General features: G+C 35.9%; 1 protein-coding gene across 2 annotated transcripts; it reads right to left on the minus strand.

Annotated features, from left to right (window-relative positions):
* Positions 1 to 11,626: 11,626 nt before the first annotated feature.
* LOC148948684 (homeobox protein engrailed) lies at positions 11,627 to 39,501 on the minus strand. 2 transcript variants are annotated; one of them, XM_089094594.1, is made up of 3 exons: positions 38,755 to 39,501; positions 13,193 to 13,535; positions 11,627 to 11,826 (listed from the first exon to the last, which is right to left on the minus strand). In XM_089094594.1, exons 1-3 carry the CDS (start codon positions 39,449 to 39,451, stop codon positions 11,817 to 11,819), a joined length of 1,050 nt encoding a protein of 349 aa, XP_088950720.1. In that variant the 5' UTR covers positions 39,452 to 39,501; the 3' UTR covers positions 11,627 to 11,816. The 2 variants fall into 2 exon arrangements, with proteins under 2 accessions (XP_088950720.1, XP_088950719.1); XM_089094593.1 differs by having other exon boundaries at positions 38,749 to 39,501.
* Positions 39,502 to 72,089: the final 32,588 nt, after the last annotated feature.

A 72,089-nucleotide genomic window follows, 5' to 3' on the forward strand; every position in this document is an offset into this window, starting at 1 on the left:
GAGTCAAAAATTAGTAACCCCCCCCCGAAAAGAAATCCTGGATCCGCCCTTGAGCAAGACACTCCCAACACAGTCTTCAGGGCAAGGGTTATTTATAAGTTATGCCCTGGGGGGCATATAAGGTTGTTATTAACAGTTTTGTCATAGAATCTTGAAAAAGGGCTCATTATTGGAAATTCAAAGGTCTAATGTCCTTTTTAATAGTCGAAAGTGATTGAAGGGCAACTAGACCCCTCTCACGCTGACCATTTCCAAAAACACATACAATCAAAATTTCAAAATATCAAAATAGGGTTTTTATAGAAAGCGATGTTGCAGAAACTTCAAAAAGGGCTCATTCGATTAGAAATTGAAAGGGCTAGTGCCATTTTTAATAGTCGAAAGTGATTGAAGGGCAACTAACCCCCTCTCACGCCCACCATTTTCCCAAACACATCCAATCATAGTTTTGAGATTAGCCATTTTGTTCAACGTAGTTGAAAGTTCTGGAAATTATGTATTTGAGGATGACAAACCCCCCAGAGCCTCCAGGGCAAAGGTTGTAAGTTATGCCATGAGGGCATATAAGGCTTTTATAGATAGCGCTGTCGTAGAAACTTCAAAAGGGGCTCATTTAATTAGAAATTGAGAGGGCTAGTGCCCTTTTTAATAGTCGAAAGTGATTGGAGAGTAACTAACCCTCCTCTCACGCCCACCATTTCCCCAAACACATACAATTAAAATTTTGATATTGTCATTTTGTTGAACGTAGTTGAAAGTTCTGGAAATTAGGTCTTTGAGGATGGCAACCCCCCCCCCCCCCCAAAGCCCTCAGGGCTAAGGCTTTAACTTATACCCTGGGGGCATATGATGTTTTTATAGAAAGTGTTTTCGTACAAATTTCAAAAAGAGCTCATTTAAAAATTTCAAAAATTCTTTTAAAGGCTTTCCCTTTGCTAATTTTAAGAAATCAAAAATCAAATAAGATTTTAAGGAATAAATATCAGCATGTGTATATAATAAACTGATAATGCAGATATTTTTCAGTAAATTCGTTTGAATTTTTTTCAGTAAAGTACAATTTATATTCTGGCTTTTAGAAAGCTTGGGGCTTAGAACCCTACTCGTATTAATTTCTGCTCGTTTTGAGTTTGACTCTTATTTATTTTAATTTCTGTTTGTTTTCGGTTTCATTTATTTACTGATACTAATTTGTGGTATTTGTATTCTTGGTAATCATTTGATTCTATTTTTGTTTAATAGAGTTCTTTACTTTTTTTTAAAAACTTATTTTTTTGAAAAAGTTTTTTTAATTAATCCCCAGGAAATATGGATGGTCCTGTCCTCCCCGAATGTATAGTTATGAGCCTTTCAACCTTTCACCAATACTGAATCAAATGGCTACCTAAAAATTTTGATGGAATATCTTTGGAGAAAAAAGGGGCATAGAAGGGGGGGCTAGCTACCCTTCAATCTTATTGGCCACTTAAAAATAGAACTAGAACTGTTGATTTGCTTTCGAACGTGCCCTTTCCCGAGCTACTAAGACCCTTTCTCAATGGGGTCACCCCTTGGGAAAAAACAACAAATAAACACGCATCACTGATCTTTCTTCAGGCAAAATATACCACAATTCCACATTTTTGTAGATAGGAGCTTGAAATCTCCACATATAGGTTGTCTGATATCTGATGGTGTGATTTTCCTTAAGATCCCTTGGCGGCTCGGGGTTCTTTCCTTCTTTTTTTCGAAAATCATGTAAATTTTCTCAGGCTCGTTGCTTTTGATGGGTAGATACTAAACTTAATGAATTTTATGTATTTAAGTCAGCATAAAAAGCTGATTCTTTTGATATATCAATTACTATCAAATTTCCGGTTTTTAGAGTTTCTGTTGTTATTGGGCCGAGTCGTTCCAGTACCACGAGCTGTTTGAAAAGCTCAGACATTTGCAATTATGTTTAGTGAAATGCAAGGCGTTAGAATAAGAAATTGAATTCATTGGGTCTGCAGCTCTGATACAATGACTTAACATTAAAGTCTGGGATATTGAAAACTTGGAATTCAAATTGGAAGAAGTAAGACCCGGGGTAATGAGACAATAACATGGTTTAAAGCCGACCGCGTCAGCCTTAGTTACGCGAACAGTAATTTGGAGCTGTATCAAAAACTACTCAAGAATGTAAATTCAATGGAAGTGTATTTTTTCGGGGGGGGGGGGGGTGATCTAATATTCTCTTTTTTCGAATGAATTGAATTAATTTCTGTATATTTCATTTTTCACACCATCGCCCGAAAACTAATCATAGAAAATACCTTATTTCCGTAAAATAAGTCAGGGGGGTAACGTTTCCTGTTAAGGAGCGAGTGGTGTTAATGAACAACAAGCCTAAAATTCTACTTTGACGATAGATGGCTTTGAGAATTATTTTTACGGCACCTTAAAATTGTGTCACGTTGCTGAAACCATACATATTATTAAGCCCCTTGTAGTTCTATGTTTCTTTGCTTCTAAAGCCTTTTATGTTGAATACTCTTCATCTGCCTTTTAACTCTATTGTGGTAAATATTTTCCTTCTAAACGTGCTTATCTGACTAAATATTTGTTTTTTCAGTCGGCTATTTAGCTTTCTAGTTTATCATTATTGCAAAAATAGAAGATTATTCATCTGTACATTAAAAATAAACCACCGATTTTAGTCTCTCGCTACTGTCAAATTCCTGTCGGATAACTGTTGGAGACATTAAACGAATTCGCTCTAAACTAATGGTGGTATAAACATTGCTTATAGGGGACGAAAAGAAGAAAAAAAACGAATGGGGTTGTCCACATACTTGGAAGTGTTTTCAGGGACGCCAAGATCCCCGTTCAAGACATCGTGTGCACCAACAACTAAATAATTTTCTTTTTGTAATTTGCAAGACTGTTGGTGTTTAAGTAACAGTCCGTTTTTTATTGTAAGTGGAAGATTTTAAAGAGAAATAAATAAATAAGATATATATATATATATATATATATATATATATATATATATATATATATATATATATATATATATATATATATGCGCGCGCGCGCGCGCGCGCGCGCGCGCGCGCGCGCGCGCGCGCGCGCGCGCGCGCGCGCGCGCGCGCGCGCGCGCGCGCGCGCGCGCGCGCGCGCGCGCGCGCGCGCGCGCGCGCGCGCGCGCGCGCGCGCGCGCGCGCGCGCGCGCGCGCGCGCGCGCGCGCGCGCGCGCGCGCGCGCGCGCGCGCGCGCGCGCGCGCGCGCGCGCGCGCGCGCGCGCGCGCGGGCGCGCGGCGGCCGGGCAGCACCCGCCGCCCGAGGCCAACACAGCTACGCACACTCCTCCTCCACCCCAATCTATTCCAAGCCTCCCTTTTTACACCCGCCCACGAAGTTCCCATTTCCTTTAAATCTTTCTTTATGACGTCCTCCCACCCCCGACGGGGACGACCTGCTTTCCGTTTAGCCCTAGATGGTTGGACGAAAAGAACAATCTTCGGCAATCTGCCATCTTTCATCCGCAAAACGTGTCCTAGCCACCTCAACCTTTATTTCATTATAGCCCTACAGAGCGGTATTGAACCACATTTTTCGCATAGCCTATTGTTTGAAATACGGTCAGTCAGCAGGGTACCCAGAAGAATCCGTAGGCAATTCCTCTGGAAAACATCTGGCAAATCTTCATCCGCTTTTGGGAGCGCCCATGCTTCAGAGCCATATTTGACCACTTCATCACTGAAGCTTCTAATATTCTAATCTTGGTTTGCAGACTTATCTTCCTATTCTTCAAGACTTATTTTAACTGTGAAAATGCACCCTGAGCCATGATTATTCTATATTTAACATCTTCACTGCTTCCACCATCTATACTAATAATACTACCAAGGTAAGTGAAGCTGTCCACCTGATCAATCTTTTCATTACCCAACGTCACCTTTTCATCTTCACTTATTCCTAGCCTTAGTGACTTAGTCTTCATAACATTAATTTTCAAACCAATTCTAGCACCCTGAAATCGCAAAACCTCTAAAACTTCGTGCATTTTGCTCTCACTTTCATCTAGGATGCTTAAATCATCAGCATAATCCAAGTCCAGGAGACTTTTTCCTCCCCATTTGATTCCGTGGTCTCCCATTGCCTTTCCTGTGCTCCTTAAAACAAAGTCCATCAAAATAATCCATATAAAGGGGGATACGAAACCAGCTGCTAACCTCATTTCCTACCTTAACCGCAGCAGTCTTATTTTCCTACATACCATTACCCACTCTAATGTGTTTGTCTGGTATACCATATATTGATAAATCCTTTGTTAAAGCTATTCTATTAACAGGCTTAAAAGCATGGTCACTACCTATAAGCATGAGGGCTAAGGGAGTTTGAAAAGTCAGGCACTTCTCAATTATTAACCTAAGAGAGAAAATTTGGTCTACACATCCCATACCTTTTCTAAAATCGCACTGCTCTTCTCTTAAAACTTTTTCTACGGCATCTCTCAGTCTAAAAAGTATCATATTACTAAGTAATTTACTACCTACAGAGACCAGACTAATGCCTCAATAATTACCACATTCACTCTTATCACCTTTCTTATACACTTGTTTAATTAAGGTTTTCCCTAAAATCGTTAAGTACTTCCCCCTTTTTCAAAAATCATATTCATAATCTTCAGTAACTTATTTCTAACCTCAGAGCCACCATATTTAAGAAACTCATTTACCATCCCATCAGCACCTGGAGCTTTATTATTCTGTAACCCTTTTAGTACTGTTGCTAATTCCTCCTCACAAAACAAATCCTCCTTCACATCCAAGGTATCACAAACTTTTTCATTTTCCTCTATATTTTTTCCTGCAACTCTATCACGGTTTAGCAAATTCTCAAAATGTTCAACCCATCTCTCTTTAGTCTTTTCCTTATCGCTAATTGCGACCCCATTCCTATCTTTAACTGGGCCAAGTCCGGATTGACTACTCCCTCTCAATTTGTTAACGTGTCAGTACAATATTTTACTATTATACCGTCTAGCTGCATCTTCCAGATCCTCGGCAATTGTATCCATGGCCTCCACTTCACACCTACTTAGTTCAAATTTTAATACTTTCTCCACTTTCTTTACATTTCTTTTGTTTTCATACGATATATCACTCAGATAATTCTTGTACAAGTCCTTTCTCCTTTTTATTAAACATAAAGCTTTTTCACTAATATTCTTAGCTGCAGTTCTAGCTTTCTTCCCTAATACACCTTCAGCAGCTTCACAAATTATTTTTCTAAAATTATTCCAACCATCTTCCACATTATCAAATTTTAAACTCTTAAGTTTAGTATTCAAGTGTTCCTGGAAAGTTTCTCTTAAATTCTCATCCTGGTGTCTACCAACATCATAACTTCCCGGGAGGTAGTTGCCCTTCCGATATTTCAGCTTTAAATTAACCCTTGACACTAATAGATGGTGATCTTTACTTTTAACATCAATAACAGCACTCCTATATACCCTAGTATCTTGTATTGATCCTGCCAGTCTTCGGTTTACTATAGCATAATCAATAAGGTTTGCTGTCTTACCATCACCTGAATACCATGTTAACTTATGAGCCATTGTATGACCAAACACCGTATTGGTTATAACTAGATTGTTATACCTACAAAATTGCAAAAGTCTGTATCCATTACTGTTTTCTTTTCCTACACCAAATTTACCTAGGCTGGAATACCATCTATCTCTTTTTCTACTAACCTGGGCGTTAAAATCTCCCAGTAATAACATCATACTTCTACCTGGGACCCTGTCTATTTGCTCCTGTAACTGTAAGTAAAATTCATCTGAGTCACTAGTAGTGACTGTAGAACCCTCAATCGGTTCTACAGGGGCGTATACTACTATAACTGATACCCTGAACTTTTTAGTCATAAAATGATCAATTAGTATTCTATTATTAATACCTTTCCAGCCTAAACAATACTTAGCAGCATCTTTATTCATCATGAGCCCTAATCCCTGTCTATGCACCCCGTCCTTCCTGCCAGAGTAAGCAAATTCTGAATCACCTAATTTCAGACTTTCTAACCCTGGGATATGATTTTCTGAAACTCCTAATAAACCCAGTTCGAATTGTCTGAACTCGTCAGTTAAAATGTCGATACGATAGTCCTTTTTTTAACGTCGTAACATTCCAAGTTCCAATTTTCATGTCCTTTAAATCATTGAAATTATTTTCGCCTCAGGAAAGGCAATGATCCCAGATACCAGTGTAGGACGGGGATCTCATATCTTCTCAAGTCTACACCAAAGTGCTTAAGCCGGCTTAGAACCGGACAGCAAGAAGTCCCTGGGACTTCCATGAATGGAGGCTTTGTGCAATCCTGGGCCCATCTTGGTCACAACATGGTTTTCAACTCTTGGCGATGATCTTCTATCAACAAGAGTCGAAATCCTGCACAGACAGTCTCAGGCCTATTACCTCCGACTCATAATAAATTCATGCCTACAAATATTATGCTACTACGGGGAGGCAGCCGATAATAGATAAATTAGCTAGGAAGAGGTTTTTCAGCCCAAAGACGCCCATCCAAACATACCAAGCCCAGAAAAATTGTCTATTAGTCAGAATCCCGTGCGAATGCTGTGTCGTTTACTAGGCTATAATTTCATCGACGAGCGCCACTTCTCAAGCGGGAATAAAGTTGGTTGCGGGGTTCCAAGTATTGCAAGTACCCTCAAGAGGTTAATACAGCGCACTATCCAAGCCTCTCCTCATAGATTTGGGTCTTACAATCTGCTGTCGTTGTTTTCCTAGCGAAGATCCTCTTGCGATTGTATTATGTATCACCACTCAGTTTAATCTAGTGCTGGCAGAAGGTTTGTAACAACTCCTTGTACGTGTGGACAAGTCATTGGGTACTTTTGAACGTGAACTTGCGGGGCATTCTTCTTCCTCCACATGCATTTGTGACCCTGGGCCAACGTACCCCAGTGTCTATTTTGAACCTCCAGGGACAAGACCCCTCCTTTGTCTGTGCCTCCTGAGGAGTTACCCTATATATCTGTAGGGTGTTCCCCTATCGCCACCTGGGGACACGCTGAATGGCTTGGGGGAGCCCAGGAACATGAAAATGAAATTAATTAAAAATATTATGGAAAATTGCTCCAGTAAAAATCCCCCCCCCCCCCAAGAAAAATGTATGCGTACTTCTCAATAACAAATACTATAAATAAACAATGGGCACATTTTATACCTTAAAGATATTTCTCTAAGGGCCATGGGAGGGAGGAAGGTTATGTTACAAGGGCGGATCCAGGATTTTTTTTCGGGGGGGGGGGTTTACTAATTTTTGAGTTTTTCGGGGGGGGGGTTTACTAATTTTAGACTCAGTTTTCGACTAATTATACTGATTTTTACCTAGGTTTTACTAATTTTCGACTTATTTTCGACTCGGTCAAAAATTTCTGGGGGGTGTTCAAACCGGGTAACCCCCCCCCCCCCTCTGGATACGGCCTTGGTATGTAATCTCCAAAGGCACAGTTATTGGACCTTTCAGCTATGCTGAACAAAATGGCTATCTCAAAATTTCAATTGGACAATTTCGTCTCCAAATCAATGAAAGTGCAGTGTCATCACTTGTGTATGTGCAATTTCAATCTTTGAAATTACAATAAATAAATGATATAGTACTCACTTTTTATTCCCCTAAGTAAAACAAAAATGGAAAGATCCAGACAACCTCATCTCTAAATCAACAAACTATGACTACTACAACTGCTATGACTAGGCATACACACAACCACTTTGATATCTCTTAGGCTATTTCTAATAAGGGTTGCTGCCTGTGGCATGAAAGTGCTATTTTAGCACCATTTCATTATGTGTAGCACTGTAGCATGTACTTAGGGTGGCCACCTGTAGCATGACAGTCCTATTTTAGCTATTACAGTCAATTTCTTGACTCTAGCATCAAAAATTGTTATGTAGCATGCAAACTTGGGCAAATTCTGCATCTTTTACAGGTAAATTACAAAACAATTTTATGTCCTTTCCAAAAAGAGATGGTTCCAGACGAAATTGGAGTATTTGACCTTGTTCTAATCTATATTAATCTATATTAATCTATAATAAATCTATCTATATGAATCTATATTAATCTAATCTAATCTATGTTCTAATCTATATAATCTTTATGAAATGAGTTTAAATCATTTCGAATCCAGTTTCCCACTTGCAATTCCTTACATCATTCGTAGTCAAGAATTTTATTTTCAATTTGAATAGAATTGTAGAACGCATTCACTACATTCACTACAGTTGGATTTTAAAATTGATAGTAGAAAGATCGTTTCTACAGCTGAATTGTAAGTTTGCATATTTTTTTTTCTTTTGCTGTTTTTACATAAGATTTTCTTAATGTTTAATACTCAATTGTTGAGCGCCTGATAGATTAAAGAAAATAAAATCTTCGTTTTGAAAAATTTTACCCCCCCCCCAAAAAAAAACTTATGTTGTGACAAAATTTATCTATATACAAAGCGATGTACAAGGTTGGATAATTAAAGATTGAAACGGAAGTTACCCCACAAAAATATGATTCATAATAAAATTGTAAATTATTGCCTATTGGGGGGGGGGGGAATAGCGGGCTATCATTTTTAAATGATAATAACTCATTTTTTAGATTGAAAGTAGGGATACCAAAAATATATTTATTTTTTTAATTTTAAAGCGGAGATGGAAGAAAATACTATCAAATTCCCTGGGAAACCATTGAAATATTTTTGATAGACACAGGGCCCCCCATTGAGACTTGTTCATTGTCTTGGGTATTTTGCGATTTCTCATAGGCTACTGGCCTAATTTGGCTTTTGTGTGTGCTCCTTTTAATTAGATTCTTTGGATCTTATCGAATGCCACGGCGAATCTATGACTCAGTTTTCCAATAGTTTGAGGTATATCTGAATAATTTAACCTTTTTTGTTGTTGTCTTTGTACCCCTTTACTCATACCCTCAATTTTTTTTTTTTCAAGGAATACTAAGCTGTTTAGCGTTATTTCGCGCGTTTGTTTGAACCATATAGTGACCTAGTTAATTATTAAATAAATTATTTTTTTAATGTAAAGCTGAGACGGTATCCTAGCAGGGTGGTATCCAGAGGGGGGGGGGGTAAGGAGGTATTATATTTAAATGTTAATATCTCGAGATTTTTTTTTTAATGAAAGCAGGGATGCAAAAAAGTTAATTTTTTTTCTAATTTAAAGCAGAGACGGCATCCTATCAAGGTGGTTTCCAGAGGGGGGGGGGTGTTGGGAGCTATCATATTTAAATGATAATACCTCAAATTTTTTTTTAAAGCAGGGATGCCAATAAGTTAATTTTTTTTTTTTATTTAAAGCAGAGACGGTATCCTATTAAGATGATGGTATCCAGAGGGGGGGGGGCATAGGGAATTATTATATTTAAATGATAGTACCTTGATTTATATATATATATATATATATATATATATATATATATATATATATATATATATATATATATATATATATATATATATATATATATATATATATATATATATATATATATATATATATATATATATATATATATATATATATATATATATATATATATATATATATATATATATATATATATATATATATATATATATATATATATATATATATATATATATATATATATATATATATATATATATATAGTATATATATATATATATATATATATATATATATATATATATACACGCGCGCGCGCGCGCGTATATACATATATGTATATGGGGGGGGGGCATAGGGAATTATTATATTTAAATGATAGTACCACGCTTACGCATGTGTATATATATATATATATATATATATATATATATATATATATATATATACGTACGTACGTAGTGTGTGTGTGTGTGTGTGAGTGAGTGAGTATATATATATATATATATATATATATATATATATATATATATATATATATATATATATATATATATATATATATATATATATATATATATATATATATATATATATATATATATATATATATATATATATATATATATATATATATATATATATATATATATATATATATATATAGCAAACCGCCTGCAAGACCCGGGAACTTGTCCTTCCGTGCCTTCCGACTGGATGCTACTGACGCTAGTGGGTTTAGGACATATGAAAGGCTGATTTTGATTCGCTTGATTCTCAAAAGCTTGATTTTGAATCTTCTCCTTCTAAACCCTTCAATTTTAGTTTTGAATGGTAGAAATATCTTAGCTGGGAATCCAAATTTAGATGTATCTACGCCAGTATCAGTTGGGGGATGGTAGGGGGATTATTTGCCCTCAATATATGTGAAAGTACCTTTTTAAAGGGTATTTTCATTGGAAATATCTTATTTTTATATTTTCATTGGAAAGTTGAAAATAAGACGAATCCCCCCCCCCTAAATACAAAAAGAATATTTCCCCCTTAAATTTTCGTGAATTGACACCACTAATCTATGCACAGCTCCAAGACTTAGTTTATCTCCTATGTAAATCTATCATTGTTGGAATTGGATTTAAGGTTACTAAATTATTTCTAATCATTTATTTGTCAAAGCTTGGAGTATAAAAATGACCGCCCTCTTTGATATCTAGGAGGGAGGGGAGAGAATCACTCTGAAAAGGTCAGACTTGCCTAAAAAAGATGATCTGCTTCCTCCTCTAGTCCTCTCCCTGTTTACTGTGGAAACATTCATATAGAATTTTGAAGGTCGCAAAAAAAAAATGCACGGATATCAAAAAATAAATCTCGAAGATATGTTTAAACATATCAGAGCCATTTTTTTTTTTTTTTTTTGTATTTTTTGGTGACGCGAAATACGACAAAAATATTCCTGCGAAAGTGCGACTTGATAATGAACGCATTTTCCATTGGATTTATGCTCTTCAATATTCCCTGGGAATGATGATTTCAAAAGGCACAATTATTCAGTACTTAAATGCAGCTCTTTTTCAAAATATAATATTTACATTTTCAAAATATAGATAATTAATCAAAGGTGACGCGAAATACGACGAAAATATTCCTGCGAAAGTGCGACTTGATAATGAACGCATTTTCCATTGGATTTATGCTCTTCAATATTCCCTGGGAATGATGATTTCAAAAGGCACAATTATTCAGTACTTAAATGCAGCTCTTTTTCAAAATATAATATTTACATTTTCAAAATATAGATAATTAATCAAAGGTGACGCGAAATACGACAAAAATATTCCTGCGAAAGTGCGACTTGATAATGAACGCATTTTCCATTGGATTTATGCTCTTCAATATTCCCTGGGAATGATGATTTCAAAAGGCACAATTATTCAGTACTTAAATGCAGCTCTTTTTCAAAATATAATATTTACATTTTCAAAATATAGATAATTAATCAAAGCCGTTTTATTTATTGTTGAAATTCTAAATCGCTCTGTAAAGCAGACTCACTGTATGTTAGTGAAAATGTCGTTGCGGTTGGATACAATGGAAATGGAATAAGGTATATTTCCTGAAGCTGTTAAGACAATTTGAGAATATATTGTTTGAAATAAGAAACAAATTAGATTTTTAAACGGAGAAATAAATCGATATCAATAGACATGTATTGACAAAACAACATAGAAATACATTTAAATAACTTCGTCTCGGAGATAAAATCGCAACAGTCATGTAAAGCATCAAATTATATACAGGATTATGTACATATCAAAATTTGGCACAAACAGTGTAATCACTCCAAAGCAAAGATGATGCGGAAGAATACGAATGAAGCTCTCATTCAATCCTGAAAAAAAAATTAAAGAAAACTTAGTTTAATTGTACTAAAATGAAGGTGTACACACACATAGATAAACGCACATAAGGACCCTCTTCCCTCGCTAGTTTGGTCAGATGAAACCTAGGCCCTTTTGAGCAAAGTTTAAATGTATTGGTATTTTTATATTTGGCCCAAATAACAGTACCAAATTCACAATATTTTAAATTATTCACCATATTTTAGTGGCTTTTTCACTGTAATCCACTATATTTTCATTTGTTAAATTCTGTAAAACAACAGATGAAATGATTCTGACACTCTCTTCGGACAAAACTTCTTAAATCCTTTTGGGTTAACCTATGCATAAATTGCAAATGTATATTGCTAGAAACCTTAGGTAAACATTTCCAGCACTTCATTGGTCGTTTTTTTTTTGTTCTTGATGCGGTAAGATAGAACAATTGTATTGATGTTTTTAGAGTCAGGATTTGGTAAGAGTCTGAATTATTTTGTGGCAGGAAAGGAGGTGGTTCAAACATGAAAAAGATTTTTCATAGATATTATGCAACCAAAAAGACAACATTCATAGAGAATTTTCCACCTTTGACGGAGAAATGTTTAAATCCAAGGCAATCTCTTATATTGGCACTGGAATACGGAACCGTCAACGCGTCTTATAACATAATTAAAAAAAAAATTGAAAGTTTTTTTGTGACTAATAGAATTTTTACCCACCAAACCAGTTGCATCAACCGAGTGTGGGAGGGGAGTGCAATTGCCCCCTAAGATTTTGGCGTCCCCAAGATTTTCAAAAATGCCGTCTTTTGGTATTTTTACTGAAACAATCGAAAAAGCAACGAAATTGTCATTCTCCCTAGATTTGAAAAATTAATTTTGCCACCTCCCTCAATTACCGTGAATTAAAGCAACTGTGTCAGATCCATCTTTCTACAATTGGCAACCTTAATTGATTCCAGCATATGCAGTATAACGTAGAGTTCCCGTAAAATCCTGGAAATTCGAAAAAATAAGCATAGACACTTATAGAATTCACCATTTAAAGTCCTGGGATTGCCTCCATTAAGAGGCACCCAATGCCTTCACGAGGCCACATCACTGAACTTCACCAAGTGCCAATAAGTAGATACATAGTAAAAAAAAAGAAGAAAATCTTGTATAACGATTATATTTTTAGCGGAAATCTCATTAGAATATGCATGCACAATAAAGCCCATGAGTATCATAACAGGGATTGATTCTTATTGTGAAAATACACCATCACTAGGATTCAAACCTGATGGCCAGTTTTTACGTTTTTTTTTTTTACAACCATTTCGTATTATTAGCGTAAAAAATATAGAATACTGACTGAGGTCAGAGGATAGCAACCTACCTAGTTTGTGGTGACGAAGAGCTAATTTCATCATCTTCATCATCTTCTGTAGGTATTGTTGAATGGTTGTAAAGCCCTTGCGCCATTAGTTGGAGTGCGAGGGGATTTTTTTGCCCGGAAGATTTTTTCAATTTAGCTCTTTTGTTTTGAAACCAGATTTTAATCTGATTTTCATGAAGACCTAATTCCCGCGCTAAATCCTGTCGTCGACGTTCGGTTAGGTATCGATTTTCATTAAATTCCTGTTTGAGGCGACTCAGTTGCTCCGCAGTAAATGCAGTTCTTGGCCTTTTTTCGTCAGGTGGTATGGCTTTATCTTTTTTCATTCGGCGACATCGAGGACCTATAAATAGAAACCATAGTATTTTAGAAAAAAAATATGTTACTGCACCAATAGACAGCCTTGTGCAGTTACAAATCTGTGTTTAAACATACAAACTCTCTTTTCACTTCCTTTAAGTCGGATTTTATAACATTCTATCACTGAAAATCTAGCAATGTTGAATTTGCAATTTCATGAGCTCTTGATATAGACATCAAGCATTGTCCTATATGTGCTCCTAGTACTTTAGCAATTCCTTTATGGATTAGTTGTAAAACCAGTGTAATTAAAGAGAGCTTCTAGAACATTTTGATCCATCTTTGGATCACCAAACTAATTAAATCCTACTTCTTCGATGAGAAAAACAAATTCTGAAGATACCAGAAAACTAAGATCTTTTAGGTACGAGACGCAAGTAATGTCTCTTAGCCATCACCAGGGGCATAGCTAGGATTTGGTTTTGAGAGGGGCCAAAAGCATATCGGGGGTGTAAATAGGAAAAAAAAATCTTTTAAATGTATAACTTCTTTCTGCTCTGATGTGAAGCGCAAAGACTGAGAAAATCGCAAAAGTTCTCATCAGGGCCCTCTCCTATGGGATGAAGGATACTTGTGAAAGATAAAGCAATTGGAATACTTTTTCTTATAAAGGCGAATGGTATTAAAGACTATATTACCTTTGGTGATTTTGGCATTTATGACTGAGAGTTAAAACCTCAGTACCAAAAGCGAAACAAAGCATTTCATTATAAAAGTGAGGCCTTATTAAAGCTCAAAATATACAATTTTTGTAATAGAAGTGAGCTTTGGCGAAATCTTGAATATTTTAACTTACGGTCTTTAGAATAGGTAGGCCTACTCTTAACACGTAAGATAAAATGATAAAGATTTTCCAGAGCCTTTGAATGCATATACGCCGACGACAATTGTCGGCGTGTCAGTTGCCAAGTCTTTTTTAGAGGGACAGGTAGTAAGCCTGTCGCCCCGCCTTGCAGCAGCTGGGATCAAGCCCAGGGTCCCCTTCTTGCCAAACAGAGATCAATCCACCGCGCTGCCACATATTGTAATTGACACGTACCTATTTGTAAATTTAATAAGAGGAGAGGGGATCACCTTAACTTAGCTTTAAAACAAGCACGCATGCAGGGTTGTGTTTCGAGGGGGGGGGGGGGCTGATTCCAAAATAGCAAATTATGTGAGAATAAAAATTATCGGAAAAATTACAAAAATAGTTCTGGAGATTGTGAGCCGGAAGACCCTTTCTGTGTCTGGGCCTGGAAGAAACAATAAAATCGCTTGTATCTGGAGATTTTACAGGGATTGTACTACCGTCTTTAAACTTTAAAATATTCTATCTATGTAACCTTAAACATATTAGTACATTACTTTTTTTGAGCGAATACCTTGAAAGTAGACACGTATTTCTTATGTTAATAATGACCATTTTTTGTAATTAGCAAGTAACGTGCTTACAAATTCAACAACAAAAAATGGAAAATCATCTTCGCCAAGTCCTAATATGTTTTTTAAGTTTTTTTGTTTGTTTTGTCCATTAGTATTTTCATTGAGTTAATGAAATAAACTTCATCGTTTAAAAAATGATTTTGTGATTCATGAAGCGTTTTCTGGTGTCCAATTTTTTTTTTTTTTTTTTTTTTAGCCAAAAGGAAGGAAAAAGCTGAAAAGAGTTGTTGATATATGGCGTCAGATCAATTTACCGCCAACACGACTAAGCAAATCTTAGATTATTACCACGTTATTACCTCATACTAGACAAAAGAAAAACTGAGAAAAACGCATGCGTGTTGCATTAGGATTAATATATAAACGGACAATTAATCGGTTAAATTTTTCAAAGGCAGAACATTTATCAGAGTCATCCATTTAGAGGTGAATAAAATGGGAGAAGAGTCAGATGAATAACAGACAAATAGAAAATTGTGACACAAAGCCATCAGGACGCCGCAACTCCAGCCACAAAAACTACCCATCAGTCAAAGTTAGCAAAAAGATACATCCTGTATTTTTCAGTTCTTTGTTTGATGACGTAAGAATACCAATTGACTCGTCACCAAGACCACACAGATGCAATAACTTGCAAAAAACCTAAGACATCCCGTCACGGGTAACATTGATCACATCAAAAGTAATGTATTGTGACTGCTGAATTACCTCGAAATAGGGTGGTGTGTATTCTGAATCTCAACGACAACAACATAAATATCCTAATTTAAATTTGGACTTCTACTTTTTTTCCAGTAACAATCGCCCGTAAAACAGAAAAATAATAACTAAATTTTGGTGATTTAGTGGTATTATGAACGTTAAGCAAATGTTTTTTCTCTATGTATTCCAGTCTAATATTCATAAAAGACAACGGGTGGTCAGAGAAATAACATAATTTACTACCGGTTTACAACCAGCATATGTCATTTTATCTTTCAGAACTTATTCGAGTTTATGCTGATAACAAAAGTTGATGTAACCATAATACCATACAAAATCTCCAGCAATCCAGTTGCAAAAAAGTTTTTGATATGTTTCTCGTCATTCATGAATTTTGGGACCTCACATAGTGGTATACTTAAGGTTTCAACAAAAGAGAAGAAGATCTTCAGAAGGCTGAGCGGCTCAGACGTATTTTGGCTTGAATTAAATCAGATGATTTAAGCAGATGTAAAATAAAAGGAGCGGTGCAGAAGCCAAAACTATGACTTTTAAGAGTTCTTGAAATTTTCGGGCTAAGGTATTAGATTAACCTTTAAAGATGTCAATCCATAGACTATTTCACCTGAATGTGGTTTACGAGAGAAATGATTCTAATCGTTAAATAAAAGGTTCTAGATGCCAATATGACCAAGGCCTTACTAGTTATCTTTACACATGTTTTTTGTATTCAAAGACTCAAGCCACAAGAAAACATTTCGAGCCTTTTCCCTGTCAGATAATGAAAATATGCAATACTTTTTTTTTCAGCGTGCCTACTGTAAACTTTGAATGCAAGTCTTAGAACAGGAAACATGCCACCTAATTTTAATGCAATGTGGATCAGTTTTATCTTGTAATGTATATTGGGCTCTAGAATCCTGTAGGACACGAGTTTATAGAATTTATGATGCTTTGTCCTTTAGAAGTGGGAATAATAAAAACTAGATTTATAATACCAGAAAGTGAAACTCAGACAATTTTAATATAGTAGAACCTGTTTCTAAGAACCTTGGAAATCATTTTATATACGGATTTCCGAAGTGTTTAAGTTAGTTTCTCTCATTCTTCTCTTGTGTTTGTTTTCAAACCATATATATAGACTTTGTAGAATAAATGAATAGTTTATAGTAAAGACACTCTTCTTCTAACTCCTCTCAAGTGAGCCCTTAGCTCTTGAAAGTTTGCAGACATCACCAGAAAGGAGTGGTGAAGGTTTACACTGCCTACCCGTAATATCTAGTTCCAGCAGGAAAAAAATAACTAGCCTATCAAAAGGTGATCATTGAAAAAAAAGACAACAATGAAGGGTTTCGTCTTTCGGTAAATATTATTTTCCACGAATTGATAACATAGGCTTGGCCTGTCCTTACAGACGGCATCATCTTTACATAAAAAAAAAATCACGAAATAAACAACAGCCCAAACTGAGGATCTACAGGGGAGGTCGTATATGCCTCTTTTATAAGAAAAAAACATGTATTCAAAAACGACAGTTTTTATTCGATAAAGAAAAACAAATATTTCCATATCTTTGTCTCCCTTACATAGAAAAATCGTAAAAGCTCTATTCCTCTGCGAAAAGAAGCGTGATGGATCTTTAATATAAATAATTTTTTTCAAGAAAAATTATAACACATTAGGCATTTTTAAGAGAATAAAATAATCTTTCTAGGTAGGAGAAAAGGGAAGGAATTTGGGAAAAATAAATAGACAGTAAGTTCATAACGTATGTAACCTATATAAAACGTTGGATATTTTCGGGCCCCTAATTTCAGACCCTGAAGCCTCCACTCCCCCCTTTGGACAGATCGCTGATTGAATTTGTAAGAATAAATAACCGACACTTTTCACAGAAAAAATAAATCCTAAGAAATAAGTTTCAATACACCTGTTACATAAGCAAAACATCATAGAATGTTTATCCTGAATAGCTTTTCTGGGAAGACAAAATGTTGCAATTTACTTCTTAACGGTTAAAAGTAGTAGGAAAAATTATAACCCAACCACATGTTTTAGTAATCGTTCTGCTTATGATTTAGTTAAGCATTATTTTTTCTCTCTTTCTCTCTGTCTTAGACCGTATACACTGTGTGAGGTCTCAGTTATGGATATTAAAACCAGTACTCGGACAAGCCAAAATGACTTTATTACGCTATAAATTTAGAAAGTTTCCAGTCCAGCGACAGTCTAAGCGACTGATTTTTCACTTTAAATCACCATGTCAACTATAGCTAGGATGACAACTAATGTACCATGCCTCTTTTTATTCGTCTTTTATTGACGATGCCATAGCGGGCAACTAGATACAAATTGCAAGTTTATAGAGCTCCTTTCTTACACATTATAAATATCACAATACTTTCTTATTTTACCGTATTTAGGCCTATGAGGAACTAGCAAAAAGGCCATTCGGACGATAGCCATAAAAAAGACGTTGCGTATACTCTTATGTGAGGGCGGAAAATAAATATTTTGCACATTTCCCAAAACACAAATTACAAGTTCTCTACCCCCCCCCCCCCAAAAAAAAGATATCTTTTTTTTGTAGGTTTCAACTCAATCCCCTAGTCGTGAAAAAAGTGCTACTCTGAATCATTCCGACCAAATATAAGAGCGTTGCCGAGAAATATTAGCTTCTGCTATCCGTTGTTTGTAACTTCACATGATAGGCAAGTTTCACAGACACTTGCCAATTATATAAAGTAACACGTAGAAAATGCACTGCAATGAATCATATCTCTTTGACAATCAAGTGCCATCATACGCAGGGTACCTGAAGATATTATTTGTCTCATAATATTGAAGGTTTTGGTAAAATTTTAAGACGCGCTTACAAACATCAGATTTGTTTGTAGTTATTACAAAAGTAATTAACGAGTGAATACAGCTTAAACTTGTTAAATAATTTTGAGTGATATGGGCCGAGCCGCGGCACATCCAAACGAGGGGGGGGTTGGGCCTGGTGGATTTTGTCGGCATATTGTATATAACCCCAAACTCAAACCCTAGCTTCACCTCTGAGGCCGGGAACTGAACTAAGAGGGTGGCAAAATCCCATAGTCATGTACCCAGCCAGCTTTAAGGAGCGGAGTTTCGCTCCTTCACTGACCTTTAAATGAACTTATTAAATTATTATATTTAGATCAAAAACATTCTATTAATGCACTGTAAAAACTATGAAAATTTTAATGCCTTTCGATGTTATCAACAAAAATAACAATTGTTTCGTCCTTTCTGTTTCGGGGACTATACAACTGATTCAAAGAAAAATCAAATCTTCTAAAGAAAATATATTAACAAAAAAAGGCCACGGACATCAACGTTAAAAGCGTAAGGTGATGCTGAAATAAAATGACAAGCGTACGAGGACCGAAGGACCGAGCATCAGCCTATAGGGAAGGGCAAATAACCTCATAAAAACAAGCACTTGAGGGCCGAAGTCCTGGTTGAAGTGAAGTCATGTTTTTGAGGGGCAATGGCCCGGGCGTCAAGGAAGATATAAATAAAATCCTGTGAAGGGGACTTTTTGGATAGTTTTATAATAAGCAAAGATCTGTAACCTAGAAGTCGGAACAGGGCATGTAAAAGAATTGCCCCCTTCTTGTTCGAAGAACCCTTACTAAGATTTCCATATTCTTTCTTGAAAACTCGGAAAGGCTTATGCCCCCCTGCTCGTGAGCCCACACTAGAATCATAGACTGTTAATAGATGCACAAAATTTGACGCATTTCATTAGTTCCTGCGTCTATTTATAGGGTAGAGTGGGTACAGGTATAGAGGGCCAAACAAAGCTAAAATGCTGTCCATACGGACTAAAATTTAAAAAGCATTAAAGCTTAAATATTATTAGTGGTGCTATTCTGGGGCTCAGATCATTTTACCCTATTGCCATTGGAGGCAAAATCTTGAAAGAAGGGTATGGCACTGAAGCTCCTTCAGTGTGTCCTAGTCTAACTTGTAATTTCCTGCTATTCCCTCTCTCTTTGTAGGTCACTTCGTAAAAATATTCTTTTCATTTTAGTCCTTTTTTGATCCTGGTATTTTCGTTCTTTACGAGATTAATTAAAAAAAACAAGTTTTTTGAACTGAAAGTAAGGAGCGACATTAAAACTTAAAACGAACAGAAATTAATCCGTATATGGAAGGGGCTGTCCCTTTCCTCAACGCCTCGCTCTTTACGCTAAAGTTTTTTATTGTTAAAAAAAAATAGAGTTGTGAGAAATTCAAACTTTAGCGTAAAGAGCGAGGCGTTGAAGAGGGGACAGCCCCTTCCATATACAGAATAATGTCTGTCCATTTTAAGTTTTAATGTCGCTCCTTACTTTCAGTTTAAAAAACTTGTTTTTTTTATTTAATTTTTGAACGTTTTTGAATTAATGCAGGTTTATATATTGGCTCACCGTACATGAATAATTAAAACAAAATTTGTATATTAATTTTACTTTTATTTGGTTAAATGGCTTTCTCGAAAGTTATTTAATTTATTTACGAACGTTTTTATTAGTAATAAATATACGTAAATTACAAATTAACTTACGTAGCGAACTTCTATATTCATAGATTTTTAATACGTATATTAGGGGGTTCTCCCCCTAGTCAATACCTTGCTCTTTAAGCTAAAGTTCGAATTTTGTTCCAATTCTTTAAAAATGACCCCTTAATCACAAAGACCGTTAATTAGAATAAATAGCTCTTATGAAAGTACTAAAAATCCGTGGCTTAAAGAGCGAGGTATTGACTAGGGGGTGAACCCAATCATATACGTAATATTTTCTGTTCGTTTTAAGTTTTGATGTTGCTCCTTACTTTCAGTTGAAAAACTTTTTTTTTTATTTAATTTCTGATCTTTTTCTTTAATACTGATGGGAAATCCGGTACCCCCTTCATAGAAATGTCCCTTCCCCATGAAAACTTCCTTCATGGAAAGATCCTCCCATATAACGTCCGACCTCCCCCCCTCCACCTATCAGAAAAAATCCCCCCTGAAAACGTCTCTATACTTCCCAATAACCAATACTATATGTTAACTTTCAGCCCTCCCCCCGGGGACTTCAGAGGATTAAGTCATCCTTAAAGACATAGTTATCCTATTTTCGACCATGCTGAACAAAATGGCTATCTCAAAATTTTGATCGGGTGACTTTGGGAAAAAAATGAGCGTAGGAGGGGGCCTAGGTACCCTCCATTTTTTTGGTAAATTAAAAAGTGCACTAGAACTTTTAATTTCCGTTCCAATGAGCCCTCCCAAGATATTATAGGACCACTGGGTCGATACGATCACCCCTGGAGAAAAACAAAAAACAAATGACCACGCATCCGTGATCTATCTTCTGGCAAAATATGCGAAATTCCACATTTTTGTAGATAGGTGCTTGAAACTTCTACAGTAGGGTTATCTTATACGCTGAATATGATGGTGTAATTTTCATTAAGGTTCTATAACTTTTAAGGGGCATTTCCTCCTTTTTCCGAAAATCAGCCAAATTTTCTCAGGCGCGTAACTTTTGATTAGTAAGACTTAACTTTATGAAACTTATATATTTGAGATCAGCATTAAAATATGATTCTTTTGATGTATCTATTGGTATCAAAATTCTGTTTTTTAGAGTTTCGGTTACCATTGAGCCGGGTCGCTCCTTACTTACAGTTCGTTACCACGAACTGTTTGATTGTAGCGACTCTTTCAACGAAGTGGAAAGGATCAACTAAGAAATTTTATGGAATGAAAAATAAAACTTGTTAACATTTGCACATTTTTTTCCTTTTGAGGCTATTTATAATGGATTTTTTTTTCTTATCTTTCACCATAATTTACTTATGTAGCAAACCCTTGACTGAGGGTTAAGGGGGTACGGTTCTTCTATATACCAAGTTCGAACAATAAGCATTTTAACTAAGCCATGTTACCTACTTAAGATACCTTTTTACTTTGTATAAAAGTTGAAATAATTTCTAATCGAGGTGTTATGTGGGCTTTCCAATCAGGAATAAGGTCGATTGATTCTAAGAAGGTCCTTCTAATATCCAGACCACACAAGTGACGACTTAAACAAAGACACTGTATTACTAGAAACTATTTTTGAATATGGTAAGTTAATGTTTCCATAGGCTTTGAAAAGCTTGTTTATCCTATTCTAATTTTCAGCTTTTTTTAGAACAAGCGTGGCGTTTAACGAGCAATATGGATCATTCATTCCATTGGAGTGAGTGATTTTGATTTTTGTGACTTCACAAGGGGTCACACAGAAAAAGCCCTGGAATGCACGGCTGGGGTTTCCCATTACATTATTATTGTTCTTGTTTTATTAAGACCACGACGTCAGGCCCCACGCAGTGAGGGCTGCACAAGGCCCCGCCCACTGGTAAGGCCGCCTCTGCATTCCAATTCCAAAATTTACCTTACAGTCATTTACTCCAGTTCTTTCATTCATTATTCTCGGCTTTTGAAATTTAGATTTTCTTTTTCCGTTCAACGAATATTCCTTTCAAGCCAAACATTTATCGTGATTGTAGTTCCGCTCGAGAATGATCCTCATAGGTGAATCTTAGGTTTACCCTCAAATTTTATCAATGTATTAATGAATTAAGTTGATTTAGACTTTTAAAACAAAGACACAAGGACGAATACTGAGACCCAATAAAAAAAATTATTGGACGAGCAAGTCTTTTTTGGTTTAATTATAATAAGAAAAACATATTGAACTATTTAAATAATTTCCTGATATACGTTAATATTTTGAGGTAGGATAGCTGATGCGATCCTCAACAGATAAATGCGCTGGTGGTCGTCCAAAAAACATTATCTGCCATGGCTGATTGTAACATGAACTATTGAAATATCTTCGAAACATTAGTAACCCCACCCAAATAGACATGTATGCATTCTATAAAACTCTAATTGCATACAAGAAACATTCAATTATGTTATGTTTTCCCAATACTGTAATTACTTTTTGCTGGGTGATGGAATATCTTGCCCTGGTTAAAGAGTAATTAAGGAAAAAAGCTAATTAAAAAATTGTGCTTGATTTGAAATATGGCTAATCGTCTTATAAAAGAACAAGAAGATGAATTTTGATAACAGGCGACAAATATTGTGTTTAACGCTATTTGCATTAACAAATAAGTAAATAAAATAATAATTAGCTAAGAACTCAAATTGAAATATTAAAAAAACAAATTATGAGCATTGGAACTGCTGAATAGGGAGTGTAGAGGGACTGAGCCCCATATATTCAATCCAGCATCCCTTGAAGATTCCTATATTGAGTAAGAGCTGTGCAAATCCGTTTAGTTTATACTTTTAGAGGGGTAAGACAGTAGTAGCCATGCATCAATGCTGACAGTTTGGGTGGGTCTAACAGCACAAAAGTCTGCCCTGTCCCCAAAAGCCAATATCCCCTCTTTAAAATGTGATCACCTTCTCCTTCCAGGGAGATTGGAGATCAGCGCTAGTGTACTTAACAGGAAAGAGCCTACATAGCCTGTACATAGTCAATAGCCTAACCCGTTACCGGTATATCTGTATTTTAAGGAGGTTGTCTATAATTTTAAAATAAGATCGGTTTTGCTTTGTTAGTAAAGTTTATTCATGCAAGGGGCTTTGTTCGGCAGTGGCAAATTAAAAAAATCATAGCAAAATCCTAAGACTTAAACGAAACATATTGTGAAAATTTGCAATATTTCAGGGGACATGACCAAAACTTCCATCCCGGCATGTGAATCCTTTCACAGTCAGTTTGATTAGTCTCAATTAGTTAGTAGCCGTGAACTTGTCTGGGCAAGGTATGACTTTCTATTTGATGCCTTAACATTTATGAATTATATAAAAAAGAAAAAAAAAATTAAAATTATCATATGGCCCTGACACTAAACACCTAAAAATAGAAGGGACACATACAATCTTGTGAATATACTCATAAATATTTAGGAAAAAAAACTAAGAAACCACGAATTATTCGTCGACGGTTTCTAGACTGACCAATGAGCATTAACTTTTGATTGCTAACTTATAATCTTCAACAGAATTGTTTAAATTGCTTTAGAACTCTTGCTCGACTACTTATTTGTTGGTCACCTAGCTTAAAATCAAATACAAATGATACCAACTGAGACTTTAATATTAGGAAATAAACTATTGAAAAGCTAATTGCATAATGTTTTTACAATAAATAATTGCTAGTGTTAGCATGAAAAATATTTTTACTCAGTTCTTTACACTTCTGCAAATTGTCCAAAATATGTCAAGAGATATTAACTACCGTATAAGATCAATGTCCCTCACGAGTAAATTTGGAATTTCTTGTCCACCTAATAGCTGCAAACAACTCCAAAAAAGGACCACAATTAATAAAAAAAAAAAAAACTAAAAGCTTCAATAACTTATGCCTTGACTAATTTTATGTCTTATTACCAAAAGTGTAATAGTTAAGTTGATAACCGCAAAGGAGAGATGCATTCAAACAAAAGAAAGATATGAAGAGATTTAATTTAGTAGATAAGAGACAGACAAAGATGACTATATCGAGAATGCTTTTAACCAGCCAGCCCTCCTAAATTCCTTGAACAGCACAGGCGAAGCAATATTGAGACATCAGATGTCCTAAACTGATGTTTATTGCCTTTACTGGTTTAGTACTTATCGTGTGTGGTCAAGTAAATCCTTCGTTCGGAGGGAGACTATTTTCATTCCTCTGTCACAAGAAAGTGATACCAATAAGAACCCCCTGAGAGAGACTTATCATAACTATAGACTGACTTTATAATAGACGGTGATATATGAATGTCAACTTTTGTATTGTTATTAATGTATGAGCACATCGTGGACCTTTGAATTTTGCCGCTTCTAGATTCCATAATCTGCGGAAACTATCATTGAATTTGCCGCTCAAAGATCACAGGGAGTGACTAGAAAACTGAATTTCTCATTGATTCCATAATAAAATTTGGACAACAACACCGCTAGTTTCATATTTTACCCTTCTTTGAAATTTATTATTTGACAGCAAACTACACAAAAGTGATGATTGTTAATCTTGGAATTATTGAAAAGAGTCCATATTTAAGTTTGAATATACCTCATATACCCTGGATTAAATTGTATTTATACTTATCCAATTTTAGGCTATTACATTTTGATTATTTAAGAACTATTTTCTTTTGGCCTGATTTTTTCAGAATGCGGTAGGAAATTATAATTCAGGCTACGTCAGACAATCAAAGGCTTTGAATTGTGTGCTGACTGTGTTGTTTTAATTTAATCGGTTGAATCTGTTCTAATTCCCTTGAGTTGAAAAAAAATATTTCAGTAAGTGAATCATAGCCTGATTTAACCAATAAGAAGAAGAAACGGAAAAATGAGATTTGTTTTTCATAAAAAAAACAGGAAGTTTCTGTTTGTTTTAAGCTGGGCTTTATTATTTACCGTAATGTATGTTTGTTTATGAGGTGTTGGTTCATACACACCAATTTCTGTTTGTCTTAGGTTTGACATTATATAAGAGCTTTTCCCTACTCTTTTCAAATTATAAATTTTGCTCTTTACCTTTCACGGAATAAGCTTTTTGTCTCTTTAACCACGTTAGTCATTCAATTTTATAGTACCTTCTATACAAATAGCATTATTACAGACGGACTCACAAGTCTCAGTCGAGGCTCATGCTATATTAATAGTACTTGTGTTGGCTAATAAGTTCAATTAATCTGGAAAATTTTGGAGGACTTTCTAAATAATCCATGGATAATCATTAGCCGAAATGGGCATAAGCTGTCTAGATTTGTAAAAGCAGGGGGGCGGGCTGGAGGTGACACAGACCAAATTTTTTTTTGGCGGGCGGAAACAAAATCTGTTTTAAAGTCTAGAGGGGACTAGCATAAGCTTAAAGGAAGGGACAACTGCACCCCTGCATATCCCCCCCCCCAAAAAAAAATGGCTCGGCTGGTGACATATCTCACATTTTTAAGAATGTGCTTGATGCATTTTAATTGTGCCTAGTATGTTGTAAAATTACTCAGATTTGTCATCAGTAGACGCAAAATCCTTTACCTATCAGCTCTTGTGAAAATAGTAACCTACACTGTTTGTGAAATATGCACTTTATCCATGAAGCTTCAGATTTTAAAAGGAGTATTTTCATAATTTAGGGCCCTTTTTTCTGCGGCTGCACTGATTGTGTCGTCCACAGATGTATTTTTTGGGATTTTGTACCGATTTAATTAAAATGGATATATTAAAATTTTGATCTGATGCCACCTATGGCTGCGGGGAGCTCAGTAGCTCAAGGGACTTTGAAGTAGCGACATGTTTTTCCTGATTCCGCCCAGCTAAAGAATAGGGCATAAGATGTTAAAGCGAGTCTATCCCTAATTTTCTACGATTATCCAGTCTATACAGGGATGTGACCATCCCGGTTCTGTTTATATAAATAAGCCTACACATATACGGATGGCTACTAGACATTGCTACTAGGCATGTAATAATGTTTTAAGAGGGTTGGAGGTTGGAAAGGCCAGCTTATTGGTCAAAAAAGTTTTTTTTCCCGGAATGATGCACTTTTTGTATTATTAATCTTCTTACAGGTTTTTTGCGGTGTGTGCAAATTGTCGCCCGGCCCATTACGGGCGCTACACTGAGAGGAACTGCGAAGGTCAAGTTTGTGTAGATAGTAAGGATTCTGATTGTTATAGTAATCAACAATCTCTACAAGGGCAGGTTATCTGTATTCTGATCAGTGCTCTGTCCATGATTTTTTTTAGCGGGGGGGGGGGGGGGGGGGTACAAAAAAAACCTTTAAAAATCGCATCAAAAATTTGTTTATATTCGTTTTTGTTAAGTTTTTACGAACCGGACTTTTTTTTGGGGGGGGGGGTCAAACCCCCTATCCCTCCCCCCTAACCACAGCCTTGGTTCTGATACTCTTGAGTAAATTCCATTATATTGACAATGATCCATATTCTATTACTTAAGTACAGGACACAATAATGATATACCTTTCAACATGAAATAGTTAGAAACCTATATACTTTTATCTTAGGTAAATAATGTTTGTTTTTATTTTTACGGCTATATCCTGAATCCTATTGTCCTTGAAAATCGAAATTTGATATTAAGCTACACTTATTTGAAGAAAGTTTTTGAGCTTCATTGTTCCACTTTAAGCTGCTACTTCAGTTTTTTTTTTGTCGCAAGAAATAGACTTTCTATTCTGGAAACATTCCTATAGTATCTTTTAGGCTCCAATACACCTTTTTTCTTCAATAGGATCCGACTGGTGGAAGACGGCACTATTGGTACTACCAGCGCGATCGGACTTTCGATCTTACTTCGGATCGACCGTTAGACAAAAGAAGCAATTAGTTAATCATTCATCAATAGGCATGCTTCCTACCTACAACACCCAAGAGGAATCTCAATAGTCGTTTTGTAAAATCCGCTAAACGACAGATTATGTGACCGCAATAAACCTGTCCTGACCACTGAAGTAGTTCAATCAAGGCTAGAGACAGAAAGGCAACCTCCTTTTTTACCAAAATATAACGCCGCCCTTGTCCTTAGGTTCGGCATATCCTTGTCGGCATTCCATAGTATACCATATTAGAATATGAAGAGGTTATATAACACTGGAAATGTTTCCTTGGGTCTGAAAATTTGTCGAAATCTATATTTTGGGCTGGAAAAACTTAAGCCTAAACAGTATTTTCGAATCTTCGACAATCCTTAAAACAATGACAATCGATTTCATCAGCATAAATTCCCGTTTTAAATATACTTTTGCCCATTCTACTGCACAAAAAAACAAGAACACCAGAACTAGAAAAAACTAACTGGAAACAGGCATATACACAGGAGGGCCTTAGAGGATTTGCTGCAGCCGTTTGGCATAGGCTTTGCTGGAAGAGTTCTTTCAGACGTCGACTTTGCCGACGACGTGGCGCTAATATGCGAAAACATTAGTGACCTCAAAACTACACTGGAAACACTGGCCTCTGCCGCTGAGAAATTTGGTCTGAAAATAAATTGGTCGAAGACCAAGATAATGCCCGTTGAGAAAACGCCGTCCAACCCCCTGTCATCTGTGGAAATTTGTGGCCAGACTGTAGAGGTAGTCAAGCAGTTTACCTACCTTGGTTCAATTGTCTGCTCAAACGGAAGCCTAGATGCCAAAATATCAGCAAGAGCGGCAAAAGCAAACTCTGTCTTCGGTCGCTTTCTAAAAACAGTCTTCCATAAACCCCAGATCAGCCGTCTCACCAAAGCACGAATATACTCTGCTTCGGTTGCCAGCATTATGCTCTATTCTGCTGAGACTTGGTCGCTGACTCAGACACAGACGCTGAAGGTAGATGCCATCCAGACGAAACACCTCCGAAAAATCGAACGCTCCCGATGGCCCGACAGGGTACGAAATTCAGAAATCCTCAGGTCCTTCAAACTCCCACCCCTGTCCGAGCAGCTTGAGTCTCGCTCACTGCGTTGGTATGGTCATCTGCTCCGTCTGCCTGCTCAAACACCCGCCCGGCTCATCTTCGATTTCGACCCAGCTGCAAACGGCTGGAGGCGTCCTAGGGGAAGACCACACACCAGATGGGCGGACGTCATCCGTGATCGGCTCGCCTCCAGAAACATCAACCCGGCTGAAGTGACAACCCTCTCCCTGAACCGACCACTCTGGAGAAGACTGACGGCGCTGACGACTGGTTCCCTCTACGCTGGCGACGCTGCCGAGCAAGAGCTTTAAGTAAGTAAGTAAGTAAGCCTTAGAGGAACGGGCTCCATCTGAAATCCAAACTTCAGGCCAGGGGAAAGGGAACGTTCACACCTGTATCATCCCCGTGAAATATGATTTTAATGAACCTTAAATAAAGACTTGACTTAACGAGCTTGGAGATAGAAATAAATGCTGAAGTTGTCTTCGGAATCAGGAAAAAGGAACGTTGTATAAGGGTCAAAATGTCTTTCGATGCTGATAACAGTGAGTTAGGATTTCTTTATTGGCTCTATTAATACGTAAATCTATTAAAAAATTTAAAATATAGTTTTTAGTTTTACCCCTTTTTGTTCTCCTTTCTCTTGCTTACCTTCTTTACTAAAAGTTTAATAAAATATTCACATTATAATATTCGAATATTCAGTAAATACTAATACTGACATATCTTAGGAGTGTTTAGGGTAGGGGCCTAGAACTATTCAGTGCAATTTCGAGGTGATACCAGGATTTGAATATTACCGTCGATGATTGCATCTCATATCCTCACTTACTCAGATAGTATGAAAATGGAGCTTTTAACTACATTATTTTCGAACGACTGATTGTTAAAACTCTTTAAAAAAAAAACACTCGTTTCTTTTGGTTTTCTTGCTCTATGTGTGGTGCAGTGTAACACACATGTCGTGGTAGAAGTCGGTACGGGTGGAGGACGAAATGGTAAACTGAGACTTGCTCAAAATGGCAGAAAGTGGAGAGTCCCTCGTCATACAGAGCAAGAAAATTTCTAGAGTGGCATATGAACCCAAGGAACGACATTATGGGGGAGGTCGAACCATGCTTTTCATTCAGCAAGTACCTCAACCTACTTTGTTTTCTCACGGTTCAATTTCAATTTCGTTTTGACAAGCTGAATCAAAACTTGCGAATATTTATAACAGCTAGTATTTATGCAGGTGACAATCGTGTCACTAAGCCGACATTAAGCCTTTTTATGGTATGGACACTCAATAAGCCCTGACACGATGATAAACAGGTAGCAAAAGTTGACCACTTTGCAATTGAGAAAGTCAAAGATGAATAAAAGCCCATGATGTAGGCTACCGATGTGGGACAATCAAGCACTGTAACCTTTAATCTACCTGTAGTGTATGTAAACTATTCAATCTACAATATTAGAAATAGATTAAAATGTAATAAGTTTTGAGACACGAAAGAGAGGTGTTAGCGCTCAAAACCAGATTAAAGATAAGTGAAAAGCAAAGTTGTGGGGGCGTTCTGCTGTTTAAATGTCACTGCACAGTGCTTTGGCTTTAAGGGGGTGTTTCAAGGAGCCCTACCCCCTTTCAAAATCCAGGAATGCATCACTCTTAAACAAAAAATCTAAGTTTGCTTTCTAAAAAAGAGAAAAATTTTAAAGCTTGGTCAATTCTCGTTTGGCCAGTTATTCGTTGAATAAAATCTGCATACTAAATTTACCCCTCTCACTTCATAATAAAAGAAGACAATGCCAATACAGTTGTGTTAACTCGAAATATCGATGTGAACTATCTCTCAAAGTTAGTATAAAAAAACATGGGATTTCTGTATCCCCATTCTAAAAAAGAACATGACCCTTGGACTCCAAAATAAACAGAAACGGTATATGACACTCCTACCACTTGGCATCTTGGTCTTTCTCCCCTCATTTCATGTAAATAGGCTCCATTTTCTATAAAAAAAAGCAATTCATCCATCACAGTTCAGTTATTCAAAAACTGTGAAAGTTTCTTTTCTTTCTTCTATAATTTTCTGAAATATCGAGCGTAATAAAAGCCATAATTTCCCTTTTCCAGCCATCAGTGTTATCTCGTTTACAGCCTTTGCTTGAAAAGTGATAAAATTCAAAGCCAACATAGCTTCTTTGTTTCATAGTAAGCTCCTAGAAGGTTTGAGAGACACCTCAATTTGTCGCTACATTGCTCCGAAGCACTAGATTAAGTTTGTGGTATGTGACATTGTGGCGATAATTCGCGTTCCGGGGGGAAGATATACGACACTGATAAACCAACATCCATAAATTGAAAAAGAATGGAGGGTAAAAAACCTTCTCCGTCTGGCGTCTACAGATATGGAGAGATTTTAAGTAGAAATTTCTAAATTAGCAGGGAAATTAGAGGACGGGAATGGAGACTGGAATTATCTTTCATGGCCATGAAAGTTAATTTGAAGGGCAGATACAATGGAGAAAGAAAAGAGTTACACAAGATTATATTTATTTTACTGGTTTATTTTATTGTTGCTACATCCATGTTTAGATTTGAGGAAATTTTAGCAGATTTGATTCTCCTTGATTCCATTTACCCTTATTTGATTTTGTTACCTTAAAAAAAAAGGAATGTACAAAAATAAAACAAAAAGGTGCAAATCTGAAGGTACTGTCAGATAAACTGAAAAAAAGAAGAATTTTTGGCATTGAAAAGACAAATATCTAAAAACACTGGTGTCAAATTCTATGTGGCCAACTTATTAAGAATCTTTGTACTATACTTTACTATACTATTGTACTAGAATATAAATGGGTAGACGAAATTGATCGATGCACTCGAGGTGGAAATTTTGTAGATAGCAACGGGACAATGTTTTTAGAGGATTGGGGGAAGAACCTATAATATATCCTCATGCTGAAGAATTTAATAAAAACAAATAGTAGTATATGGAGAGGAGATTAACTTGAGATCGAACCTACCATGGAGGGCATTGAAGTGCTGGTTGCGGGTGCGAGTAAATTATGTGTCATTGCCTAGGGCAGTTGTTCTCAAACTGTGGTACACGCACCCCTTGGGGGTACACAACATTTTTTAGGGGGTACGCAGCCGGCCCCCAAAAAATAAAAAAAAACCTTTAACTCTAGGACTGGCAATTTTATTTGTATTTTAGCTATAGTTTACTTAGTACCGGTAGCTGAGAAGTGGTACGTAAAATGTTTTGTGGGTAAAATGGGGCACAGCGCCTAAATAAGTTTGAGAACCACTGACCTAGGGAATACAAAAGGATATTTTCAGCGTCATGGGCGGGGGGGGGGGGGACTACAAATAACGACTTTAAAAACGCATCAAAAACTTGTTTAAATGCATTTTTGTTACGTTTTTACGAGTCAGAGAAACATTTCGGAGGAGGGGGGATTCAAAGCCCCCAATCCCCCTGGATACGGCCTTGGGTTTCAGGTATCAAGAGCAGTCAACTAATTAATTCTTTTTTCTTTTTTTGAAAACTAAAACTACCATAAAATAGCTCCTTTACTAGCGCGAAGGTAATTGACAGAATCCCAAAATTTATATCGCAGCAAAAACAAAAAGAGTGAAGTGTACCTAAAACGACTTTTAACCCTTGTTAGCTTTAAAAAGAAGCATAAAACCCTTTCTATAAGGGTGGCAAAAAGAATTACCATAATTAAAAACCCCGTCGAATTTTTAGCTTTGACTAACTAGATTCAATATGTATACAAAGACACTACCAGAATTTATAGTACGTCAAAACGATCATCAAAGCTTTTTAGCTGGTAAAGAACATCCAAATAAGTCTGTTACCACCAAAAAAAGGGAATGATTAAAATATTTCAACTTAGACAAAAGCATAGTTCTGAGCTTACAACCACAAGTCGACCACCAGGATTGGTTTAAGCGTGGGTGGTCTTAATGACGCGTGCGCTAGTATTTGGCTAAAACGACTATTTTTGTTTCAAATGAAATAATTAGGATACCATGACTGTGAAATGATTGCAAAACAGAAGAATTTCGGATTTTCCCATAGATAAAAAAATTTACAATACAGTAGCGACAAGATATTTCTCTGGGAGAAAACGGAAATTCATTGAGAATTCTTTTTGTGAAAAACTAGCTTTTAAAAATGCAAAAACTACTGTGACTGAAAAACACAATTTAGAGTTCTTTGGTGGGCTCCTATTAACTATTTGAAAGTCTCTCTTTTTACCTCTGAATTGTTAATTTGAATCACCGTGGGACCCATATTTCTTTGTTGTTCTAAAATGAGCTCACCAAAGTTCTGTTTCGAATTATAGTGATTTTGAATTCACAGCTTAATTTCCATAATTTTACACAGTTTTTTTCATTTTAGGGAATTTACAAAGTTAAGAATATGTGCCCATGAGGGACTTAAGCCGCATAATACCACATCTTGTATAACATTGAAATCATACGAACTTGACACTTTTGATGATGTTAATTTACTATTTTGTGCAAAAACAAACGCCAGATTGCCACTCCAAACACCGTTTTCCCTCTTTCAAGACTAAAAAAAATAAACTAAAATTATGGGCGCGGTTTTCCATAATTTTCTAGAAAATCGGGCTTCCAGATTCTGTTTAAATCAGCCTTGAGCTCCCTGCCCATGCCCAAATTGATGCCACTGGCTTAGATGAGGTGATTCAATTCATATTCTCAGGCAAGGTGAGCAGGAGTAATTCAAGCCCTGAGATAGGCCATGGGCTGGCCGGTACCTTTCAACTAGCTGGTAACCACGCGATATATTGTATAGGGAAGATGCTAAAGGAAACTAGTCAAACGGGTATCTGTCAATAGAGAATTGGGTTGCAAACCGTGGTTTGTCATTGTGTTTACAATATTTAAACTATTTTATTGTGTGGTTTAGTGGGAAAAAAGGTACCTAGGTTAGGCTACGTATTTAATATATAGGCCTACTATGCTTTACCACCCCCCCCTCCACCCCTTAATTTGCAAATATATAGCCCAAATTTGTTTCTAAACTATTTTATTTGCATCATATTTTGTTTTATTTCATTAGTATTAACCAAACTTGACTTCTCGCAAGGGTACCGGCTAATTGAAAAGTACCGGCTGGCCTATCTCAGGCCAGCCCATGGCTAAGGACATCATTCGGCAACGAAGGTGGCGATACCTTGGGCACGTGATCCGTATCAAGGACGACAGGATCCCAAGACAGATCTTGGTATGGCAACCTCAGGGAAACCGCAGGAGAGGTCGATCAAAAAACACCTCGCGTTGCAGATAGGACCGTAGACAGGACCTGTTCAACATTCACACGACGATACAATCCCAATGGTAAGATGTTTTGGCGGCGGCGCACATGCGGAACGACTGGCGGCTCTTCGTGGATGTTATGGGTGCCTCTGGTGGCACAGGAGGATCTAAGGTCTGAGGTAAGGTTTCTTTCCTCCAACATATGTTGCAATGTTTCTTATTATTTCGTAAATATCCATATATTTCGCCTGTTTCTGGCATTTTTTTCAAAGTTTTAGGTCCTTCCCTTCTCCAAAAAAGATAATACTACGAGCAGGACTTTGTAGCCCTTAGATTATATTGTCTATCTGTATGGTTATTTGAGGTGTTACGTACTGGCTCGTTTTCAATGGTAACAACATAATTTAGTCCTGGATACGGGTGCTTAAAAAAATTCGAAACGAAAGAAGGTCAAAAGCACGAGAAGTTGAAACCGCGAAACAATAATTTTTTAATTATTTAAGTATTTTGGTTCCAATAATTCTTTTCCTTTCAACAGAAAATACATCCTTGCATTTTTGGTCTATAAGTTAGCTTAAGTATCTTTATGACAGTCGACTGCGGCGCTGTCTAGACTTGGCCTTTATTAAATAAATTGGAAAGAAAACTGTTACATGGGAACTTTAGAAACCCATGCAAAATGGAAAGTAGCAGTGGTGCAGTTGTGTGTGTATCAAATATATAAGCCTGCGAGAAGGGATGTATGGCACAATTTCCGTAGTCTAAGCATAGAAGAAGCATAGTGCACGAAGCGTATTTTTTTTTAACTTCTAATTCAATTTATTATCAAAGGTTTCTTATTTCTGAATCAATATACTTTCGTATCTAAATCCCGCTATATAATCTCGGACATGTGTCGACTTTTTTGTTTCTGTTTTTCAACCCGAACTTATTATAAAACTGGAACTATAAGCAGCGTGGCCTGCTCTCATTTTTTTATGCAGATCAGCAGCCAGGACTTTTATCAAGAGAATGGTCAAGAAGATAAAACGTATCTTTTTTACCTTCCTTCTTGAACAATCAGAATACCAAACCACAAAAAGTGATAAGTTCCCTATCAGTTTAAGAAATATAAGTTCACATTAGGAATTAATGGAATTTATTTATCAGTCTGATGAAGAAAACAAATCACTTGTATTACGGACTTAATATGTCTTTCATTTTATCATTGATAATATCCAAGTTGTTGTAGCTAAAGCACTCAACAAATGTGGCTTACTTACACAGTTTGTTAGTCGAACTTAAAGTAATTTTTAGTGCATGAAATCAGCATAATGTGTTTCGACATAATGTACGCCTAACAAGTCTAACGATATCCAAGCCTTAAAGTTTGCATATTCCTAAGCAAAGGCGGATCTAGAGCAAAATCTTGGGGGGGGGGGCTATGTGACAAGAGTGACAATAATTGACCAAATTGACAAGTTTATTTAAACAAAAAGTAAAAAAGGAAAGAAAATGGAACGAGGGCACTGGAAAAGTTTTGGAGGGCATGGGGCAGCTGCCCTCTGGATCCACCCTGTTCCTAATCGAATTATTTCGACGAATTGTTCCCCATTTTTCCCATTTATTGAAATCGACTTTTATAATTGATAAATTCCAAAATTTAATTGAAATAAACTTCAAACAGTTGACTGTCTGAATCAGAAATTCAGACACTCAACTAGTTTGGCCAATTCTGTTATACTGATTTAGTCAAAATCATGATCATAGAGAATCATAGAGCTTATCAAGACTATTCCACTGCACAAAGATTGATTAATTGCATTTCTAGAAGGATAGAAATTAGCTCCCAATTTAATAATTCACAAAAGACTTTCCCAAATTTGCTAATGAAGTAGTCTATTTTCATCATATTTTATTGTCACCAAACTCCACTTCTCGAGTGTGTTTTATATAATAGACAAGTACTGTTTTCAGTCCTGTGGCTAGATTATAAAGTTTTTACAATTGGTACAATTTTCTACTAACGATTTTTTCATTTTTTTTTTATCAAGTAGAAATTGGACCAATAAAAAAGAAGAGAGAATAAAAGAAAAACTGTTCAAACGTTCCTCGGAAGCTAGAAAAATAAAGTACGCCTATAGAGCAGGAGAAGAGCAATTACGGCTTAAGTAAACAGACTATGAAATATCCCCCCTCTCACCCCAAAAAAACACTTAGAGTTTTTAAACAGATTTCGACGCATTGCGCTGTTCTTCAAAGTACCCTACATACAAAATATTTCAGTAAATAAATGCAAAAATATTTCAGTAAAACCACAATAGACCACATTATTGTTCACTTGGCTTCATCAAGTTGAAGCATATTTTCAGATTGCATTAAAGCACCAGAAATGTCGGCCAAGCGCCGGCCAAAGATTTTTTGGTACTGTTCTATTAACCGGCCTCTTTTATATAGTGCTAGTTTGGTTAATGCTAATGAAATAAAATAAAATAGGATTAATATATAACAGCTTAGAAACAAATTTGGGCTATATATTTGCACATTAGGGGGGGGGGCCAAATCATACCATATATTAAATACGTAACCTAACCTAACTTAACCTTGGTACCTCCCCCCCCCCCTAAACCCCCCAAAAACAACAATTTAAATACAGTTCTTGCCTTTGTTTATATCCCAGAAGGCACTGTAAACTTGTTTTCATCAGGCGTCTCAATCTATTTCCTGTCTGATATGCATTGCCGTATTCAAAAGAGCCCGGGTAATAGAACAGTACCATTTTTTTTGTCTTATATTTTCTTTCTTATTCAATTCTATTTTCTTTTTTTAGCATGTTTAGTCTTGGACCAGTACATTAACATCTTAGAAAGCAACATTGCTGTACTAACTGCAAAAAGTATATAGGCCGCAAATTAAACGATCGTTTATTTTAACGTCTATGGCGAGATGTTGGCCTAGGGAACTAAATGGAAGCGGACACATTCGGCATTTTTTTTTTTTCCGCTGATGAGACTGCTGATGAGAGAGTGTGTTTGTAGAGGGTAGGCCTACATTAGAAGCCATAAATGAATTTCTTTTCCTGGGAATGGAGAGGGCAATTGTAAAAAATAAAATAAAAAACAAAATGCTGGATAATTTAATTAGAAAGTTCCCAGAAATTCCATAAATGAAAGCCATAAATGAATTTCTTTTCCTGGGAATGGAGAGGGCAATTGTAAAAAATAAAAAACAAAATGCTGGATAATTTAATTAGAAATTTCCCAGAAATTCAAGGAAGTCTTAGTGTCTGGGGGTTCGGCCCAAATAAGCCCCTGCCTTTAATACTAAACAAATCATATCATATTTATCATAAATAAAAAAATAAGCATTAAACCAATTTGTGTGCCTTAAACTAAATGCCATTTTAGCAAAAATTTGGAATAATTTACATTAAGATAATTTCTACCTATTGTTTTTCAGACTAGCTTCAAGTCTGAATGCCCCCCCCCCCCTCAATGCATTAGGTGCAAAAATTTGCACTAATATAAAGAGGCACACAATGTATTTCTTAATATGTGGAGGGGGATAAATTTGTCGTTTTTTCAACTATTTTCAATGGAACTACGAAAAGCCCTATGATCTATTTATGATCTAACTGATATATCTATTAGATTAATATGATCTATTATGATCGACTGATTTTGCGACGGTAGAATGTTTACCGCCCGGTGTGTCCGCGCTAGAGTTGTAACGGTAGCAAAACGCTAGGTAAAAAAAACGCCAAGTGTGTCTCGGGCCTCTGTGTAGCTGATCTCATTGTTTTCATACTTGCGTTCTTTTTTAAATAAATGCAATGAGCTAGAGCTTGTCAGAATAAAATTTCTATTATTAGCCCACCTTGAGATAAACTTTACTATACAAAACTTCCCAATGCCGAAAAAAAAAATTGCCTGCTTCCAAAACGAAATTAACTGAAACTGGGGCAAAACTTACTTATTTCAATGTTTTACAGATTAGACAAAAAAATGAAAGAAAATCACTTTACTACAAGTTTATGGTATCAATACATCTAGGCACGTACATAGAAATTTTTTTAAGAGAGGGGCGGGGGGGGGGGGAGCAGAAAAAAAATCACTTTATAGTTTTGATAAGAGGCGGCAAGAAATACACGTCACTTTAGGATTTCGAGGCTCCAGGCCCCCAGCACCCTTGCAGGCATGCATTTATCCACCTCAATTGGTTTTGAACCGCAGAAATATATATTTACACAATTATTCATTTCCTAGTCTGTAGCCTACTGGTAATATTTATTGCACATAGTTTTAGCAATTCGGAGTTTAAAAAATGGCAACAGTTAAGCCATTCCAGTTGAGCCCCATGGCAAACATAGATTACGAAAGTCGCAGAGGAGGAAGGATTTAGAGAGGGATTATGGCCTAACTTTAAGAGTTAGAGGGTATTGTTTAAGTGTAGACCAGCTAGTGTGACAGTGGTTAATAGATCTTCTCTGGAGGGGGAGGGGCCTGAAACCCGAGAAATGTTCATCTTTAGGCTCCTATTTTTGTCAAAACTTTTCACGATAGGTCCTTGAGATAAATATGTGTAAGGAATTTACCCTCTGGCTTCTGGAGGAATATTTTTGGACTGAGCGTACAATGTGAGGGCTGAGAAGGGACAACATTCTCCTTTTTTCCTTTCAAAGATGGTTTGTGATGGAAAACGCTGATTTTTTAAGCAAATAAAAAAACTGGACTGGGACATGAAGAATGAATAGCGCGGGGGAGGGGGGGAGAAATACCAAGGATTTGAAGGGGGACAAACCCCTAACATATAGAATAATTTCGTATCAATTAATCATGGTGGAGATACACACTCACAACCGTATTCATCCGTGGAGCGTGCAGATATTAGTTGGCACAATTTAACGCCCCAATACAATCTGATAAGTGGCAAAGGGTTGCAAAGGAACACTTTTTTTTAGCTTTGAGGGGAAGAACGGCCAATTAAAAATTAACTTGTGGCTCCTTATGCAACGGACAGTGGCAAATATCACGTATCGAAAAGCCATGCAATGACTACTTAAAGAGGTTGCTTAGTCCCTGTGGACCTCAGCTGCTTAAAGTAACTGCATCTTTTCAATTATTCAAATTTGTCTCCAAAATTTCCTCGTTTGTTATTTCCCTATTCTTTATAATTTTCATACAATGTGCCTAATATTAACTGTTTCGACAACCTACGCCCGCCTCAATCAAATCCCCCCCCCCCCCCAAAAAAATAAAATAAAATATGTATGTGCCTATTAGAGAGGTAGGATTTATATTCATTTTGAGTTTCTAGGCCTATATAAGTAATAAAATTAACTTACTCCTACCTGACGAAGGCCTATCTGAATATCGAGTACAAAAGACCCAGGCTGGCCATTTAGAGGCTTCGGGGGGGAGAGGTGGATTAATTTTATCATTATCAGGGACAGAATCTTTGCTACTCGATGACAAACGGCTCTCCGTCCGTGCTTCTTCCTTGACCTCTTCTTTCTTTTTCATTTGCTCAATGTACTGAGTTTTTTTCTTTGGTTCTTCTCTGTGCGGACTAGCATGGCGACGCTTAACTTCATTCGTTTCCTTGCCAAAATCAGGCCTTAATATACTGTCTATAGAAAACGCTAGAGGTTTCTTTTGAGATTGTGTGCTAACTACCTCTTTCACTTGTCCCTCTGAAGATTTAACTGTATTAAAAGGAAGTGTCGGAACTAGCTGCCGAAAGGCTAAATGTCCTGACTGTATGGCCGCCAAAGTGGGAAACCCAGTTGGGTACATATAGCCCACTGGAGGATATCCATACGGAAACATAGCTGCTGGTAGTATACCAGATAACAATGACTGATATGAAATCCCGGTCGGGGATGATAATGGCGATGATGATGACATTGTTGCAGACGCAGGACTATCGGGGGAAGGTCCTGGTGTACTAGCACTTAGTGGACTTGTTCCATCGTATCTTTCAGTCAAGTTCGAACAGGCAAGGTTAAGCAATGATAATGGTCCGGGTTCAAAAATAGCACTGCCCATCACACAACCAAGTTTCAGACAACTATTATATTAAAATGTAAACTAACTGTCACTCCTTTCAAACTGACGACTGAAGTGTAGTGTTTGACTCAATCAGCAAAGCGCTTCGCCTTCAGGCTTACAGAGGCGGAGCCTCTTTAAAATAAGCCAATTGGACTGGAAACATGAATATAAATATGGTTGCCTTGCGTAGGACCGCCTTTAATTTATCAATTTTTACCAATAGCGGATCAAAAATAAATGATATGTCTTGTTAAAAATTATTATATTAAATCAAGTGATGAAGATAGGGACTGAGTATCCTGTCAAACTAATTAACTTTCGAGATAGAGAAATATAAGAGCTGTATCTGACGCTTCAAGGTGAGCCAAACGAATCGTAAATATATTATTCACCACACAAAAACACTTAATTACATAAATGCATATATAATACTAAGCTTTTAAATAACGAAAAGGGGTGCTAAAAAATCCCATGGAATGTCGTCCCTCCAGAAATTGGGTGTGCGTGTGGGGGGGGGGATCAATTCTTCAGAAGAGTTTAGATAACAGAAAATTTAATTAGAAATTGAATTAAATTAGAATTACAATTTAAAGAATTGACGCGTGCTTACTTTAGACTCATCGAGGACATTGGGGTTAATTGGGAGGTAATGATACATATACTCCCTCTGTATTTTCTGTCTTCTCCCTAGATTTTGAAAAACACTCGGTATTTCCATTGGAAATGTCTTGTTTTGGTATATTCATCGAAAAAACTGTAATTAACAACAAAATTGCTCAATTGTAAAAAACAACAAAATTGTAAAAAGCAACAATTGAGAAACACATTCTACCCCACTTCTAGTTTTCGTGAATTGACACCACTGTTGAAGGCAGAGCCAGTTCTCCCCTTTGTTCTTAACTATTAGAACTATTAGATTCATTGGCGCCCATAAGCTGAATTTTAGGGTGGGTGCAGCTGGTCTAATTGGCACTTCCAGTACTGTATAATAGAAATCTGAAAACAAAATATAAAACATAAGGCAGCATCATTCAGCCAGAGGGGGCTGGAGCGCCCCGCTGGCCCCCCCCCCCCATATGAGCGTCGATGATTAGATTCAGAATGAAAATACAATTGTTAGATATTCTAATCACTACGACACATTATCTGTTATCCGGATGTGCGTCTAAGTGGAAAGTGCGGGAAATTGAACAGGACGTCAAACCCCTCCCGAGAAAAGGTTTCACTGATTCTTCCTAAAAAACTTTGGAATGTAGGCTACTTCAAAATTTTGCAAAATGCCTCAAAAATAAAGTCCTTTTGGCACCCAGGATTAAGCTCTCCATGGAAAAAATTGAAATTCGACGCCCATAATATGAATATTCAATGAAGGACACTAATTAGCATAATTAAGCTAAAAAGAAAGGTAAACTAGAAGATTTTTTCGGGCTGTTTGGCTTTTAGGGCTGTCGGGCTATTTGTTATGTTTTGTTTGAAAGAAGAAGCTTCACTTTCTAAATTATGGTGCCTTTTCATGAAAATGAAAAATTAAAGTTTGTGACATCCTTTGGGAGAAACGAACATAGAAGCGTTTTTGGAACCATTGGAGATACTGAAAATGAATTGGATGCAGTGGCGGATCCAGGGCGCGAGGGAGGTGCGCTCCCCCTAACGTAGTCTAAAGTAATGTAGTCTACTTAATTAACGCGAGTTTGCGTTAATTAAACTTGCTCCTAAAGCAAGTTTATCGAATCAACCTATTCCCCCCCCTGGAAAAATCCTGGATCCACCCTTGATTGGATGTCTCAATCTAAAGGGTTTTTTTCGGAAGGATTGGGATACATGGACACCCATAAGAGGGGGGCAGCCCCCCTGGCTAGATAACGCTGCCTTATATTTTTATTTTTTTTGTTTTGAGATTTCTATTATACAGCATTGGAAGTGCCGATTGGACCAAGTAACCGCCCTCCCCTGAAATTCAGCTTATGGGCGCCCATATTGGGATATAGATATCTATTCAGAAAATGTTGCACAATTTCCGCTGAATTGTAGATATGCTGACTTCTTGGTGGCAAAACAAGAACCGAGTCATTGTTTGTTCCATATTATTTAAGTCAATCATCGACTATTGCAGATGACCATCGGTATCAGGAATTTTTTCCTGGCCGAACATTGAACCTTTTGTAGGAGAAAATCTACAGAGAGGTCTAACCAACGCTACATCAGGTTATTAAGGTGGTATATCTATCTTTACTTAATTTTAGTTAGAACAAAGATTACTCCTTAGTTCAAAAGTACAGGAAGATAAGCAAACGTTGCAAATATCAAAAATAAAGAGGGTCTCCAAAAAGGCCAGCCTCTTTCTAGAGTTTTCGCGTTAGTGGAAGGGCGTGAGATAAGAGCAAAACCACCTATCGTGTTCTTTAGGTTTATTTTTCATCTTTAATGTGAGTAAAGAATTTAAACTTGTGTACCTATTTCCGTTTGTTCATATTACTTATTTCATATATTCCATTTAAATAAAATCTTCTTAATTGAGTCACTTAGAAACAAATTGCTCGTAAGATTCAACAGATACAATTTAAGGAGGGGGGGGGGATTTGGTTGACGGTTGACTGTGGAACCTAACCTAAGGTTTAGCGTTCTTGCAACCTGAAAAATTGCTATAAAAAAATAAACAAACAAACTGTTTTCAATGTAGGCCTACTTAGAAGTCACAAAATAAAAAAATAGAATAGATCAAGAATGTTGCAAAATTTCATATATTTTATTCTTGTGACTTTTACATTATGAATAAATGCAAGTTTCAGTTAAGAGCCAGAACTACGATATTGGGCGAAAACTCTCTCTCTGAAACCATGTCTCTCTTTAAAATGTTGGTAGTTTTGAGGTAAAATTATGATTTAACTGCGAACGTGAAAATATAGACGTAGTTCCTTGTAGCTGTCGTAGGGAGGGCAAATCTTTAAAAAACGTACAAAATGGACAAATCTTTCGCAAAATATAAATGTTAAAACTTTGATTTTGGGAAGGGGGATTGTGCTTCTGTACTTCTTAGAAGTAAGTAACGATCGAAATTTTGAGCAAATCAGGATGGAGGATGAGTGGAGGATGTGCTGCAATTCGTTGTAATTCGCTGCAATTCATTGTACGTGCAATTCGTGGCAGTGTGCTGCAATATCTCAAATGCCGACGGGTAGCGGTTATCTTCTAAACCATGTGTGCTGAACGTTACTCTAAAACCGGCAAAATTGCTAAATTAAAGATGGAATAATCATTCCAAAATGGGATAAATTCTTCCTATAGAAGAGTATTTTTGAAAATGATTGAAATATTTTGACAAAACAAAATATACTCTTGAAATACAATATACTCCAAATATCAATTTTTTACTTAGATTTTTCTAATAAACTAAAATATTTTGATTCAGTAGCACAATTTTTTAAACAATTATAGTATTTTCCAATTTTGAATAAATTTCCAAAAACAAATATCACAAAGAAAAATAAATAGTGATATTGAAACCTAAAATGAGCAGTAAAAATGTCAACCAATAATTCAAGCTTAGACTGAACCGAAATCACTGTGAATACAACTGATACATAAACTGATCATTAAGTTATATTAAATGAAATAAAAACAAGTTATTTTAACTGAAAGTGAGGAGCGACATTAAAACTTAAAACGAACAGAAATTATTCCATGTATGATAGGGGCTGTCACCTCCTCAACGCATCGCTCTTTACGCTAAAGTTTTTATTGTTTTAAAAAAAAGTTGTGAGACATAATCAAACTTTAGCGTAGAGAGTGAGGCGGTGAGGAGGGGACAGCCCCTTTCATATACGGAATAATTTCTGTTCCTTTTAAGTTCTAACGTCGTTCCTTACTTTCAGTTAAAAAAAACTTTTTTTTATTTAATTTCTGAAGGTTTTTGAATTAATGGAGCTTTGATTTTGGCTCACCGTGCATGAATAATTAAAACGAAACTTGTATATTAATTTTACTTTTTTTTGGCTAAATGCTTTCTCGAAATTTTACTCTGACGTAACTTACGAATTAACTTACGTAACGAGATTCTATATTCGTATATTTTATTACGTATATTAGGGAGTTCGCCACCTAGTCAGCACCTCTCTCTTTACGCTAAAGTTCAGATTTTGTTCCAATTCTTTAAAAATGACCCCTTAAAAACAAAGGCCGTTAATTAGAATAAATAGCTCTGATGAAAGTACAAAAAACAAACTTTAGCGTAAAGAGTGAGGTAATGACTAGGGTGCAAACACAATCATATATGTAATAATTTCTGTTCGTTTTAAGTTTTAATGTTGCTCCTTACTTTCAGTTGAAAAAATTGTATTTTTATTTAATTTCTGATTGTTTTTAAATAATACTGGGAAAGCCAGTGCCTACTTCATAGCCATGTCCCTTCCCCCATGAAAAGATCCCCTCGCGTAACCCCCGACCTCCCCACCAACTATCAGAAAAAATACCCCATGAAAACTTCTGTATACTTCCCAATAACCAATACTATATGTAAATATTGGGCAAAGTTCATAACTTGCAGATCTTCCCCCAGAAACTTTGGGGGATTAAGTCATCCTCAAAGACATAGTTATCGTATTTTTCGACCATACTGAACAAAATGGATATTTCAAAATTTTGATCGGTTGACTTTGGGAAAGAATGAGCGCGGGAGGGGGCCTAGTTGCCCTCCATTTTTTTGGTCAGTTAAAAAGAACACTAGAACTTTTAATATCCATTTGAATGAGCCCTACTGCGATTTTCTAGGACCACTGGGTCGATACGATCACCGCTGTAAAAAAAAAAAACAAACACACATCCGTGATCTTTCTTCTAACCAAAAATACAAAATTCCACTTTTTTGCAGGTAGGAGCTTGAAACTTCTATAGTAGGGTTCTCTGATACTCTGAACTGATGGTGTGATTTTCATTAAAGTTCTATGACTTTTAGGGGGTGATTCCCCCTTTTTTCGAAAATAAGGCAAATCTTCCCAGGCGCGTAACTTTTGAAATTACCCCAAAAATTTGATTCTTTTAATGTGTCTATTGGTATCAAAGTTCGGTTTTTTGAATTTCAGTTACTATTGAGCCGTATCACTCCTTACTTACAGTTTGTTACCACGAACTGTTTTATATGAACCTTCAGGTGAAACTCAAAATGGACAGAATTTACTCTGGATGAACAAATGAAACCTTAAAATGAAAAAAAAACTGGAATAAAGTGCTGCGCTTTGGAGGCACCTAAACCCCCCAAGGCAAAAATATCTACAGCCCTTTACTGAAAACAAAATTAATTTTTAATAGTTGTTCTTTTTCAGTATAAAACGACAAAATACTGCTCCTATTTCCAGGAGCTTTAATTTATATATCAGCTCAGTTGAAACGATCAATTTATTTATAATATGTACTGCATTTCTAGCAATATTTACTTGCGTTCGAATGTGTAAAGAATCAATGGGCGAATGATTTATTGATTTGTCAAGTCAAAAGATACCTTTAGCCAACTAAACGGATTATTCGGAGAGATTGTTCGATTATTTAGCCAACTTAACAGACATAGAATGCTATATTTAGAGGTTATTTCGAGGAAGTAGAATAAAAACGAAAAAAATATCATTTAAAGATGATAAATCGTTTTGAAATTCGTAAATGCATTTAATCTAAGAAATTCTTTCCTGCGAACTGGATTGATCTTTCCATATTGTAACAAAACAAATTGTTATCAAAATACGTATAGGTTTCAGTAATAGAAAAATTAAATTCCATAGAGGCTAGAGTATCCTTTCTACAGACAAAGTCTAGCCTTTAGGGAATCTGAAAGGTAAGTAACCAACTCTTACTCGTGGTAAGTTTGCATCGCTTGTTTTTGGTCTCCTTTACTCATTCATATAGTAATTTTTTCCATTTTAGCTTGACTTCATGTCTGCTCGTTTTGGGTTTCACTTATACATTAGTAATAAGTTCTATTTGTTATATGTTTGATTTAAGATATGGTTTTATATCTTCTCAATTTAAATTTTAACATTACCCTTTACTTTTCTTTGATATTTTTATGGGGAGATTTTGTCACTTAATTATGTGTAGAAAACGTCAATAAAAGATCTTTATTGAATGAAATATTTCCAAATGAACTGGAATAGTTGTCATGGATTTGGCTCCCCGACTTGGGAATTTTGACAGATAATTATGTCGGTTATTCATCCTAACGAATTCTAAATCGTATCGAAGTACATTACTGAATTCTATTTTTTCAGAACTAAAAATACACCATTTTGTATAAGCTACTTAATAATAATTTTTTCGCATTTCAGTACTTTTAAACGTTGAGATAGTAATAATAAATAATTAGTTCTTCCACGCCCATTTGTGACTAATACAACATCTATAGATGATGAGTTTATTTCACCAACCCTTTCTCGTTGGAAATATTAAGAGGCCGATTTAAAATATATTTTCTTACTATAATTAATAATTTGTACTTCTAAGTAATCTTAAAATTGATTTCTAATAGCCCTACCAATTATTCTAGTAAATAAATGAAAACATATACTAGACGTTTTAGTTTTACATAAAGCAAAATCGGTACTTGGGCACTATATGAGCCTTTACAAGGAAACCAGTCACAAAAAACCCATTTTTGACGGGTTAATTCAAGAGACCGCTATAGAGTAATGCAATTAATAGCGTGGTTTTCATTGCGTTACGATATTTAAACTGTTGTTTTTTGGGGCTTAGGGGGGAAGGTACCTTGGTTAGGTTACGTATTTAATATGCTTTACCGCCCCCCCCCCAACCCCTAATGTGCAAATATATAGTAAAAATGTGTTTCTAAACTATTATATATTCAATCTATTTTATTTTATTTCATCAGCGTTAACCAAACTTGACTTTTTAGAAAGGTCCATATAATGCACAAGTGCCGAAAAATCTCAAGTGATTTAAAAAGGCTGTCCCTTTTTTAGGTTTATTTTCTTTCTTTTCGTTTCTCTCCCACAGGCTGATGTATCAAGCAAGTGACCGTAGTACAATGGAAGTTGATCATTTTACTGAAAACTTCGAGTTCTAGTTACCAACTGATGTACAAAAAAGACTATATCACAGTTACCCGTAATTTTCAAACAATCTAAGGGGTATTTAAAAAACTACCACTTTTCAAAGTATATACGCCCAACAACATATCAAGGACGTCAACATCTAAAGGACTTCAAAATATCTGAAGAACAATATTTTCGCTTATCTGGTATCAAAACTCGAGGACGAAGTTTAATCTCCTAATATCTCTTAATTTTCTTGAGTATCTTTGATTTACGGGTTGAGAGACATTTGTATGTATACCCGTAGATGAATGAGGGCAAAAAGGAGAGACCTCTTCTTCTTCAATGGTGTTTTGAGTGCTTAAGCAATCTTATAGAAATTTTGCCGAGAAGTTCAGCATTCACTGATGACTCGTTCAGAGACGTTTTACCTTACTATTTACAACAACAGATACTGCATTTTCATTAGGATAGATTTGTGCAACTGCTTGTTTCTATGGACTTTTTTCAGGGCCTCGAACTAAAAATTCAAAAACTTTCTGTTCTAAGATAAGATCCTAGTTCTACAAATCTACTTCCCCTTTTCAGTGATTTTTTCGTCACAAATAGCGTTCTCCAAAAGATTCAACTACACACCTACAGCATAAAAACAAACAAACCTGTTTTCATATGAAAGTAAGCACTGGGATTACAAGTTGAAACAAACAGGATCTTACTTTAACTATTCCTCTTCAACCCATCCTTTCTTCTTAAATATGATTAGCACTTTATTGAAATTGGTACTTATTTTAGAATGTGGTGACAGTCTTTTCAAGACATGTCCAACATGTATTCAGCAAATTTCTCCCCAAAATAATGTCCAAAAAGCGCAAAGTGGAGATAGTCAGCTCCCTCATATTTTGGATAATATCTGTTAGTTTAATATTGCTATTTTCATTCATATGAAATCAATTACTTTAATAATATAAGTCTGGAACGAATCTTAATACTGAAAGATCAATCGATGCAAAATGTTTGGATTGCCAAATAAAAAAGACACACCCAAGTTTGCAAGTTTCCCAAAAGACATTTACAATACCAGACAAATTTAACCATTAGAGTATCATAATTACTCTTCACTAGTATTGTACGACATATTCCCTCGTACTAAAAAGACTCCGCCGGCAGTAAAACCTTCATCAACACATCAATATTTACTGACAAAAGCCCATTTGAGCTGGGGCAATAACCCTAAGGCATTAAACAAATCCATCATCAGTCCATTATTAACTGTAAGACCAATCATAAAACGCGGTATCTTGTAGGCCTGAAAATGAAATTTTGCGATTCCATGATAATCCCGCAAATCTATTTAGAGGTGACACTTACCAGAGGAGATTGGCCTTAAGAGATTTCTCTGAATCCTATCAACTTTGTACATTCTACCGACAGCTTTCATTATTGGATAGTCTAAGAGCAATAAAATACTTAGCCCTTTGTGGTGGGAAAGTTTTCAAAGGAAAGGTCAATTTATGTAAATGATTATTAGTTTAAGGAATGACACTAATTAGCTTAACTCTGTATTCAAGAACCCTTGGGCAAATAGTGCTTGTAGCACTTTACATTAAGCATGGAAATTGATTAGACTCTAGTATACATTACTTAGTGTAATTTATTGACTTTAACCTAAGGATCAAGCATGTTACATTTAGATATATACAGTATGTGTTGCGTGGAGGATGCATAAACCCCTCTTCAAGTATCATTTAACGGAACATTTGAAATAAAGGAATAATTCGTCTATAACCATATGATACGAAAATAAAAAAAGTCACTTTTTGAAAAAGTCTACGCAGTATTTAAAAAGAAAAATTCTGCAGAGAAAACTCCACAGTCTGAAAATTAATTATGTAATGGTTTCCAAGCTGCCGTAGATTTAGTAAATCCGCCAGACCAAATATTTATAAATTAATGAAAAGTCATTACGTACCTAAAATGTGTGTGGCAAGTTCCTGTTTCCTTTCCTTGAAGGACAAATATTTTTGTTTTCTCCTTTTGTGCTCAAGTAAAACTTTTCTGTATCTAACACCACTCCTGTGGTGTTAGATACAGTAACACCACAACATACAGTTACTGTATCTAACACCCCCTCCTACTGTATCAGTCAAGCAATGACTAGGGACGCCAGGTTGCAATATGTGCCAGAAACTTGGATGTATCACATTATTGTTCCTCTTTTGTATTTCTCAGTGGATTGGGATTCTCAGAGTTTTCCTATGATATAAGTTTGACCATCTTACTAACAAATTTTTTATTTTATGGTAGAAAATGATGAAAATTGGCACTTCTATGAAGTCAAACATATTTTCTTAATAAAGGTCAGCGCATATAGCCATTTTGCTCAAAATAGTACAAATGTCAAATAAATGTAACACCAAGAATGACACGACCCACAAAGCCTATGGGGCAAGAGCCCTAAAATATACAAACTCTAAGTATTGACTTAGGGATGCGGTACTAGACATTACAGTCTAAACCGGTGGTGTTGGTCTCCGTTTTATAGCCCTTTAGCAAGGAACGGCAATATGGGGTTGGGATTAGCGTTGACTGTGTGACCCCCGGCCGCTTTGTACAGAAAGGATGGTCGCAGAAACTTAAAAGGGAGCTTGTTCGGTCGAAAAATGAAAGTATGAGTGTTCTTTTTAAGCGCAAAAATGGATTTAAGGGTGACCAGCCCCTCCCCCTTTCGTGCTTTATTTATTACTCCGGCAACTTCTTATCATATGGGATCAAATTTCTGAAATCGCTATTTCACTCAGAATGGTCGAAAGGTGCCAAAAAAATGCCTCTAGAGTGGAAATGATCCTTGCAGTATCAAGCACAAGGACCTCAACTTGTGCATTTGGGCCATTCATCATAGATACATTTTAGTACAAAAAGTGGGTATATCAAACATTGTAAAAATCTTAATCTTACGAAGACTTTGAATAAGTATGGTTGCAGACAGAAATTGCTAGAAACTCCCAACCGTCCAATGCCTGGCGGGCCTAAACTCCCCATTATCCCCATATGTCCCACTTAGAATCCCATCAATAATCCTATATAGCCATTTTGCTCAAAATAGTACAAATGTCAAATAAATGTAACACCAAGAATGACACGACCCACAAAGCCTATGGGGCAAGAGCCCTAAAATATACAAACTCATATTTTCAAAGATACGTTTTTACAAAAGACAAACATGTTGCTTCCTGTTTTAACCAGAATCCTCCAAAGATTTTGGATCTGAGAGTGTCTGTAATTTCTTTTGTATGTGTTGATTTTATTATTATTACTTTTTTTTTAACAGAGCATAGACCAGCCAAAAAAGTGTCCTCTATATTTTTATATAATATGGTAATAGTTTAATCGTTCCTTTATTTTAGATATTCTGCCAGAATGAAACTTGAAGACCTTGGTAGTCACCCAAACCTAGTTAAGTCCCCAAAATTTTATTTCCTGTCATCTGAGGGCTTGGTTTAGCTACGGGACTTGGTCGAAGGTGAAAAGAACATAAACGTATGAAGAAATTGCAGTTGTCCTATAGACTTGAAAGTTATAGGGCAGAAGACTAGCAGCCCAGACCTAAAGGAGTTACAAGGTTTGGGCCGTTGTCGATTCACCTTGACCACAAGGAGTTCCTGATATCAGAATATTTTTAATTAAATTGTAAGTTAAGTTAATCAACAATTAACCTTAGTTCCAATTAGTTTAGCTTAATTAACATTTAAAATTGATTTCTAGTTAAATTTAAATCCATCGTAGATTTCTAGATCCTTGACTCTTTGACACTTGCCGGGCATGTGTCATGACCTAAAAGCATAAGTACTTTTGTCCGAAAGGGCTAAAGTTCACGTTATATATTTTCAGTGTCAGATTTGGTCGAAACTTGCAATGAATACACTCTGAACTATTTTCGGCCATCATTTGGATAATTGTCAATTAGTCCAGACTAAAATGAGTTAAAAGATTTGGAATATTTTTAACTGGCATAAATGAGGTGTTAGCAGACGTCAAATATTTTCATTCAACCCAGGTCAAAGGGAGTAATTTTACATAAGTAATTTTTACAATTTCGTCAAAAATGCTCAAGATTCGTTTTTGATGTCAGATCGGCTCAAAACCTAGATGGCAGGTGCACATTGCCAAGGGAACCTTGAAAGACAGTAAATGTTTTAGATAAAAAGGAATAAAGTCTTTGAAGCGTTCACTCTGCGCGATTGAAGAGTCAAAGGGGCCCAAAAGAGGACAGTGGATGGATTTCAGTGGCACACGTCACTTTGAAGCCCCGCCTACTTTCCGTAAGGGAAGAACATAGATACATTTGAAATTTGATAGACCTATAGTAAAAGTAAAACTTACATCACCTCCTTCCGTCCCCCCAGGGGTCCTTGAATCATCCTTCACAATATTACTAAAAAAAAAACCTCCATAGAAAATCATAACAGTACTATATTTGACCGACTTGATTTCTTTTTAAATTCAAAATGGAGTCTGATTCAATGATTGAAAATGGAGGTCAATCAAAATGGAGTCTGATTCTTTAAGTTGCTTGGGTGGAAACTTACATAACCATATACATCTTGAAATATTGGGAAAACGCGGGGACTCGATTTTAATGTGAAATATGTTCACTGCAGGTGTGAAGTCTTAGCAATTAGCGGGCACTTCTTCCTCAACCCTCGCTCTTTATGCTAAAATATTAAAGTTCTTTCCGAACACGTCTAATTAAAATTCAACGGCACTTGTATTTGAGCAGACCATCTGAAACAATTGTGAAAATAAGTCAAACTTTAGCGTAGAGAGTGGGTGTTGCGGAGGGGCCCCCCTTATATACATAATAAGTTCTGTTCGTTTTAAGTTTTAAGGCTGTTCGTTACTTCAGCAGAAAAAGCTTGTTTTTTATTTAATTTCTGACTATTTTTAAATCATGTCAGGAAATCCCCCCTCCGTGTAAAATTTATCCTTGAAAATTAATCGCGAAAACTTTCCTCACCACGGAAAATTCGCAACATGGAAGTCCCCCACACGGAAAATACCCCCAAGAAATTTCCGTAAATTTCCCAATAACAAATGCTATGAACAGAATAAAATAGAATTTATTTGCGCTTAAAGCCATAGGCTATGACAAAGTATATTTCAAGCAAACAACAATTTCACAGAAAATACAAAAATCCTAACATAATCCAGAAATCTACCTCTATGACCCATCACAAGATGAAAGAATCGTGTCAAATTTTTTACACTCATAAAACATTCATCCGCACACACTCTCACCAACCACTCAAAATAAAAATCCTCCCTGCCTAACACTTCAATTCTCCAATCATTCAGTTCTTCATATCAAACAGTCCGTGGTAACGAACTTAAAGTAAGGAGCGAACCGGCTCAATAGTAACCGAAACTCTAAAAAACGAATTTTTGATACCAATAGATAAATCAAAAGAATCAGATTCTTATGCTTATTTCAAATTTATAAGTTTAATCAAAACTAGTCCTACCCATCAAAAGTTACGCGCCTGAAAAATTTTGCCTGATTTTTGAAAAAAGAGGGAAAAACCTCTTAAAAGTTATAGAACCTTATTAAAATCACACCATCAGAGTCAGCATATCAGAGAACCCTACTGTAGAGATTTCAAGCTCCTATCTACAAAAATGTAGAGTTTTTTTTATTTTTTGCCAGAAGAAATATGCGTGTTTATTTTAAACACGGATGCGTGTTTATTTTTTTTGCAGGGGTGATCGCATCGACCCAGTGGTCCTAGAATATCGCGGGAGGGCTCATTCGAACTGCAATTAGAATTTCTAGGGCTCTTTTTCAGTGGCAAAAAATGGAGGGCAACTAGTCCCCCTTCCACGCTCACTTTTTTCCCAAAGTTTCCTGATCAAGATTTTGAGATAGCCATTTTGTTCAGCATGGTCGAAAATATAATAAATATGTCTTTGAGGATGACTTAATCCCCACAGTCCCCGGGGGGAAGGGCTGCAAGTTATGAACTTTACCGAATTTTTACATATAGGCTAGTATTGGTTATTGGGAAGTATACAGACGTTTTTAGGGGGGATTTTTTCTGGTAGTGGGGGAGGGCCGAGGTTTACTTGGGAGGATCTTTCCATGGAGGAAATTTTCATGGGGAAGGGACATTGCTATGAATGGGGCGCCGGATTTCCCAGCATTTTAAAAAAAACGATCAGAAATCAAATAAAAAAAAAGTTTTTCAACTGAGAGTAGGGAGCAACATCAAAACTTAAAACGAACAGAAATTATTACGTATTTGATTGGGTTCGCCCCCTAGTCAAAACCTTGCTCTTTACGCTAAAGATTTTTTGGTACTTTCATAAGAGCTATTTATTCTAATTAACGGGCTTTGTCATTAAGGGGTCATTTTTAAAGAATTGGAACAAAATTCGAACTTTAGCGTAAAGAGCGAGGTATTGACTATGGGGCGAACCCCCTAACGTACGTATTGAAATATATGAATATAGAAGTTCGTAATGTAAGTTAATTCGTAATATCTATTACTAATAAAAACGTTCATAAATAAAATTAAACAACTATCGAGAAAGACATTTAACCATAAAAAAAGTGAAGTTAATATGGAAATTTCGTTTTAATTATTCATGTACGGTGAGCCAAAATCAAAACCTGCATCAATTTGAAAACGTTTAGAAATTAAATTAAAAAAAACAATTTTTTTTTAACGGAAAGTAAGGAGCGAGGCGTTGAGGAGGGGACAGTCCCTTTCATATACGGAATAATTTCTGTTCGTTTTAAGTTTTAATGCCGCTCCTTGTTTCAGTTAAAAAAACTTTTTTTTTTATTTAATAACACTTTCATTCAAACCTCCACACATATAGGACACAAATACGGACCAACCTTTGACCTTTCCCTGCAAATAAAGTTTGTAGTTTGGCCCTTCTTTCTTCTTTTCCTTCTTCTTTTTTTATTATTATAGGAAACTTGCGCTTTACTGAAAACATAAAAGCCAGGCATAAAAAAATAATATTGACTTAGGAGTCAAAAGTGAGTACGCAGCCTGACAACAACAAACTAATCTATAATGCTTTTCATAGTCTTATACCTGCTGTGATCTCAGTAACTTTCTATATACAAATAGAATTATTTTTAAACTTAACCATAAAAATTAATATCATTTTAATAGCCGCAACGTCATTGAACAGCATAAAAAACAATGGATTGATTTAAGAGATAACATCTTGGTTTCACCAGCCATAATACCAGTAGTGAGTAATGTACAATTTTAAATTATAAAAAACACTCTGTAGTATTACTCGATATGAAGAACAAATAAACCGCAATATGAACTCTGGAGATCCGGTTATTTCTGCCTATACAACAGAGAATTTCAAGTATGATACAAAATTATAAAACTAGTCTATAGTCCTAATACTATCAAGATGGCTTCAGTTTGGGCTTTTCTACATACTAATCATGAAATGTCCTTTTCAGAACAAAAAAAAAAAAAAAAAAATCAATCATTGGACTGAGCTCATTCTGCTGTAGTGATAACAAATTAAACGAAGAAAAATCAAGTAACAATCCTAAAATGCTTTTTTTTTCTAAAGTGTGCTTAATCGGTTTGCTTTTACTGTACCAAAATTTGTCGATTGTTTTGTGTTTTTAGTAAAGCGCTAGTTTTCTATAATCATGCAAACAAAGGGAAATATCATGAGTTGGTTTATTTGCGCTAGTTTTATCGATATATGTTAGATAGACTGTAAAGCAATAATTTTTGTTCGTTTTAAGTTTCAAATTCACTCTTTACTTCCCTCAGATAAAAAGTTTATTTTTCAAAATTAATTATCAGACATGGGCCACTCTGCTAAGTGCAAATTCACACAAACACTCGGATGTACGTATATTTTAGAAGTTCTGCTATTAGGGATTTACCAAATCCCTAATAGCATTTTTTAGAGATATTTTAGGGATTATTAGGGATATTGCCAAAGTTTTCTTTAATTAACTGTTAGATACCATCAACCCAGACGCACTTAACGTAAGCAAATTCTACTGGCGTTGTTGGCCATGAAAGGATTTTCTTTTACTCGCAATGTTAAGAATCTATTTTTTTCTTTTATTTAAGAACATCGTACTGCATGAAACTACTTTTAGGCTCCAAATTCCAACGTCAAGCTTGATCGGAGGCTTAGTGCTGCTTCGGAATTAACTAAAAAACAAGTTTTTTTTAACTGAAAGTAAGGAGCGACATTAAAACTTAAAACGAACAGAAATTATTCCGTATATGAAATGGGATGTCCCCTCCTCAACGCCTCGCTCTTGCTAGAGTTTTTTATTGTTTAACAAAATAAAGTTGTGAGACAGAGTCAAACTTAAGCGTAAATAGCGAGGCGTTCAGGAGGGGACAACCCATTTCATATACGTAATAATTTCTGTTCGTTTTAAGTTTTAATGTCGCTCCTTACTTTCAGTTAAAAAAAAAACTTTTCTTTTTAGTTAATTTCTGAACTTTTTTGAAATAATGCAGCTTTGATTTTGGCTCACCGTACATGAATAATTAAAACGAAATTCGCACATTAATTTTCCTTTTTTTGGCTAATCTGCTTTCTCAAAATTTTGTTTTGACGTAACTTACGAATTAACTTACGCAACGATTTTCTATATTCGTATGTTCTTATTACGTATATTAGGGAGTTTGCTCCCGAGTTAATACCTCACTGTTTACGCTAAAGTTCCAATTTTGTTCGAATCACAAACCCCTGAACCACAAAGGCCGGTTAATTAGAATAGATAGCTCTTTTGAAAGTACTAAAAAAACTTTAGCGTAAAGAGCGAGGTATTGATTAGGGGGAGAAACCCCTCATATATGTAATAATTTCTGTGCGTTTTAAGTTTTAATGTTGCTCCTTACTTTCAGTTAAAAAAAATGTTTTTTTTATATTTAATTTCAGATCGTTTTTTTAAATAATGCTGGGAAATCTGGCGCCCCTTCATAGAAATTTCCCTTCCCCCAAAGGAATATCCTCAATCTAAAGATCCTCTCCCGTGGCTCCTATTTTGATCTCGACCCCCACCATTGGGAAAATCCGTATGAGAAAACCAGTATCCCAAAAATCAATACTATATGTAAACAAAGGGAAACGTTTATAACTGGCAGGCCATTTCCCGGGAACTGTGAGGGATTAAGTCATCCTCAAAGACATATTAATTAGATTTTCGACTATGCTGAACAAAATGGCTGTCTAAAAATTTTGATATGACTTCGGGAAAAAATGAGCGTGGGAGGGGGCCAAGTTTCCCTCAAATTTTTTGGTCACTTAAAAAGGGCACTAGAACTTTTAATTTCCGTTCGGATTAACCCTCTCACGATATTCTAGGACTACTGGATCGATACGATCACCCCTGGGAAAATAAAAAAACAAACAAATAAACACGCATCAGTGTTTTCTTCTGGCAAAAAATACAAAGTTCAACATTTTTGCAGATAGAAGCTTGAAACCTCTGTAGTAGGGTTCTCTGATACACTGAAACTGATGGTGTGATTTTCATTAAATTTCTATGAATTTTGGGGGTCCCCCCTTTTTTTTGAAAATAAGGCAAATTTTCTCAGGCACATAACTTTTGTTGGGTATGACTAAACTTGATGAAACTTATATATTTGGAATCAACATAAAAATCTGATTCTTTTGATATATCTATTGGTATCAAAATTTCGTTTTTTTTAGTTTCGGTTACTATTGAGCCGGTTCGCTTCTTACTTACAATTCGTTACCACGAACTGTTTGATTGGAATGATGAAAGACTGCATAAAAAGACCGACGTACATTCTATCAGTTTTCAGCTGTTTATCTATGAGCAACGGCAATTATAATTATCAAATTTAGCTTGCACAACACTTAGGCAACACAGCTCAATGCATCCATCTCTTGCATCAAGTTCGATTTCCAAGTGATGCTTCGCTGTCGAGGTTGTCCTTTGAAGATTTTTGGTCAAAAATGCTGAAGAGGTCGTGATGAAGAGGCGCTGTTCTCACCTTATATGCCAGTCGAGTTGAGGATATCTGAATCTAAGTAATTTTTTTTTACAAAAGGACTAAGTATGTGAGTAAAGGACAAATATTCGCATAAGAATGTGAAGGGGGAATACGGCTATGAAAAAAATCGGCTTACATCCACGAGCACACTTCATGCTGATTTGCTTACCAAGTAATGTCACTTTCAAAACACATTATTTGCACCAGATATAAGTTGCAACAATCGTAAAAGGATTGGTGAACAGACCAGGCACAGACGCAGGACTTTTTTTTTTTTTTTTTTTTTTTTTTTTTTTTTAGTCGCGGGGGCAATAATAAGAACAATTCTTTTTGATAATTAAGCACCCAGAAAGTAGGGCTGTATCCAGTTTTTTTTAGAAGGGGGTTATTTCTTCAGGGGGTATTACAGAAAACACGGTACTTACGTGTTGTAACGACCCCACCACAGAAGAGAAGTTAGGTTAGTCCTAATGAAATATAGCAAAATAGGATGAAAATATTACACATTGGTAATAAAATTATGGAAACTACAAAAGAGAATTATAGGAAGCAGGCCACCCAGAACGCATTATATTAAATACCAAACCTAACGAACTCTATATATTAGATATTTAATTGAAATATACCTGTATAGTAGTTTATCTCACTGAGACTAAGCTAATTATGTCCAAATGCAGTAACAGAAACCGGTTTTACTCAGATCAAGAACTTGAGTGTGGTCGTTATAACACGTAATTACCGTAAAAACTTTAAAAACGCATACAAAATGTGTTTGTGTGCATTTTCAATGCGTTTTTACGAGTCGGACAAAAATTTTTTGGAAGGGGGAAGTTTCAAACCCCTAACCCATTCCCTGAATACGGCCTTACCAGGAATGCACGAAAACTTAGGATTGCCTTCTCAAAAGGTGAAAGCCCCCTCGTCCCCCTCCGTACAACTTTGATTCAGATACTATGCCTTTTTTTGCTGCATGCTTCCTCATTTATGTGTCTCAAAAACACAAAATAGTGTATTTACTCGTAAAGTCCATAATATGTTTTGATCCTCCTCCTAGTCTCGTTTGAAAATCATAAAACATGACATCTAAATTACTACAAGCAATACTTTTTCAAGATCAGAATATCGAAGCAAAAATAACCTGAACTTATAATGCTGAAATATTTAACAGTTCATATTACCTATAACGTTAATTTCAAGGGGAGGGCTTAAACAAAAAAGGAAGGTTTTCACACGACCGCTCTTTGGAAGAAATATGCACTGACGGATAAGCTTATCTCTATAGCATATTGGAAAGTGTCCTAGAAATTATCTTATTGGAATTATGAATGGTCAGCGGCCAAAATGAGCCCAAATTCAAGAAACTTGTAAACAGCCTACTTGACTAAAAAACTAAAAGATGTTATAGCAATGTCCATTGTTATTTCAACAATAAATAGAGTGGCGTAGCTAGGGGGAGGGGGAAAGGGAGTGTAATTGTTCCTGGGCTTAGAAACTGATGAGATTTCATTAATGTATTCAGGAAAAAAAAGACCCACGTATATTGTTAAGGAAGTAGGGGGGGGGGGGGTAAAAACTGGTATTTTCCCAGGCACTAGAAAACTACCTGGGCCTCTAAATACACACGAGAGACATTGTGTTCTGATATATAGATGTGAGGATATAATATTTTATAGCGATGCATGGGGCTCTAGCTAAGGGATACTTTGAATATAAATAAAAGTCATCTTATTCCTTGAATTTTCAGTTTAATAAAAGCCAAAGTTCGAGAAATTTTGGTGCTATATAACATTTATTTTTTAGTAAAACATGGACTCTTCTTGCATTCTATGTAATCTTGCATTACGGCTAACGAGATTTTTTTTTATTGAAAACCAACATTCTTTAATCCATCACTGCCGTCTACCTGCATCCATATGTGTCAACACTTTCTGTTCTATGGATTTGTTAATGTCCAAATCGATTTTCTTACTATGTTAGTGCTGGTCAGGTAACAAAAGTAATGGCTTTTTGGTTGCTATGACAATATTGCATTGTCAATAAGTAATCACATTGTAAATGAAACTAAAATAGCCTAGGGAGCGGCTTGCTTCATCGGAACCAATGAATACTAAATTAATCCATGACTCCAGTTTATTTCGTTGGTTTGTTTTCTTCAATAAGAAATGTCATATTTGGTGAGCAAAAGAACTCATGAAAACTTCAGGCCTTGATAACACCCTAAACATTGTGCTAAAACACTGCTGAGCTGAGCTGGCCAAGCCCTTATTATCTCTCTGAGTAAGATTTCACTCTCTGTCCTTTTATCAGATGTGCGCATCTGATGAAACATATTCCGTGGGAATAATCAAGAGGATTAAATGATACTTTAGCTTACTTTTTGCTCTAAAAAACTATAAACAAACCAAATTAACACCATATTTTCACCCCCCCCCCGCTCCTGTTTGGCTTCTGTTTATTCTGTCTTTCTAGTTCCTCTTTAGTTTAAATAAGTGTTGACAGATTGGTTTAAGCTCAAGACGTAGCTAAGGTGGCCGTAGACCATTTCTCCCTTTGACCCCTAGGATGAGCTCTAAAAAGCTGTAGCTTAAAGGAACACCGTACATTTTCATAATTAGTTGTTCTTGGGGGGGAGAAGCAAAACAAAATTATGTGAACCCTGAACCAAAAAGGTGACTAAGCGATAAATATGGTCAGCGTTCCAGTGGAAACAGTCTGTGCTAGACTGCCTTGTAGTTGTAGCTAAGCATTAAGATATAACCCAGCTCCTGGCTGGGGGATAGTGTATAAGACTGATGTCTTTTAGCTTTTCAAAAGCTTTTAAAAATCGTTCTCATGGGTCCGTAGTAGAAATCTTCGGTGGGGTTGAACGTTTCTTAGATAACTGTTATACGAAAGTTGTACCTGACAGCTATATGTTACGCAACTATCTGATGAATGCTGAAGTTTCGCAGGGTAGTACTCTGGGCCTCATTATTTTTCTTGCGTTATCACTGACATGAAAATAGGTCACATAGTGAACCATCTACACGTCTTGGTCCAAGACACAAAATTCCATTAGCCGTCTCAAAGAATAAGGACTGTAAAGCATACTGCCATGTCTCTTCAAGTGGATTCCTCGAAAATTAAAATGTGGATCGCTCAATTTGGCTGGGGTTCGTAAGGCTCATTTGACCCCACTCTAAAGATATAGGATAGAGCTAGTGGGACAGAACATATCGTTCTATGTTAAAACTTTGTCGTAGTCCTCTTATCAAATAGGATGCACCTATTGATATCTATTTTGTGCAAAAATGCACCTATTGTACCTCCAAGTACAATATCGGTCGTGTATGCTAGCAGAATAAAATATTTTGAATTGACTTCCATACTTTCAAAAATAAAAACAAACCTAATTTACTCCATATTTTTCATCCCTCCCCCTACTTCTGTTGGGTATGTCTTTCTTCAAAGTCTTTTATTGTCAGCTTTCTATAAAAACAAATTACTATTTAGAAATATAAAAAGGGCATCCACAAACAGAATAGTTGTGCACTCCGATGTTAGTAAACTACATAATCAATGCTACTGACAAACAAATAAAGGGCAAATTTAACAGATCTCTTTAGCCCCCCCCCCTCCAAGATACCATGAAAATAAATGCACTATACAGAAGTTGCGTTTTCCCTCCGTGAGGGTCTGTCTCCTCAGTCCTGTTTATAGTAAATAACTATTATATAAATTAGAATAAATTCTGGTATGAAATGAATATCAACACGACCACTTAAAACTCAGATGACAATCTATGTTGGGTCAATATGCAGGGCTCAATTAATATTAAGGCTCAAATTTTGCCCACAGATAACTTCTTTACACATTTTGTGAATCAAAATGTGTAAAAATGTGACCCATTTTCAGAATCAATTAAATATGAAATATAATAGTGTTTTCTCTTCGTTTTTAATTAAACAAAATACAGATTATGACATTCTAGGAACAACCTGGATTTGCCAAGAGGCTTAAGTCCCTTTTCACCCTTCGGTTGGCGCTCATGAAAAAATGGTAACTAGGACGATGCCGGCTGCAATAAACTGCGTTTTTGTAAAGCTTTTATAGACGTTGTTAAGTGACGAGTTGGACAGTAACTGCATTCTTTCATTTGGCATTTTACATACTGATTAACCAAGGATTCAAATAATACTGCGATAATTTACACCATCTTGAATCACAGCAACCTTCATCAGCGGTTACCTAACTTTGCCGGTTTCTTACAATTGCCTGCTGATATTCCTCCCCAGGGGTTGTAATTCCAAGTTAGACCACCCAACGCTGAAAACTGGGTGGCATGCTTTTCCAGGGAGATTCGACATTACAGGTGATTACAAACGATGAAGTAAAAAGCAGTTTGAAGCTAAAAAGGCGCTGAATTATCGCCATTTCGACTTATAACTTTCTATTATGTATTGTCTGACGTCTTGTAAAAAACTATACAAGCCTTCAAGATTGAGCGTGCATTCGAGTACACGTTCACGAGAATGGGCGTTAAATAAATGAGTCGTAATAAAAGAGTACTATTATTTCAACATAAGCACCATCGTAAAATAGAATCTATTCGTCATCCTATCCATGTACAAGATGAATTCATTATTTTGAACCTGACAGTATCTGCATTTGTGGAAATTAATCATCTTTGAACATAGAAATTGCAAATTCCTTGAACAGTGTAAGGAGATGACAGCTTCTCGGGCACCTAGACCCGTAGATGGTGACTCTCCCGTTAAATGTACTTACTGGGCAAGAACCCATTGACTGGAAAACAGGAACAAAATAATAAATACATGATCAGCACTGTCGTACCGATGGGAAAGGCCTATATGGGGTTAAGCGTCCCCTTAGGACGACTTTCATTTCTCAGAAAATAAATTTTAGCTTTATTTAAAAAAAAAGATGGAAAAACCTGGAATTCTGTAAAAAAATAAAATGCAATGGAGGGAGGGTGTTCATTCTCCGTAAATAAAAAAAAAATGCACCAACTGACAAACATTTTGTATTTATAAACAAGTCATCATCAGCGTAAGAAAAACCGGAGGCACATAAAAATGTTCAATGCGCAGCTCCATTCTAGTAAGTTAGACCTATGAGGGTTACGTGAGCTGTTGGTACAGCTTCAGGTTTTCAGGAAGTTTGGAACATAATAAATTATTTGAAAGAAACGGATTTAAAAGAAAGAAATCACTGATGAAAATTTGCCAGGTATGGGATACATAAAACTAAAACGACCAGTTTGATGGATAGGATTACATCGATTCATGGATGTAACGAAAAAGAATTCCTAGAACTTTAAGCAATATTAAATGTTTTCGCATTCCAATATATAATAATGTTTTCATTAAAGAGCAAATGATACTCTGCCAATTTTGTTCTTAGGGGCTTTGGGGAGCATCATTATTAGGGGTTTGGGTCCACCCTTATTTGTGATCAATTACGTTCGTTTAAATTTAATTCCTATTCATTTTTAAGTGGTATCATTTTGAATTTATTGATAGCAGGGATGTTGGCTAGTTTTTCAATTAAAAATATCAGTTCATGCTGATTAATTGAAGAACTTGGTAGAAGCCGTCGTTTTGATACTTGCGATGATAAGAGCTTCAATAGACTTTTCTCTGTACCGGCAGAAGCTTAAAACTGTAAGTGCCTCTTATAAAGGGACTCTAAAGCAAAAACATTATTTTAGCTTGTGAACATGGGCCTTCCCAAAAATATGACTAAAAAAAGGGCCAAATGTGTTCTTCTAATAGCTCAAAACTTATATCCTTACGTCCTTCAGCCAAGAGAACCCCACCCTAATGCACAAGAAATACAGAAAGAAAATTTGTTTGTTGAGAAATATATGCCAGGAAAAGAACCAAAGATCTTATTGTTGGACCAAAGCCCCGCAAACAAGAGGCCTGAAATGGTACAAAATTTGGGTACTTGTATGATATACGCCCTACCTAATGTTATTTCGAATGTGCAAATATATAGCAAAAATTATACATTTCCATATATTATATCACTTCTCTTTGTCTTGTCTCACGATAAGCTGAAAGAAACTAACGAAAAAAACCGGCTCTATGATGAGTCAATTAATGAACAACTTGAACGGTAGGTCGTATATTATACAAGTATCAAAATTGTTTTTATTAGTAGGCTTGAAACTTTAAAACTTTATTGCCTTGACCCAGGGGACCGAACGTTTCTTAGTAGGAAGAAGGGGGCTAGAAGGCTCAGAAACAGGCCAAAAAATATCGTTTTCTCGATCAGTGTTAGATTTTCTACGTTAAATTCATGAGTAAAAGGAAAGCTAATGCAAACGAAGTGACTTAGGGGTGCCGTGTCCCCAGAAATAGGGCTATAAAACGTTTTGGTTTTTTCCAATCGGCTAAAACCTTATATGCTTAAGTCCTTAGGTGAAGAAATTCCCATTACACAAACAAAAATATTTATACCCCCCCCCCCCCCTCCAAAAAAAGTCGAAAAGGGCTAACAAATTAGCCTTGGGAGTGGCTTGAAACTAACAGCCACAAGGTTATGGGACAAGGGAACACTCCTTCACAAAAATATTCTAGGAGAAAGTACTCCGAAAAACCTTGGGAATAAAACTCTTTTTTTCCCTTGAAACACATACCTGAAAGTCCTTCGATCATCAGAAAATGGGATCTTAAAATGAGCCAACAAACTCATCATTTTGAAGGATTTGAAAGTTAAAACTCCAAGCTCGTTGCCAAATGAACCCTAATTTATAAAAAAAAAGTTTTAGTGTGGAATATGGGCCTCCTCAAATAGTGGCCCATAACAGGACTAAAAAGCTAATTTTCTTTGCGCTAAGGGGGCAATAAACCTTTTTATTCCTGAAATTTGCAATCATAAGTCCCCGGGGCAGGAAGATCCAAATATAAAAAACAATAACATTGGTTTGGCTTCATGATACCATTAAAATTTTATTTGTTCAGCTCGGAATTTATGTTCCTTAGTCCTGATCTAAGAGGACTCTAAAGTGCAAAAAAAGAATAAAAAAACTGGTTCCCCTAAATAAAGGTAAAAAAAGTGAACAAAGTATTTTACTAGAACAGATTGATATTTAAAGCTCTAAGTCCCTGGGCGAGGTGCACTCTAATGTGAAAGAAAATTTTAAGTTTGGGGCAAGATGCTTCTCTTAAAAATTGGTAAAAAAGAAACCGAAATACTTTTTTGCGACTGGGTTGAAACTTCCAAGGTTTGTGTTCCATGTGAAAGTTTTGGTATGTTATTTTTCTACTCTCCTACGGATTTGATTTCATTGAGAGACGAAAATGTTGATATTAATCAATAAATGAGATTTCGTTCTATTCATCTATCGAACAATATTTTTGAAATTTGGTGTACGTAAAAATAAGGGAAAATTTTCCTATTTTTTAATGCAAATATTGATCTTTCTCTACGTAGAAGTCTAAATAATATCGTAATTCTGGCTCGGTGAATAGATGGATCTGATACTAATGAACTCAATAGTAGAATATTGATATTTTTGTTCATTTGGTTCCAATTATATAGCTGGTGGCTCTTCGCAAAATCACTTGTCTCGGTTGAAACATATTTTTATTGAGGAAGGAGAAAAAATAATAGGTTCCAGGAATACTAAAAGAAATTTGTTGTCTGGACCAAGGACAGAGATGGTCTTACGGGGGAAGAGCACAAAAATTTAAGTTAATTTTTAATCGTTTTGTATTTTTTTTTTTTTTATTTCAATTAAAATAAGGTAGAGAGTGCAGTTGGTAAAATTTTGTTAATAAATGATAACCTTGTTAAATTTGGCCTGAAAATTTTAGAAAACAGGGGGGAGGGGCGCTAATCAAAATTTCCCCGCGGTCACAAGAGAGACCAGAATCGCTATACTGACCAGGGTGAACATAAAGTAAAAAATAAATGTTTGGTAAAACAGGCCCAAAAGGGATGGAAAGTTCTCTTTTTCCAGACACACGTTTAAAAATCACACACAGCTTTTTTGCGAAAGCCTTTTAAATTACATGTTAACAGCAATAAAAGCACCTTAACGAAGATGAATTTAAAACGAAAAGAACAGTTTGTACAGATTTGCGAAGTCAGAAATTATGTAAAATATTTTTGGCTGTAGCGACGTCCAAAAATAAACATGAAATTTGTTTCATCACTGACAGCACTGGGTAACAGCGAAAACATCGCCAGGGGTTTGTCATCTGATTTAGACTAATTTTGGTGTTCTGAGTCCGAATAGCGCATATAATTTTCTTTATCAGGTCAACTTTTTTAGTTAAAGCCATAGACCTACCTATCGAGCTATGATTATGCTAATATCAGGGGTTTTGGGTTCAATCATTTTTTTTTTTTTTTGTAGAGTATATCGAATTACAAGATTATTTTATATCTCTTAAGTATCTTCATACGTGTATGCGTGATTGCAAAGCCATTTAATTAACCCTTAGCCAATGAAATTGATTCTAAATTTCACTGCCTGACATTAACCAGCATTTTTCTGTTTCTTTCGCTTTATGGATATGGCTTCGGCGCGACGGTCTTACAGGAATGATCCTGACTTTTTCTGCTGTATTTGCAGAGATTACACGCTGTCAGTGGACAAGAGAAACATCATAGGATTTGTAAAGCGCGCTTGCGAGGCTTAATTTGAAGTCAAACTGGGTGACCAAGATAAGTCCGGGGTGTGCAACATACGGTGGGCAAGACGTGTGTGGAATACCTCCAGCAGTGGACAAAGGGCGTGAAAACTTCACTGAAGGTTGAGATTCCAATGGTTTGGAGGAAGCCGATAGACTAGGCATCGGATTGTTGCTTCTGTGCTACCAATACTACTGGCATCAACCAGAAGAATTGACACAGCCTCCAGTACCCCGACGTTCCATCTGCCCACCGTCCAGTTGCTCATTGCAAAAAATTCCTATACCAGCGTTCACAGAGCTTCCCGACAGTGACGGCAAGGTCACCAGTGCAGATATGGGAGGATATACAGAAGAGAAGTACAAAGCACAAGATAGTCGGCAGATCTTTTCTCAATGTGAGCTTAATGATGTGGTTCGGGATCTCAACTTGTTGAAGACTTCCTAAGAGCTGTTGGCCTCCAGGCTCAAAGAGAAAATCTATTTGGCGAGGACGCACATACCACTTTCTTTCGTAGAAGACATGAGGTACTTCTGCCACGAATAAAACCTTGTGTACTGCCAAGATGTCGCCAGTCTTCTTGATAAACTCCTCAATACGATCCAAGGGATTGACCATTCTTCATTGACAGCAACAAGCACTCTTTGAAGTGTGGGCTCCTCCACAATTGGAACCAATTCGCCTCAATCCCTCTTGTGCGCTCCACAATTCTCAGAGAAAAATATGAAGCAGTGAAGTATGTGCTTGAAAAATTTCAATGTGAGCGTCACCAGTGGATGATCTGTGTCTACTTCAAGACGATGAACTTTCTACTTGGTCAGCAGTCCGGTTTCACGAAGTAACCATGCTTTATATGTATGTGGAACATTCGAGACAGATCCCAGCACTATGTAAAGAAAGGGTGGCTGGTGCCAGAGCAGTTAGTAACTGGGGTGAGAAAAATCATAAACGAACCTTTTGTTGACTGGGAGGATGTACTGGTCCCACCACAACACATGAAGCTTGGATTAATGAAGCCATTCACGCGTGCTCTGGAAAAGGCTGGGAGCTGCTTCACCTACCTCTGCTAAGGCTTTCCCTGACTGACCATTGAGAAGCTGAAGGCCGGTATTTTCGGTGACCACGGCAGCTCCTGTAGGAAACAAAGTTCGAAAACTCAATGAAAACGCTAGAGTGCGCTGCGTGGAAATCGGTTATGTAGATGGTGAACAAATTCTTGGGGAACACGAAGGCAGAAAACCACGCCATACTCGTCAGCAGCATGATAGAGGCATTCCAAAACTTAAATTTGTAGTAAATAAAAATTTAACTTGAATATGTTGATGGTTATTTCTTGAGGAAAACGGAAAGATTCGTCGTTTTTTAAAATGCGGTCTTTGAGGATGCCAACCCCCCCCCCACCCCTCAGGGTAAGGGTTGTAAGTTATTCCCTGGGGGCATATAAGGTTTTTACAGAACGCGTTGTCGTAGAAATTTCAAAAACGGCTCATTCGATTGGAAATTGTAATGGCTAGTGACTTTTTTAATAGTCGAAAGTGATTGGAGGGCAACTGACACCCCTTCCAGGCCCACCATTTCCTCAACCACATCGAATCACAATTTTGAGATAGCCATTTTGTTCAGCGTAGATGATTTCCAGATAGAAAATATGTTTTGAGGAGGACACTCTCCACAAACCTCAAGGCAAGGGTTTTAAGCTATACCCCAGGGGCATATAAGGTTTTTATTGAAATCTTTGTCGTAGAAACTTGAAAAAGGGCTCATTCGATTTGAAATTCAAAGGGCTGGTGCCCTTTTTAATAGTCGAAAGTGATTTGAGGGCAACTAACCCCCCTCTCACGCCCATCTTTCCCCAGACACATCCAATCAAAATTTTTAGATAGCCATTTTATTCAACGTAGTTGAAAGTTTTGGAAATTAGGTCTTTAAGGATGACAGCAGTAGTAACCTATATGAAGGCGCGACCGGGAAAAGCCCAGGGGGTCATGAATATGTGTGCAGTTTCAACGGGACAGGACTTACCAAGAACAGGTATCTAGTACTACAGAAGAGACATGACTTACCAGACAAGTTTCTGTGTCAACACCCATTTTACTGGATCACTATTAATAAGATGGAAAAAAAGAAAATTCAGGTTTAAAATCAAATTGCAAAGTTTTATCAATAGGCGACACATCTTGCAGCAGCCTTTCCCCCAGCTATTGGTGTTTCAAACTAACATAAAGTTCCAGACAAACTAAAAAATAAACGAACGACGTTTCCGAGAACGGTTTTAATCTTGCGCTTCTCATTATGATTACGCTTCTCTATCAGACTGCTACTTTGATGGTGACATTTAAGTTGCGTCTCTACACAATTATACCTAATTTATTGTGGCGTATAAAAGTAGGACGGAAATATTGAGAAATAATAACACCTTAGAGTGGTAGGCCACTCTAAGTGAACCTAAATTAACCTAACCTTTTGCCTATCTATCTCACTATGACTGTGTGTCTGAGCGGGTGTGCTGCCATCTATAACTACTCTAACCTAAATTCAACATGCAATTTTCTCATAATTTCTTTAATGAAATTTCTGTATTATGTATCCAAGAGACACATTCAAGAAAGAGTTTGTTACTTACTTACTTACAATGTTTTTTTATAGTGTCTTGAATGAAATTTCTGTATTGTGTATTCAAGAGGTGAATTCAAAAACGAGTTTGTTACTTACTTACAACTTTTTCATAATTTCATGAATGAAATTTCTGTATTGTGTATCCAAGAGGTGAATTCAAGAAAGAGTTTGTTACTTACTTACAATTTTTTCATAATTTCATGAATGAATTTTCTGTATTGTGTATCCAAGAGGTGAATTCAAGAAGGAGTTTGTTACCTACTTACAATTTTTTCATAATTTCTTGAATGAAAAGTCTGTATTGTGTATCCAAGAGGTGAATTAAAGAAAGAATTTGTTACTTACTTACAATTTCTTCATAATTTCTTGAATAAAATGTCTGTATTGTGTATCCAAAAGATGAATTCAAGAAGGAGTTTGTTACTTACTTACAATGTTTTCATAATTTCTTGAATGAAATTTCTGTATTCTGTATCCAAGAGGCAAATTCAAGAAAGAGTTTTTTACTTACTTTCAATTTTATCATAATTTCTTGAATGAAATATCTGTATTGTGTATCCAGGAGGCGAATTCAAGAAAGAGTATTTTACTTACTTAAATTTTTTTCATAATTTTGTGAACGAAATATCCGTATTATGTATCCAAGAGGTGAATTCAAGAAAGAGTTTATTACTTGCTTACAATTTTTTCATAACTTCTTGAATGAAACGTCTGTATTGTGTATCCAAGAGGTGAATTCAAGAAGAAGTTTGTTACTTACTTAAAATTTTAATGATTTCTTGAAATAAATTTCTGTATCGTGTATCCAAAAGGTGAATTCAAGAAAGAGTTTGTTACTTACTTACAATTTTTTCATAATTTCTTGAATGAAATTTGTGTATTTTGTATCCAATAGGCGAATTCAAGAAAGAGTTTGTTACTTACTTACAATTTTTTTTATAGTTTCTTGAATGAAATTTTTGCATTGTTCATCAAAGAGGGGACTTCAAGAAGGAGTTTGTTACTTATTTGGATTTTTTTTATAATTTCCTTAATGAAATTTCAGTATTGTGTATCTAAGAGGGGAATTCAAGAAAGAGTTTGTTACTTACTTACAATTTTGTCATAATTTTTTGAATGAAATTTTTGCATTGTGTATCCAAGAGGTGACGTTAAGAAAGAGTTTGTTACTTACTTACAATTTTTTCATAATTCCTTGAATGAAATCTCCGTACTGTATATCCAAGAGGTGAAATCAATAAAGAGTTTGTTACTTATTTACAATTTTTTCATAATTTCATAAATGAAATTTTCGTATTGAGTATCCTAGAGGTAAATTCAAGAAAGAGCTTCTTGCTTACTTACAATTGTTTCATAATTTTTTGAATGAAATGTCTGTGTTGTGTATCTAAGAGGCAAATTCGAGAAAGAGTTTGTTACGAGTTTATTAAAAATCAAATATTATTAATAAAATCAGATGTATTTTAAAATTGGATGTTCCTGTTTCTGAAAACTGAAAACTCTATCTGTCTGTGTGTCTGAACGGGTGTTTGCTTGTCTGTGGAGATTTTTGAGAAAAAATTCAGCTCACATCTCTCAGACTTTGGTAAAGGTTATATTAACCTATCTCATTTCCTAATATATCCGCTATGAGCCTGCTAGTAGTAGTATCTATATTTCTGAAAATTCCTTTTCTTACATCTCGAACTGTTTAATAGATATTCTAAACGTTTAACGTTCTAGCAAACCCTGAAAAATAATGATCGCGCAACAATGTAATGTATAATATATTTAATGAAATAATGACATGTAGAATATTAATATAAAAGTATGTTTCACACATTATTACACCTTATTAACATCTTTGAAAAACTTTTGACATTTTGAAGCCGTTCCATAAAATAATTCATCATGTTCTCTCTTGATAATGTAGTTATTTTCTTCTTTTATTTCGCAATCAGCATAATAATCATTATTCCATTTTGAGTCATGCACAATTTATACTGGGGGGTTATCCGGAGGTTCATTAAGCATTTCGTCTTTTCTATTATTTGGTTTACTGACTATATTGTCAATGATGCTAGTAACGGTTGCCGGCACTTTGTTTTTCATCGATTCATCCTTATATTCCTTAGTGATATTTTCTACCAATGACCTTTTTATTTTTCCGGCAATTTCACTGTCTATTATCACCTTATTTTTACACAGGTAACAGTTCCGACACGTAGACAAGATATGGTTTATGATATTAGTAGAAGAGTAGGTCTTTCTTTTCCCCTTTGCTTTCATTTGAATGCTAACACCTAAAAAATGCCAATAGGATCTATCAATAGGTAACATGTTACCATAACCATTAGCAAGAAGATACCCCTCTTCATGAACTATTACTTTTATGTTGGCATTCTCTTTGAGTGCAATCATCTCTGGAAATGATACTTTTGCGTATCAAGCATTTGTAGAATGGAAATTCTTGGTTAATCCAATGAAATCTAAACTCTCACTGTCATGACAACGCACGCATACGTTTTCGATAGTGCTACCCCTTGTACTTGTTTTATAGTTCAAATACTTCTCCTTGTCAGCATTCAATGCTACAATAACAGTATCATTTGAACACATTTTTACTGGGGGGTCATCCACATGTTCAATATGCATTTCATCTTTGTTATTATTATATTCATTGACTATATTGTAAAAGATGGTAGTAACGTCTGCTGGCACTTTTTTTTCATCGATTCATCTTTATATTCTCCAGTGATATTTTCTACTAATGCCCTTTTTATTTTTCCGGCAATTCACTGTCTATTACCACATTATTTTTACACAGGTAACAGTTCGTGCACGTAGACAAGATATGGTTTATGATATTAGTAGAAGAGTACGCCTGTCTTCCTTTGACCTTTCGCTGAATGCTAATACCCGAAAGCTGACGATAGGGTTTAACACTGGGCAACATATTACCAAAAGCATTAGCAACAAGATGCCCCTCTTCATCAACCATTATTTTTATGTTGGAATTGTGTTTGAGTGCAATCATCTCCGGAGATCTCAATCTCGCATATCCACCATCATAAGAGTTGAATTTTTTTTGTACTCCAAAGAAATTTAATTCCTTACTGTCATGACAATGCATGCATACGTTTCCGATAGTGCTACCATTTTTACTTGTTTCATAGTTCAAATACTTCACCTTGTCAGCATTCAATGCTACAATAACACTATCACACACTTTCTGAAAATGCTTCATATTCACCTTTTTAAAGATATGACTTATGTGTTTATCCTTCCACTACGTAAAAATTACTGATTTAATGCATGCAATAAACTATAATAACCTGCAATAATGCATGCAATAAACTGTCGATAACCTGCCATACAGTACCAGTGGGAAAGCCAGGTCGTGTCTATGAGCAAGCATAGAGCACGATTGTACAGCCACAAGCATATTTCATGTCATTTTAAGATAGGTAAAAAAAATAAGTTGAATAATTTCTAATTCCAGAAACAATTCATTCCAAAAAAAGTGCTACTACAAACATTATTTTTCTAATAGTAAAAGTCACGATTAACATTTCTTTATCATTCTCGTTTTGAATTTGGAAAATAAATGTGAATTTCTTATGTTTTAAGTATGTTTTATGGTGTTCTAAGACATGTAAGAAAAAGTCGAAAAAATTATCATGTTAAAAAACAAATAAAAAAGAAAGTTAAAAAAAACATAAACTTAAAAAAAATTATAAAAAATGGTGGGAGATGCCCCAAAAAAGTTGGAGGGAGGGGGCTCCTTGGAGGTTGGGGAAAGGGGACCCTTGGAGATTGAGATCCTTGGTGGTTGTGGTCCTTGATGGTTCAAACCCATAATCATGTCACTAGTTGATTTCTAAGGATTTCTAAGGATTGTTCTGAATTTCGTTATTGAAACTCTTTTTTGGCATCTACATCAAGTTTCAATATTAGTTTCAACTTTTTAGTATACCACAATACTAAAGGATATTTTTTGTTGAAAACACCGTCAAATGGTAGTTACGTATTATACAGAACACAGACAAGAAGTAAAGCCAAGTCAAGTCCTATGATCACCTTGTCATCGTTAACCATTTCCATAGATCTATTCCAAATTTATTTTAAATTACGTAAGAGTTGCCATCCCCCTCGGACTTACCTTAAATGGTAAGCGTTTTAAGCCTTTTTACCACTTTCATACAATCCAATTAAAAGTATTAGCGAGCTCTGTTTCACCCCTATTATTCAATTACCAATTAAGATTGTTCAGAGAAGAGTTATGCAAATGGAATCGCTTTTCACAAATTGAGGCCGTAGGGCATCAAT

This window comes from Artemia sp. Qi Xiang Cuo, chromosome 9, assembly GCF_049724085.1.
Source record: "Artemia sp. Qi Xiang Cuo chromosome 9, ASM4972408v1, whole genome shotgun sequence".
NCBI lineage: Eukaryota > Metazoa > Arthropoda > Branchiopoda > Anostraca > Artemiidae > Artemia > Artemia sp. Qi Xiang Cuo.

What these genes read in the sequence shown, in the direction of transcription:
- LOC148948684 (XM_089094593.1), bottom strand. Translation starts at nt 39,451, where the DNA reads ATGGGCAGTGCTATTTTTGAACCCGGACCATTATCATTGCTTAACCTT. An exon ending in TAGGCCTTCGTCAGGTAGGA is followed by an intron (nt 13,536 to 38,748) that starts GTAAGTTAATTT and finishes TTCTATTTATAG; the next exon opens with GTCCTCGATGTCGCCGAATG.